At 33.1% G+C, this 62,902-nt stretch overlaps 4 protein-coding genes, 1 long non-coding RNA gene and 1 pseudogene across 45 annotated transcripts; 4 read left to right on the top strand and 2 right to left on the bottom strand.

Moving 5' to 3' along the window:
• Positions 1-1,540: 1,540 nt before the first annotated feature.
• Positions 1,541-4,538, top strand: LOC141683886 (uncharacterized). The gene is made up of 3 exons (XM_074488679.1): positions 1,541-2,331; positions 2,437-3,086; positions 3,192-4,538. Exons 1-2 carry the CDS (start codon positions 1,619-1,621, stop codon positions 3,008-3,010), a joined length of 1,287 nt encoding a protein of 428 aa, XP_074344780.1. The 5' UTR covers positions 1,541-1,618; the 3' UTR covers positions 3,011-3,086; positions 3,192-4,538.
• On the bottom strand, positions 3,643-9,683 carry LOC141683887 (uncharacterized). 8 transcript variants are annotated; one of them, XR_012560478.1, is made up of 6 exons: positions 9,484-9,683; positions 8,144-8,251; positions 7,878-8,038; positions 7,463-7,577; positions 3,895-5,049; positions 3,643-3,782 (listed from the first exon to the last, which is right to left on the bottom strand). It is a non-coding gene; the product is annotated as an uncharacterized LOC141683887 (long non-coding RNA). The 8 variants fall into 8 exon arrangements; XR_012560479.1 differs by having other exon boundaries at positions 3,646-3,782; positions 3,874-5,049; XR_012560480.1 differs by having other exon boundaries at positions 3,661-3,796.
• An 8,037-nt stretch (positions 9,684-17,720) lies between these two features.
• On the top strand, positions 17,721-23,726 carry LOC141683270 (uncharacterized). Its single transcript, XM_074487966.1, has 7 exons — positions 17,721-18,106; positions 18,202-18,513; positions 19,403-19,686; positions 19,950-20,072; positions 20,743-20,865; positions 22,804-22,911; positions 23,261-23,726. Exons 1-7 carry the CDS (start codon positions 17,950-17,952, stop codon positions 23,567-23,569), a joined length of 1,416 nt encoding a protein of 471 aa, XP_074344067.1. The 5' UTR covers positions 17,721-17,949; the 3' UTR covers positions 23,570-23,726.
• Positions 23,727-28,103: 4,377 nt separating this feature from the next.
• Positions 28,104-35,286, top strand: LOC141683268 (uncharacterized; annotated as a pseudogene).
• Positions 35,287-39,925: 4,639 nt separating this feature from the next.
• On the top strand, positions 39,926-42,572 carry LOC141684261 (uncharacterized). The gene is made up of 3 exons (XM_074489136.1): positions 39,926-40,900; positions 41,006-42,038; positions 42,085-42,572. Exons 1-3 carry the CDS (start codon positions 40,149-40,151, stop codon positions 42,244-42,246), a joined length of 1,947 nt encoding a protein of 648 aa, XP_074345237.1. The 5' UTR covers positions 39,926-40,148; the 3' UTR covers positions 42,247-42,572.
• Positions 42,573-42,701: 129 nt separating this feature from the next.
• Positions 42,702-50,448, bottom strand: LOC141684262 (acetyl-coenzyme A carboxylase carboxyl transferase subunit alpha, chloroplastic-like). 34 transcript variants are annotated; one of them, XR_012560603.1, is made up of 6 exons: positions 47,353-47,548; positions 46,442-46,549; positions 46,159-46,335; positions 45,838-45,874; positions 45,304-45,435; positions 43,318-43,570 (listed from the first exon to the last, which is right to left on the bottom strand). XR_012560603.1 is itself a non-coding variant. In XM_074489141.1 (6 exons), the coding sequence occupies exons 2-6, from the start codon at positions 47,353-47,355 to the stop codon at positions 43,497-43,499; spliced, it is 399 nt and encodes a 132-aa protein (XP_074345242.1). In that variant the 5' UTR covers positions 47,356-47,454; positions 50,295-50,448; the 3' UTR covers positions 43,318-43,496. The 34 variants fall into 34 exon arrangements, 25 of the variants coding, with proteins under 25 accessions (XP_074345251.1, XP_074345242.1, XP_074345240.1 ...); XR_012560608.1 differs by having other exon boundaries at positions 46,175-46,335; positions 47,353-47,544; XR_012560602.1 differs by having other exon boundaries at positions 45,760-45,874; positions 46,175-46,335; positions 47,353-47,541.
• Positions 50,449-62,902: the final 12,454 nt, after the last annotated feature.

The following is a 62,902-nucleotide window of genomic DNA, read 5'->3' as shown; positions in this document are numbered from 1 at the left end:
GTTACCTGCAGAGTTACTTGTTTTTATTACTATTATTTAGGTTTTTGGTTATGCCTGAAGATTTGCAGAGATCGGAACTGCTGGGGCTCTTGTGCTTCACCTCATGATGGGATTCTTAAGATTAAGAGTTGATTCCTTTGGTTTGTTTTAACTTTAAGTATTTACATATTCCTCTTCTTTATTAAAGTTTAGATGCATGTCTTTGATGGCCCGCATATGTCTATGTGCATATGTAAAAGCTTCCTTGTAGTGGAGAAATCGTATATTCATGCTCACAAGAGACAGATGGCTTTCTATTTATACATAGCATTTCATATGTCATTTGCTTCACAAGAAAATAAAGAAAACAAACTAGGCCAGTGTTTAAATGACATATGTATTTTCTATTTTGGATGTAAAATTCAAAAAACTATTAAGAAAAAGAAGCACGCGCTTGATTACATGGAGACGAGATGTGAACATTTGGAAAGGAAGTAAGAAAGTAGATGAATTTGGGTAAATATAATTATGGTCTTATAATCATAAAATGGAACGAAGATCAATAGTTTGCAGAAAAGGTAGTGTTGCTTCCTTCAGGTTGTTTTATCTTATACCAGCCTGGCTGTAGAAATCATATATTCTTTTCGATAAATTGTGTTTCATATTTCATTGTTTACAAGAAGTTAAAGATGGAAGAGAAAAATGATATAGGTATAATGCATGTTGCTCACAAGCACTTGCTGATTCTAAATGAACGTTACATTGATCGAGAGGGTACTTATTGTTCTGTCTGCCTGAAAGAATAGATTCAGATAAATCATCATTTTATAGTTGCAGCAACAGAATGAACAGTTGTGCATGTATGGAAGCCATGTTAATTAGGTTAATCAAAAATGAAAATACTCGTTAACGAATAATTAGATGGTTTGTGATGAACTGAGGATTTATTAATGAGCTTCATGAGTGCAATTTGGCCGAATATTGAAGCGTTTTCTAATTCTTAAGCAAATGGGTTGGTGTGACATTTTAAATTTGAATTTACTTTTGGGTCTTCCATAAACACACCTTAATTGTTTATGATCATAACAGCAGCTGCTTCTTGAAACAAAGATGGTCTCTGGTAAATTGATGTTTTCTGGGGTAATTATATGGTATGATTAGTGGATAAATCAACCAAACATACTTCATCATGTCTATTGTATTGCATTTGAACCCGAAAACAAGTGCATCAAAATTCAAATTTTTGGTTGCAATCAACTAGTGCACAATGTAAGTGATTACGTTGTGATGACGATTTGTTCAGCTCCTAGTTAGGGAAGAAGGCCAAAAAGCGCCATCAAAGGGTTGGTGCAGTGATTGAACACTTGTCCCCCATACGGGTTGTCAAGAGTTCTGCTCCTAATGGGTGCGAGTGTGTAATTAATTAGCAAAAAATAAGAAGAAAAGGCCAAAAGGGAGGTATTTATTCTTTTTTTCTTCATCAACACCAATTAGATCTAGAAATATCATTGCCTGACTTTCACTCAACGAATATGTTTGTAAGTAGCTTTTCAGTCCTAGCTTGTGGAAAAATTTAAGAATCCAAGCTGACAATGATATATTCTTTCTTTTTTCATAGCACATTCCTGTACAACCAAAGATGGAAGAGAAAACTAATGTAGTAATGGAGCACCCTGGTCACGATCACTTGCTAATCCTGAATGAAAATTACATTGCTAAAGAGGGTGATGTTTGTCGTGTCTGCGGTGAAGAAATAGATTCATGTGAATCATCACCTATTTATAGTTGCATCAACGTCACTAGCACCGCTAGTACTAGTAATACTGATTTTTTAGTCCACAAAACTTGTGCAGAGTTACCCCGAGAGATTGTAAACCCAACTGACCCGAATGAGGTTCTCTCTATTCACCCTTGTCCATGGGGGCAAGAATATTGTATAATATGTGGCTTGTTTGGGAGATCAACTTATTTTACCTATCAGCAGTCCAAAGAGGACACTATATTTGTGCATCCAGGTCATAGTCATCCGTTAGCCTTAATCGAGCATCCCTCCTCATTTCAATGTTTTGTATGCAAAGTAAATGATAATATATTAGACTCGTCTTATAGATGCACCAAATGTCAGTTCTGGATCCACAAAAGTTGTGGTGATGCACCTCCCTCTTTCCAATTTCAATTTCATAAACACCCTCTTATCCTCTCATTTTCTCTTCCTGAAGTCTACCAGAAATTTTATCAGTTCTGTAGAATCTGCAATGAAAAACTGTATTGGATAGAATGGATTTACTGTTGTCTTAACTGCAGATATTTCACTCATTTTCAGTGTGCTAGATCAAGATCAAGTCTGTTGAGGTATTACTCTACGTAAGAATCGATATTTACATCTATCTATCTTTATATAGATATACACGTCCATTTATCATCTTTTTGGTGTTCTATGTTTTTTGGTATTTTCAGCTCCGGTGAGAACGAAACGTTTCCTAATTTGGTGCACCTGCCCGCAGCCGATGAATTATCCCAAAATCTATTGCTTGAACAATTTATAAAGGATAAGATTATTCTATCTGACTCTTCTAACAACAGTAGCATCTCTATTCACCCTTGGGTCGAATATGACACCTATTGTATAATATGTGACTTGTTTAGGGGACAAAATTATTTTACCTATCGCAGTAGTTTGAATCCTAAAATTTATGTTTGCTTCAAATGTGCTGTTATCCAAGTTCAGCAGTCCAAAGAGGACTCTATATTTGTGCATCCAGGTCATAGTCATCCGTTAGCCCTAATCGAGAAACTGTCTTCATTCGAATGTTGTGCTTGCAAAGTAAATGATAATATATTAGACTCGTCTTATCGATGCACCAAATGTCAGTTCTGGATCCACAAAAGTTGTGGTGATGCACCTCCCTCTTTCCAATTTCAATTTCATAAACACCCTCTTATCCTCTCATCCTCTCATTTTCTCTTCCTAAAGTCTACCAGACATTTGATCAGTCCTGTAGAATCTGCCATGAAAGACTGCATTGGATAGAATGGATTTACTGTTGTCGCAGCTGCAGATATTTCACTCATTTTCAGTGTGCTAGATCAAGATCAAGTCTGTTGAGGTATTATTCTACGTAATCATCGATATTTACATCTATCTATCTTTATATAAATATACACGTCCATTTATCATCTTTTTGGTGTTCTATGTTTTTTGGTATTTTCAGCTCCGGTAAGAACGAAACATTTCCTAATTTGGTGCACCTGCCCGCAGCCGATGAATTATCCCAAAATCTATTGCTTGAGCAATTTATAAAGGATAAGATTATTCTATCTGACTCTTCTAACAACAGTAGCATCTCTGGTGCACCAAATTATATTAAACATTGGTCGCATGAAGAACATGATCTTAAACTCATAACAACTGATGAGTTGTATGATCGGAAAAATGATGATGAAATATTATTGCTTTGTGATGGTTGTGTCAAACCCATTCAAACTTGTGATAGTCAATTATATGCTTGTCTTCCTTGCAAATACTTTATGCATAAATTCTGCGCCGAGTTTCCTAGAGAGATTGAACACCACCTTTGGCCAGGTAAAACGCTATTTGCAAATAAGTATAGAGAGTCATTCGAGGTTTTCTACTGTGATGGTTGCAGAATTTATAGCAGTGGTATATTCTTTAGTATGATACTACCCAATGAGCACACAATCCGTCTTCATATTGGATGTGTGACCTTACCCAGAGTTATCAAACACGAAGCTCACAGTCACCAACTTCAACTTCATCAAGACACAAAGCATGCTTGTAATACCTGCGGAAGGAGTTCTGCTGAATGTAAGTACGAATGTAAAGATTGCAGGTTCAGTATTTGCGGAAAATGTATTAGCAAGGTAAAAACATACAAACACAGGTGGGATCCTCACCCCCTGCACTTGATATATGATGCTGGCATGGTCGAAAAACATGAGCATGAGTTTGACTGTGAGTTTTGCTCTCAAGAAATAAACACAAACAGATGGTTCTATCATTGCAGTAAGTGTGACCTTTCATTTCATACTGACTGTATTTTAGAGTTATCATCTTCCGATCTCTTCTCCAATGTAAAGTTTGGGGCTACCGATATAATTAAAGACAAAGTGCATCCCCACGGACTCACATTTGTTTTCAACAAAAAGGTTCGTCCCTGCTGGAACTGCAAGGAAGAAAGCCTTGGTAAACCGGTACTCCAATGTGCACCATGTAATAGTACCATATTCTGCCACACATGGGGCGTGTGGTGCTGGAAGTATTAGGAAGGCAAGAACATACAAACACAGGTGGGATCCTCATCCACACCACAGGACTTGATATATGATGAACTGTGAGTATTGCAACAGAGAAATAAACACAAACAATTGTACGTGTTACTTTATATGTAATGAGATGTTACCCTCAGCTTCTCAACCGTGTTTGTTTGATGGATTTTAAATAAGAAAGCAGATGAATTGTTATTTTCTAGTGTGTGTCATGAGCATGTATTAACAACCTATTATATGTAAATTTGTCAAGAAAGTAGATAAATTTGTCATTTACTTTCTCATAAGAACGGTTCACCTCCCTTGTCTTTGACAAGGTTCAAACCCTCTACATCTCGTAAATGGAGGGAGGGATATAACATTACACGGAGAGGTGTCGGATGCCATTTTTAAATTTGTGTCTTCCATAAACACAACAACAAGTTAACTATTCATAATCATTAACGGCATCTATGAATATGAAAATAAAGATGAGCCCACGAATCAAAATTAGTCATGTGTCAGCCACGACTTTAAGTAAGGGAAATCTTAAGAGGGTCATTTTTAATTTTTATATAATTTAAATATACATATTTAACTAAATTAAAATTTTAAGGGGTCCGATGATCCCATGTAAGAGCATCTCCAACCATGTAGAACCCTTAGCTAAAAATCATTAATACATACTATAAATAAAAAATATAGAAATTATGTAAAAAAAATCATCTCCAATGGTACATTCCCCTTGTCTATAAATATAGTCAGCCTCTTGATATTTGCTATATTTGTTGAACCACTACAAACCTGTAAAAAAAAATCTAATCATTTATTATCATATTGAAGATATATATTATATTTATAACAACATAAAATTTTAATAACATACTATTTTTAAAATATAGCTAACCAATATAGCAAATACCATCGAAGTACAATATCTTACAGATTCAACAAATTTTACATATTGTCTTACACGTCCGGTTTAGCCAACCAATTATAGTCAACACCATTGAAGATGCTCTAAGTACGTTTCCAGAAATAGAATTCCACCTCATGCATCCTGAAATGCAATTGTACAAACTACTGGCGATGCAATCTAATCGTATTTTTGTAAAAAAAAATTGAAAACATAAATATTTGACAAATTTCCGTTTATATTTCATGACCACGTGAGAGAGAAAGAGAGTTCAATCAAAATTGATGAGCGCAAATGATCACAGTATTAAAAGAACAGAAGATTGAGACTATTTTTGTCAACTGCTCATGATCATCGTGTTGTTGCTTCTCAGGTAAGTACATTGGTTGTTCTAATAACTTGTTTTTATTACTATTAGTAGTAGATAACCCGTGCCACACACGGCCCGAGATCAAAATATCAATATTAAATAATGATTATAAAATTTATTTTAACTTTTTATTAAAATTTATAATAATAAAATTATACGATTATTACAATTTTTCTTTTTAAATTATATGTAGTTTTCATCAACTCAAATTTTATTAGAACAACAAATTCAGTGTTATTATGTATCTGTTGTTCAAAAAAAGACACAACTAATATTTTACATCAAAACTTTAGCAACACGATTGATGGATAATTTAACAAAAAATTAAATTAATATTACTAAGTAATTGCATATTAAATATCTTATTGTCAGCTGAATTTGTGTTTTTATATAGGTTTTTATTACATAATTTTTTTTAATAAAATATTCATTATGTATGTATAAATTTGCATTTGGTGCTAAAATAGAATTCTGTAAGTATGAATCTAGAAATTACAATGTATATACGATTCCGTTTATATATAAACAATATAGATATGTGGTATATAAGAATCAAAAAATGGATAAAATATTACATATAGAATTATAAGTCATATATGAATAAAAAAAGAATAAAAATGGTGTATTTATAGCTATAGTAAGATTTAAAAAGGATTGAAACCAAAAGTTCGTAAAACGGAAAAGGGGTGAAACAAAGTATCCCTCAAAAGATGGTTTCCTTATTAATTAATAATAATACTGTTTAAAGGGTTCCATTTTATTATTTAAATAAAAAATAAAAAAGAATTGTACGAAAAATAGAAAAATTGTAATTATAATATAATTTCAATCTATATTTTGTTAAAAAAACAACATAAAACTCTACATGAAAGAGAAATATAGGGTGAAACCAAATTATGGTGTAATGTAATAAGATGAACCCAAGTACCCTGTCAAGAAATAATTTAGAGTTCTACGAAAATAGAATTGTAATCATATTGTGGTTTGAACAATTTTATTATGTAACTCAACAGTTTTATTCCCAAAAAATACTTAAAATGTAGTAAATTTAGCTATGCGGACATGACTCTTTTTATACCTGAATATGGTTGTAACTAATTAATACTTAATCAGGTTTCCTGATTTACACAGTAGATATAATTAATAATTATAAATATATTTACTTTTGATGCTCCTGACAGTCATATACTAATATCATGATATCTAATACTTCGAGTAAATATGAAATCCTCACAAGTAATATGATTATAATCCTACCAAGCGCTAGCAGAGGTATTAAAATTTTCATTTCCTGCAATATGATGATATCTAGTACTTTGAGTAATTAGAGTTCTTATCAGCTGGCTTTATGCAATATTAATTTAGAAGCTGGAGGATTAGCTTTTATAAGTGGAAGCTAAAGTTTGGTACATGTAGAATATATAAAATGCTCCAGGAACCCTAAGGAGTACCAATTTTTATGAAAACGAGCATTACCTGCAGAGCAATGTAAATGTGTGGCATCTACATTTTCCTGTCTTCTTCTATAAATGTAATCAAGCCTAATTGATTGGGATTATTTCCTTTATAAAGCCTAAATCGAATTCTCTAGCTTTGTTGATGAATAAGCTAGAGAGGAAACAAAATAGAATTAAAAAAACAGATGGCATACTGGACCAAACGAAATCAACATTACTGTAAAGAAACGGTCAATGTCTGGAAACTGCATTTTTAGGCCATGTCACGGTTAATCATGTCAGACTAGGTTAAAAATACATCCTAACTGATGTTGTATGTCTAGATACAAATTGGAAAACCAAAAATGGCTCAAGGACATTAATAGAGAAACCCTCGAAAGCAGGCCATTAAAAGAAAATAAGGTTTGCCTATATAAGGCTGGTATTTTAGTAACAAAACTATAGAATAAAGCTTAAAGCAGGTTTAATTTGTACCGCTAGGTTAGACTCTTACAGCAGTATTCAGAACTGTTTACCATTCCAACAAAAGCTACGGATTTGAAATGTTTGTACCTGGCCCTGCAGGACAACCCATGATGGTGTATACCACCTACAAGTGCACGATTACAGAAATAATCAAATAATAATAAAGAATTCAATTGCACTTTAATAAGCTAATCTCACTAGTTAACAACTAAGAAGTAATGAATATCCAATTGGTAGGCATAATGTTGCATATGCCAGAAGGCTTGGTGCCAAATTTTTCGATGTGACAGAAACATTTTTACACTGTTATTTTACCCTTTTTTTGTTTACTAATTAGGGAACTTTCCTTCATCATTAGCAGTTCACATTTAAATCACGAAACAGTAAACAAATAGATGCTCAAGTCACCTCCATATATACATACCCATGGGGTGTAGGCATTCCGAAATTGCGCATAATGTTCTCCTTTGTGTTTCTACCCTTCTATTGACCAATGAACATGTAGCTTCTTCCATTTATTGATCCAAGACCCGTGATAATTGCAGGATCATCATACCCTCCTCGATCACCATGTAGCTCTACAAACTGGAGAGATATGAAATAAAATACTAAGGGATCTTTTAGAAATCATTGTTAGTCTAACTAAAGAAAAATAGAAGCATGAGAATTAAAAAAAACCTTTACTAATACCTTCTCAGTAATATTAAATATGTGGTGAAGACACGTTGGCCTATTAGGATGACGTGCAATATTTACACGCTGTTTTGGAGTCAAATGTGTGTAGAGATCTTTGAGAGCCTGCAATTTATGTTTCAAAGTGAGAAGAGTTGATAGAGACATGTATGCCGAAACAAAGTATTGCATTCGAAGTTGAACACCAAATTCCCACTCAGTAATATCGACATCTAAAAGGGCAAATCTTGCAAAACTTATAAGCAACATTTTATTTGAGCTATTCACAAAGGAAGGGTCAAATTAATAAACTCAAATGCATCAGGACAGAGTTTCACTAGCTTGATACCAATCTTTTAAGTTCTGAGGCAGCAACAAGTCTAACTACTACTCAACGTTAATAAAGTACCAAAGGTACAATCAGTTGACACACAATCTCCAATTTGCCATTTCTATCATGAATCTTTTGGTTTCTGCTACTTTATGTACCCATGTCTCACATCCATTCAAAAACAAAAATAATCTACCATTTTCTTTGTTGCTATTATCTTTTCTGCTACGAGTGGACAACATATAGTTTAATTAAATAAGCAATACAAGAAGTATTGCAAAAAAAAAGGTTATATAAACCCAATTTCAATTTTTACAATCGTGTACATGCTAAAGTAAGATTCAAGTTTGGAGCTCTTAACCTTCACATTCAAGTACTTCATAATCCTTTCAGCTTTGTTGAAGACTCTAAGATCAACCTAAAATCAGATATAAGAAACTTTCTCTCTAGCATAGAGCTCATTATACATATTTTACACATCCTAAGTCTTCCCAAATCACCCATTTTTATTATCTTTAACTTCTTTTAAACATGAAAACACTGAATCAGAGGCAAATAATCCAAACAATAGTCAACAAACATACGAACATAAAAAAGAAACAACACAACCATACATACCATTTTGAAAATGTTCAATTTAACCATCAGCAGAATATAGTGGCACGTTGACATCAGAAAATGTTCTATTTAACCACTCTATCAATACTGCTCTCTGCATTTCTGCACAACCAGTTTGAAAAGAGCTATCCAACTTAAAAAGAGAAAATCAGAGAACAATATAAGAAAAATCACAATATTTTTTTTAAAATAGTCAAAGTTTCAGAAACCTTAATCTGCTAGCCTACTTGAGAGAGAGAGAGGGAGTGTGAGAGAGAGGGAGAGAGAGAGGCATAACCAATTTAGGAACAACACATGTTTTAACAAATACCAAAGCACGCATATAGAAATCAAGACCTAAATCGAGACATTTACATACAATTTAAAGCAAATATACATACAATCGAGATAAGAGAGAATTGAAGGATACCTAAATTGACCCCGTTAATTGAGAAATAAACATACATACAATGAAGATATAAGCCCTCAATCGAATTTGAAAATAGAAGCTAACAAATGGAACACTGAACCCCCTTAACTGAACCGGCAGTCGAAACCCTAATTTGTGGTCGCACTACTTTTCTTTTCAGAGGAGATATGTTAGGCTTTGTAATTGACAGAATTTGGGCTTTGGAAGCTACGTTTATAATTTTTATTTACTTAGAGCATCTCCGATTAGCGATAATTGGTTGGCTAAATTGGGCATGTAGGATAATACTCCTTCTGTCCCATTCATTTTTATACGTTACTTTTTATCACGCTTTTCAATATTCCTTTAAAACATAACTCCACAATATTTTTTTAAAAAAAATCTGAATAAAAGTTTCATATTTAAACTTTTATTCAAAAAAAAATAAAATTAAAAAAAAACATTATCAAACTATACTTTATAGAAGCCTCGAAATACGTGCAAACAGTGAACGTATAATATTCAACGGGACAGAGGGAGTATGCAAAATTTGTTGAACCTGTAAGATATTGTGTTTCGATGGTATTGGCAATATTGGTTAACTATATTTTAAAAATAATATGTTATTAAAATTTTATGTTGTTATAAATAGAATACATTACTTCAATATGGTAATAAGTGATTAATTTTTTTTTACAGATTTATTACAAGTATGTAGTGGTTCAACAAATATAGTCAACATCAAGAGGTTGGCTATATTTATAGATAAGGGGAATGCACCATTGGAGATGAATTTTTTTTTACATAATCTCTATTTTTTTTATTTATAGTATGTATTAATGATTTTTAACTAAGAGTTCTATGTGGTTGGAGATGCTCTTATATTGTAATTTTGCATTTTTTATAGTCAAATACGTGTCTAAATCATTAATATTTGCAGCCAGTCTTTTTATTAAAAAAATTATTAATATTTTAAGAAATTATCCTATATGTAATCCAATTAATTTTGCGGGATAGTTTCATGACAATATTAAGTATTTACTCGTTCAAATAATATTTCATAATAAACAATAATTTTATCACGTAATTTTTTCTTTATAAAAAATAATTATAAATCTACGTATCTTAGTGATATGACAAAATTTTCAGAAACAAATAAATTTATTTGATTTGCTATTTTAACAGTTTCATAACAAAATAATTTTATTTGATTTGTCATTCTAACAATCAAACTTCAGTTTCACTGTTACAACTAACTAGTGTTTAATCCTGAATAGGTATTTCAATTTTTCTAAAATTATTTTTCAACGATCCAATTGTATGGATGTCAATAGGTATATATATATTATTCATAAACCAAGTTTCATATCAAATTAATTTTATTTGGTTTGTCGTTCTAACAGTCAAACATTAGTTTGACTAGTGCATCTAAGTAGTGTTTAATCCTAAATTAGTATTTCAATTATTTTAAAAATATTTTTCAACGATCCACCCGTATGGATGTTAACAGATATATATTAGTGATACTACCAAAATTTCATATCAAAATAATTTATTTGGTTTGTCATTTTAACAGTCAAACATCAGTTTGACTAATACAGCTAACTAATGTTTAATCCTGAATTGGTGTTTCGATTATTTTAAAATTATTTTTCAACGATCCAAATGTATGGATGTCAATAGGTATATATATTACTGATAACCAATTTAAATATCAAAATAATTTTATTTGGTTTGCCGTTCTAAAAGTCAAACATCAGTTTGACCAGTACAGCTAACTAGTGTTTAATCCTGAATTAGTGTTTCGATTATTTTAAAACTATTTTTCAACGATCCAACCGTATGGATGTCAACAGATATATATATATTAGTGATACTACCAAAATTTCATATCAAAATAATTTATTTGGTTTGCCATTTTAACAGTCAAACATCAATTTGACTAGTAAATCTAAGTAGCGTTTAATCCTGAATTAGTATTTGGATTATTTTAAAAATATTTTTCAACGATCCAACTGTATGGATGTCAAGAGATATATATTAGTGATACAACCAAAATTTCAAATCAAAATAATTTTACTTGGTTTATCATTTTAACAGTCAAATATCAGTTTGACTCATACATCTAAGTAGTGTTTAATCCTAAATTAGTATTTCGATTATTTTAAAAATATTTTTCAACAATTCAACCGTATGGATGTCAATAGATATATATATTAGTGATATAACCAAAATTTCATATCAAAATTTTTTATTTGGTTTGCCATTTTAAGAGTCAAACATCAGTTTGACTAGTACATCTAACTAGTGTTCAATCAGGAATTGGTGTTTCAATTATTTTAAAAATATTTTTCAACGATCCAACCATATGGATGTCAAAAGATATATATATTAGTGATAGAACCAAAATTTCATATCAAAATAATTTTACTTGGTTTGCCATTTTAACAGTCAAACATCAGTTTGACTAGTACATCTAAGTAATGTTTAATCCTGAATTAGTATTTCGATTATTTTAAAAATGTATTTCAACGATCCAACCGTGTGGATGTCACCAGATATATATATTAGTGATACAACCAAAATTTCACATCAAAATATTTTATTTGATTTTCCATTTTAACAGTCAAACTGATGTTTTACTCGTACATCTGACTAGTATTCAATCATGAATTGGTGTTTTGATTATTTTAAAAATATTTTTCAACGATCCAACCGTATGGATGTCAATCAATATATATATATTAGTGATATCACCAAAGTTTCATATTCAAATAATTTTATTTGGTTTCCATTCTAACAGTTAAGCTTCAGTTTGACTTGTACAACTAACTAGTGTTTAATCCTGAATTAGTGTTTCGATTATTTTAAAAATATTTTTCAAGGATCCAACCGTATAGATGTCAATAGATATATATTAGTGATATAACCAAAATTTCATATCAAAATAGTTTATTTGGTTTGCCATTTTAACAATCAAGCATCATTTTGACTAGTACAGCTAACTAGTGTTTTATTCTGAATTAGTGTTTCGATTATTTTAGAAATATTTTTTCAACAATCCAACCGTATGGACGCGCTAATTTACGACGGAATCCGTCATAAATTATTATCTGCAAAAAATTTGAGAAAAGTCAAATTTACCACCAAAATTTTGGGGAAAAGTTCAATTTCCCTCTTTGATAACTTACGACGAATTTTAATTTTCGTCGTAAATTGGATGTTCCAATATTTTCCATCACAAATATTTCGTCGTAAATCTAGATGAAATATTTTTTTTATTTAATTTCAAGTTAAAATTTTAATAAAAAGATTTAACTTACGATGAAATGTTCAAATCGTCGCAACTTCAAATGACTTTTATTTTCCCATCAAAAAATTGGGGAAAAAGTTAAATTTCCCTCTTTGATAACTTACGACGAATTTTAATTTCTGTCGTAAATTTGACGATCCGATTTTTTCCGTCGCAAATATTTCGTTGTAAATTTAGATAAAATATTTTTTTAATCAATTTCAAGTTAAAATTTTAATAAAAATAATTAACTTACGACGAAATGTTTAAATCGTCGCAAATTCAAATAATTTTCATTTTTATTTAATTGTGTCGTGCAAAATTTTATTAATAAAATAATAAACTTACGATAGTTTTGTGTTTCGTCGTAAATAATTACGACGTTTTACTTTTTTCCGTCGTAAGTTGGGCGCACATTTTTTTCCCGTCGTAATTGGCCTATTTTGTTGTAGTGTGCAAGAATGTTTATAGTTGCAGCATTATTACTAGTCATGATGTCGATTCTTGGTGTCATAAGTTTTTACTTCACAAAACCTGTGGAGAGTTACCCCTAAAGATTGAAAACCCAACCGACCAGAATGAATTTTTCTTTTTTCAGCTTTGCGAGGAGTCAAAGCCTACAAGTTGTATAATTTGTGGCTTACTAAGTGATATGGAGGATTTCATCTATTGTAGTATTTTCAATCCTAAAATTTATGTATGCATCATATGTGCTATGCTCTAAATTCAACAGTCCAAAGAGGATTCTGTATTTGTGCATCCAGGTCATCGTCATGCATTAGCCCTAATCCAGCATCCCTCATCATTTCAATGTTTTGTATGCCATAATAATGATAATAGATTAGACTCATCTTATAGATGTACCAAATGTCAGTTTTGGATTCACAAAAGTTGTGGAGATGTACCTCACTCTTTCCAATTTCAATTTCATAAACACCCTCTCATCATTTCATTTTTTCTCCCTGAAGTCTACCGCACATTTTATCAGTTTTTGAATATGCAAGGGAAGGTTGTATTGGATCCAATGGCTTTACTGTTGTCGCAGCTGCAGATATTTTACCCATTTTTAATGTGCTAGATCAAGTCCAATGCTGAGGTGGTACTTTGCTTAAACATGTATATTTACATCTATCGGTCTTTCTATCTATCCATCTATCTTTATATACTAATTCTCTATATTTTTTGGTTTTCAGCTCTAGTGAGAACGAAACATATCCTGATTTGGTGCACCTTCTAGCAGCTGATGAAATATCCCTAAATCTATTGCTTGAGCGATTAATCAAGGATAAGATTACTCTATCTGATTCTTATAACAGTAATAGCATCTTTAGTGCAACGAATTACATTAAATATTGGTCTCATGAAGAACATGATCGTAAACTCATTACAACTAATGAGTTGTATGTGTAGAAACTGAACACTGCAATACAAATATACGGACAAGGTTGTTTATTCTTGTAAAACTGGGGAAACAAAATGTATTATCAGTGATAATACAAAAGATGGTTACAACGTTAATAAATAGAAACTGATGCCTAACAAGGTGGCATGAAAACCGACACAACTACTAACACGTATCCACTACTGAGACCTTATTCAAACTTCCTAAAAACTCTCTACTGCTGCATGACCAAGTCATGTAAATAAAAAACTCCACATAATAATTATTAGATAATAACTACTAAAACAAATAAGTTTAGATTAAATCCCAACAATTTCTCCCTTAATCTAAACTTGTCTCATGCAATTCTTCCAACCCGTCTGGCTTATTCGACTGAGCCCGTATGGCTAATAATCTGAGCCCGTATGACTACTCAACTGAGCCCGTATGGCTAATAATCTGAGCCCGTATGGCTATTAAACTGAGCCCGTATGGCTATAATAACGCTGGTTCATCATCCTCGATGATTGCCATGTTTACTTCCTACCTTTTCTCTCTTTCCCGTCGTGATTTGCTACATTCTGATGCATAGTGTCACAAGGTGTTACAGTTGTAGCACCTGATCCTACTTTTGTCACGGAAATAACCACCTCTAGTTTTTTGATTCTGAGATGCCAAGAGAAGTTGTTGTCTGTCTGCGCTCTCAGACCTGCCCTTCATCCTCTCCTCGTGAGCTTTAAGACCACCCACTAACTCTTCAACCGTCATAGCTTTCATGTCTCCAAACTGTTCGATATTTGAAGCTATTTGGAGAAATTTATCAGGGACTGCACGTAGGATCTTTCTCACAAAGCTTGACTCCTCCAACACTTCTCCAAGAACCCGTATGTTGGTTGCTATCCCGCTCAGCTTCATACAAAAATCATCGATGTTATTTGTCTCCTTCATGGTAAGAGACTTAAACTCTCCATTTAACATTTGTACCTTAGCCTCCTTCACTCGATCTGCTCCTACACACATGGTTTTAATGGCTTCCCAAGCTTCCTTTGCAGTTTCTTTCTTAGCAATAGTCAGTAGTACTTCTTCTGGCACGCCTTGGTATATAGCTGCAAGAGCTATCTGTACCGTCCTCTCATCAACAACAGTCTTTGGGTCTTCTTCGATCGCACCCCAAACACCTTGAGCCTTCATGAAAACTTTCATTTTCAGGGACCATGTTGTATAATTACTTTTCGTTAGAATTGGATAGCTTAAACCCACAGAGCCTTCTTTTGTCTTGGTTATCTCCATGATTACGTTTGTGTGTTTGGGTTGATATTTGGGCATACAACACCTGGAGCTCGGATACCAAATGTAGAAACTGAACACTGCAATACAAATATACGGACAAAGGTGTTTATTCTTGTAAAACTGGGAAAATAAAATGTATTATCAGTGGTAATAAAAAAGATGGTTACAACGTTAATAAATAGAAACTGATGCCTAACAAGGTAGCATGAAAACAGACACAACTACTGACACGACTACTAACACGTATCCACTACTGAGACCTTATTCAAACTTCCTAAAAACTCTTACTGATGCATGACCAAGTCATGTAAATAAAACACTCCACATAATAATTATTAAATAATAACAACTAAAACAATTAAGTTTAAATTAAATCCCAACAGTATGATCAGAAAAATGATGATGAAATACTATTGCTTTGTGATGGTTGTGTCAAGCCCATCCGAACTGATGAATGTAGTTCTGCTATGCTTGTTTTCCTTGTAAATGTTTTCTACATAAAGTCTGTGCGGAGTTACCTAGAGAGATTGAACATCACCTTTGGCCAGGTAAAACGCTGTTAGCAAAGAAGTATAGTGAACCATTCAAGTTGTTGCGGTGTGATGGCTGTCGAGTTTTGTGCAATGGTATATTCTATAGTGAAAGTGGGACACGAACTTATCATATTGGATGTGTGATCTTACCCAAGAGTATCAAATACGAAGCTCACCCTCATCAACTCAATCAATTTTTCGCAAGTGCTCGTCGTTATGCTTATTGTAATGGATGCAGATTTCCTTTGTTTGGATGTATGTACGGATGTAATGATTGCAAGTTCTATATACGTGGAAGATATATTACGTACGAAAGAACATACAAACACAGGTGGGATCCTCACCCACTGGACTTGATATATGATGCTAGCATGGTCGAAAAACATGAGCATGAGTTTGACTGTGAGTTTTGCCCTCACGAAATAAACACAAATTTATGGTTCTATCATTGCAGTAAGTGTGATCTTTCGTTTCATCTTCATTGTCTTAAAAAGACATCTCATCGCCACTACAACAATGTAAAGTTTGGGGCTATAGATATAATTGAACACCGACTCCATCCACACAGACTCGCATTTGTTTTGAACAAAAAGGTTCGTTGGTGTATGAATTGTAATAGGAAAAGCCTTGGTGAACCGGTCCTCCAGTGTGCACCATGCAATGCAATTTTCTGCTGGCAGTGCCCGGAAAAATGAACATTTCTGGGTTTTTTTTTTGTTTTGACTAATTTGGCTTATATGTCTTACAATTTAGTATCTGTCCTCACAAATCTCGGGGGTGAGCGAGAATCGAACCCAGAACCTGGGACGATAAGGGATAAGCACTTAAGTACTTGAGTTATCTCATCGCGCTCACTTGTTTGTTTCACTTGTATGTCAGTTATTAGCATTGTTTCTTCTTTCCATCCATGTTAATCACTTCATTTCTTCTTAATCGTAGATGACAAGTTTTTCTAGTTGTTTTTCTCAATTGTAAATGAATTATTAGTACCTTTGTTTCTTTCCATCCATGTTAATCACTTCTATATTGGAATAATTAATCAAAATATTATTGGTTGTGTTAAAACATTACTTCTTCCCTACTATTTTATCGTACTTGTTTGACTTGTGATAGTCAAAATTGACTCAATTTTGAACGTAAATAAAAAAATCATTATTTTTAAAATATGAAAAATACATATTAAAATAAATTAAATATAATTTCTAATGATATAATTTTTATAAATATTTTTGATTATTTACTATATGTATTTTTTGGTCAAAGTTAAGTTAATTTGATCGAAAAAAGTTAAATAATACAGAGATGGAGAGAGTATAATAATATTAAATTTTGTAAGCTTGACATATTATTTTAATAAAAATGTGCATTAATTAATCGAATTTCAAAATCAAATCGGTGAAATATCTTATAAGATTAATTGAATGGTTAATCGCTAAAATCAGTAATTTTTAGAACGGACTTATAATTGTTTTTGTACTCTGTACCCTAGGATATAGTGTCATCTGATATGTTAAAAATTAGCCAGAAGAAGTCCAGAAAATTAGTTATATTAATGTTTCAGTTTTTTCTCTGAAAATATTTGGTAAAATGAACAACAACAAAGATCAGTTTTACCTTTCAAAAACAATTAAATATTTTACACAAAAAGTTCTCCAAATTCAAATTCAAACAGGCCCAATATAAAACAACCCGAACGGCCCAATATAAAACAACCCGAACGGTCCAATTCCTGATTTTTAAATCTACAAATCAAACAGATCCATCTCGCGCAATCACCTGTCTCTCTCGTCTCTGGCGTTCATTTCTCTTTTCAAACAGTGAGAGAGAGATATATAAAGAGTGAGAGATTTGAGAGAGATAGGGAGAGAGAGAGATTTGAGCGAGATAGTGGAGGAGAGAGAGATTTGAGAGAGATAGTGGAGAGAAAGATTTGAGAGAGATAGGGAGAGAGAGAGGGAGGGAGAGAGAGAGAGAGAGAGAGAGAGAGAGAGATGGGTGGTCCACAAGTAACAGTCCCCGGCCGTACAATTTTACAACAAACTTTCAACGATACAGTTAGAGAAAACATCGAAGATCTCGGAATGGACCCCACCGAAGCACTACAAGACGCTATCGAGACTCTCACTCTTCAAGGCGTCGATCTCTCTGGTACATACATATACACACACATACTGATTTTGAACTATTCAGCTACTTTTGAACTGATCTGTGTGTAATTGTGTCTATTTATTTACATATTGTAGGTATTGTTACTTGTGTTCCGGGGGAGAGTAATCCGGTGATCGAGTGTTTGAATAAATTAAAACAGTTTGAAATCGATTCGAGTTGCGATAATTCTAAAATTAAGAGTGATTTTGATTTGGAGGAAGTGATTGGAGTTTTAAATGAATTGACGGAGTTGTGTGGTGTTGAGGGGTCGGGGAATGCTGCGATTGCTACTAGATATGGTGGATTAGAGTCGGTGTGTTTGATTTGTTCGAGAGTTCCGAGAGTTCCTAGTGGTTGCGGAAGGGGCTTGGTTTCGTGTTTCAATGCTTTGGCTTATTTACTTCATGGTATGGTATTTTTATCGTATTGTTAGGAAACTTATTGTGTTTTTTATGTTTTTGTGTGTATTGTTAGTTACCACTTGCCGAGATGTGTTAGGTTAATAGGATTTGGGATTTAGGAAAATTCATCGCGTTGCATTATTGATCAATGTTATTATTGTTGTAGTGAGGTAGCAACAAGAAGTTATTGGATTCGGTATTGAGTGTTGACTATAGGCTACATTATTTTGCGCAAGGTTTTGTCTCGATTTTTCTTATTTAGTCTGAAAATGAAGATATGCATGATTAGGACAAACTATAATGGAATTGAAGTTATTTGGGCTATACATTATTTTGCACGAGGTTTTGTCTCGATTTTTCTTATTTAGTCTGAAAATGAAGATATGCATGAATAGGACATACTATAATGGAGTTGAAGTTATTTGGGCTACATTATTTTGCACGAGGTTTTGTCTCAATTTTTCTTATTTAGTCTGAAATTGAAGATATGCGTGATTAGGACATACTATAATGGAATTGAAGTTATTTGAGAGGTATATTTACAGTATGAAGAAAACTTGGATAAGAGATAAGCTATTTACTGCAAAATATTTTGAAGCGTCTAGAAAGGAGTCATGGTGAGTGTTGTTAACATATTGTTTTTGATAATAAACACGACTGATAGAATCACAAGCATGTGCTATATCTCTTTATGATTAATATGCGAGGGATTCGTAACCTTTAATGTACTTATCATACTTGCATGATGTTGCAATATGTGCTCATCAATAATTTATATGTACAGAAATGATATAGTTGCATGACATTGAATGTCATAAGCAAAGGTGGTATGACATGAAATCGAATCTTATTTTGATTAGAGCTTCAAATTGACGTTTAAATCTTTTGTTTGCAGATCTTCAGTGTACTGAAATATTTCGAAATAGCAATGGACCAGAGGTTGTGATGCGCATTCTAAATGATGGAACTGATAATGTTACAATGTTGAGTAGTGGTTTTTCAGTTATTGCTGCAGCTGCAACTGGTAATGAGGTGCTTAAGGAATTATTCATGGACCTGAAAGTTGATGAGCTAATGATCACAGTATTAAAAGAACAGAAGAATGAGCCTATTTCTAGTCTCTATGATGCTATACGAGTTCTATTATCTGCTGATGATAATCGAGTTGTGGCTTCTCAAGTAAGTAAATTGGTTGTTTTAATAAGTTTTGTACATTGTTGTAAATTGCAAATCAATATGTTTTTTCACAGTTGCTAAAGAAAATAAGAACTGGAACTTAAACTTTACAGTTAGGAGTTGGCTAATATTTGCTGTAATTATTCCCAATTAAACGATGAATATGAGTTTTTATGAAAGCTGAAAGGGTATGCTTTAGCAAAGCAAAAGTTGCAGCATATTGATTCTTTCAAATCTAATAGATAGTAAATATAACTGAAAATGAGTTATATGCCAGAAGATTTGCAAAGATCGGGATTGCTGAAGCCCTTGTGCATTCTCTTCGTGATAGGATCCGTTCACCAAGTCTGGTATCTGCAAGCATTGCACTGAAGGCTGTTGCCGTCAATGTGAGTTCGTATTTAGAGTCAGCTTATCATTCATATCAATCATGATCAAGTATCCTATTTAATTTGTTATTATGATGTTTGGTGAAAGACAAGTTAACCAATGTAGGTTTTTTTTAGGACAGTAATTATTAGGACTTGTGAAACTTGCAAGAAACTTACAGCTGGTGAAGCCTTAAGTATTAATCTTGAACATTAAATACTGGAGAAGATATAGTATATGATTAGTGCTTTTTATGGTTTACCTCTTTTCTAATGTTTGTGTTTCATGTATAATCATGCGCCAGCCAGTGGTTGGTTGGGAAATCAGGCTATGCATCATTTCCTAGGATGAGAACTGTATTTATTCTACTTTGTGTTTTTAAACCTATGTCCTAGTGTTAGTTCTTTCTCCAAGTTGCTGTTACGTTATTTTTGGTTGATCCCTGGTATCAATGTTGAAAGAAAAGTAATATTTTTTCTCCTAGTTTAGTTGAGCATAAATCTTATGTTTATGTATGAGTTGTTTGTTTCCTTGATCTTTAAAGTCCAACTTTCATAAACAGCTGTGATTATGAATTATGCTGAGTATATAATGGTATATAGATCTGGAGTCATTCTCTTCTCTCACTAGTTCCTTATACAAATTTGGCATATTAAACAGTATGTTGATTGGTGCTGCTTTAAATTGTAGGATGAGATATGTAGGTCTGTAGCTGAGAGTGGTGGTATAGATGCAATTCTCTGTTGCATCAATGATAGCGGTGCACAGAGGAACCAAATCGTGGCACAAACTCTATGTTCACTGTTGAATAAGGTTCGCACTCTGAGCAAAGTTTATGTAAATTTTCTGCTTGTTATATGTATGATGCATAACTCTGGGCTATTCATAATAGCTAGTAGTCTTGGTGCAAAAGTTAATGATCTATTTTATTTTTTTATCTTTTGATTCTAGATATTGAGAAAATATATTGAGGGTCTCTCAGATATCTTCCGTGTCTCGCTGTATAGAGTAAACAGATCAAGTGAGATGTTAATTTGAGGTCTTACTGGAACATAGATACCAATTTGAGGTCTTACTGGAACATAGATACCAGCAGATGAACAATTAGGTTAGTATTTAATTTGTAATCACACTCAACAACTGGTACCAGCAGCTTGATGACCATAATTCCACTACTACACTTACTAATCAGATTGACCCCTTCTTCGAGTGAAGTAACATGTGTAATGGTTATGTTGTTGATCATTAATATATGCGACCTTGTACATATTCACTTTTAGGGTATATACATGTATTTTAGAATCCACTTTGTATTGTCATGGAGCTATTACCTTAATGATGTTTTTGAGTTGGAGAGCAGATGATGCAAATTACACCAGTAATGAGGTATGCGACTTTATTGTTTTAGCCTTTAGGCGTTTTGCATTATAAGAATGAATAGCGTGCTAGTAGTCTTTATGCTCTAAATTGTTATTTTTATTATTAGACCAGACCAGCTTAGAGGATACAATGCATTATTAAATAGTTATTTCCTTCCTTTGTAGCTGCACAACAGAACAGTAACCAATAAGCTTAGAAACAATTGATGAATTTGCAGCAAGTATGATTATAGAATTTAATTTAAAATTACTGTTTATCTTTCATCATTGATGCCTTGTAAAATTAAGAGATTATTGCAATATGGTGGCTTGAACTTTGTTCATTTTGCACGAAAATGACTAAATCTTTATTTGTGCCAATATGATGGCTAATTGTTGAATATGTCAGCGGTTTGGTGGCTCTTCGCCCCTCCCGTTAAATTTTATGTTAAATATAACGGATGTTTATATTATATGAATAAATAACCCAAAATTGAAAGTTAGGGTTCATGTTATAAAAATTAGCCACCATAACAAACCAAAATCTCAATATCAACCATTATATGCTGTTGGTTTTTTGTTAATGGAGAAATGGAGGTTCAAGTGGAGACCTCATTGGTTGGAGGCCAAACCGACGGCGGGGAATGTGATTTTGTGTGTGATAGTGCGGCGGTGTATGTGTGCGATCTTGTGTTGTGTTCGGGATGACAGGGAGAGACGAACGGAGAAAGAGGTTCAAAAAGAGAGGGAAAGAGAGAGACGAGGGAGATTGAGGTTTGTAAAGAGAGGGAAAAGAGAGACGAAGGATATTGATGGTGATTAAAGGATGTGTGTGAATGATGTGTATGTGTGAGTGCTGCGTATGTGCGTGATGTGTGTTTTGTGGGTGGAGCAGGGGAGCCACCACTACGGTGGTGGCGATGGCCATGAAAAGAGAGGGATGGGAGAGGCAGAGAGATTGATCAGAGATGATAGATCGAGTGAAGAGAGAGATTAAGATGCAGAGTGATTGAGAGAGAGTGAGATGTGGCTAGAGAGGGAGCGAGCTTATTACGGTATTACCCCTACAACCGTTAACATTTAACGTTGAATTTAACGGGAGTGATACGGAGCCACCATAATCCTAATAAATTAATCAATTAGCCACCATTTTGGCACAACTAAAAATTTAACCATTTTCGTGCAAAACAAACAAAGTTCAAGCCGACACAGTGCAATTAAGTCTAAAATTAATTAGTAAATTTTTGTTCTTACAAAGATAATTTATCTTGCCATTGAGAACTATAGAGTTAGATAATTTGTTGTACGCTCACACTGGATGATGTTGCAAGATTTTTTTAGTTTTTGTTCTGGTTGGAGCGCCATAAGCACTTATGGCACATTTCTTGATTAGTTGGCAGGTAGTGATGCAAATAAGACTACTATTGTCGCGAAGGGAGGTATGGACAAGCTTATAACACTATCAACCAGATTTTCTGACGACCCATTTGTTCTGCAAGAGGTAAAGGACTTCTCGTATCTGTACACATATTGTTGACATTGTATTTTAGGTTACGTGGAAATCATAATTTTTTGTTGTTATTAAAGCGAATGAACTGTTATTTAAATATATACATGTTGAGCTAGTTCAGTGGTCATTTTAGTGTAACCACAGTTATGCAAGTCAGTGTAACAAAGATAGAAATATGGAAGATTACGAGAAATCTGAAACAACATTTTATGTTGTTAGATGTTTATGTTCTTTTTACATGTGTTTCTTAAAGTGAAGAACATTTTGCAACTTGTGATGCAACTTGTGATGTGACTTTAAAGCAAGGCAAAGTAATTCAAATAAATCAACTTCTGTACAGGTTATGTCTATCATATGTACCCTCTCCTTAAGAGCACCTGATAATGCAACTCGTGCAATTGAAGCTGGAGCTGGAGACCTTGCAATACGAGTTATGAATAAGTTTCCTGAAGTACCTCAGCTTCAGAAACATGCATGTCTCATGATTCGTAATCATGTGGTTAGGAATCCAGAGAACAGGCAAGTCACCTCCTATGTTATATCTCATTTCTTTGTGTTAGTACAAGTTCTAGCATTAGTACTAGTGTTGTATTCCACTTTCAGCAGTCCTCAGAGGACCCTGTATTTGAGCATCTGGTTTGGATGTTAAAACAAATTCACTTTGGTTTTTATATAATTTGTATATTGCTTAGTTCATAATTTCTTTTTACTTATCTTTGTAACTTGATTGTTATTGTTAATTTAAAAGAAATTCCATGAAAGTTGATAAATGAACCAAATAAGAATAAGTATGAATTTTTTTTTGACAAATATGACTTGTAAACTTACAAATCAGTATATGTTCTCAAAAATTCTCTGGGTGATCGAACACAGGAACAACAGAGGATAAACTCTTAACCACTTGAGTTATCCAACCGTGCTCAATAATGAACCAAACACAAGTTTTGCAGTTCTTGGAAACTAAAAAATGTAAGTTGATTCCATGGAATTCCAAGTTCCAAAAGTATCTACAGAATTAGCGAAAACAAACTAGGCCAATGTTTAAATGATATATGTATTTTCTTTTTTGGATGTAAAATTCAAAAAACTATTAAGAAAAAGAAACACACCAGTGATTACATGGAAGTGAGATGTGGAAATTTAGAAAGGAAGTAAGAAAGTAGATGAATTTGGGTAAATATAATTATGGTCTTATAATCATAAAATGGAACGAAGATCAATAGTTTGCAGAAAAGGTAGTGTTGCTTCCTTCAGGTTGTTTTAACTTTGAGCAAGTATTTAGATATTCTTATTCCTTGTTAAAAGCTTGGATGCATGTCTTTGAGAACACGCATATGTTTGTAAAACCTTTCTTATACCAGCCTGGCTGTAGAAATCATATATTCTTTTCGATAAATTGTGTTTCATATTTCATTGTTTACAAGAAGTTAAAGATGGAAGAGAAAAATGATACAGGTATAATGCATGTTGCTCACAAGCAACATGCATTATACCTGTATTCTTAATGGAGCACCCTGGCCATGATCACTTGCTAATCCTGAAAGAAAATTACTTTGCTGAGGTGGGTGATGTTTGTCGTGGCTGCGGTGAAGAAATAGATTCATGTAAATCATCACTTATTTATATATTAGACTCGTCTTATTGATGCACCAAATGTCAGTTCTGGATCCACAAAAGTTGTGGTGATGCACCTCCCTCTTTCCAATTTCAATTTCATAAACACCCTCTTATCCTCTCATTTTCTCTTCCTGAAGTCTACCAGAAATTTTATCAGTTCTGTAGAATCTGTCATGAAAGACTGTATTGGATAGAATGACTTTACTGTTGTCGCAGCTGCAGATATTTCACTCATTTTCAGTCTGTCATGAAAGACTGTATTGGATATCTCTTGATTACGTTGTGATGTCCATTTGTTCAGCTCCTAGAAGTTAGTTTTCTTGTTATATTTCTGTAAAGTAACAGTATTAGAGCATCTCCAACGGTATTGCTAAAACTGTTAGCTAAAATAATTTAAAATAGAGATTATTACTTGTAAGGTTATTTACTCCGTGGAGTTGGCTATATTTAAAAAAAATATATGTTGTTATTATTTCAGGTTATTATAGATAGAATGTATTATTTGAATATTGTAACATATTATGTGTAATTTAACTATAGGTTGTTAGAGCAAGTCGAATATTAGATGCAAAATTACTATAGTTATTGCTAGAATTTGGCATCATAAATTATTTTTTGGTGCTATAATATAACTTCAACTCCAATGCTAGTTGTATTCCCTGCTTCTATTTTCATTTGTAACTCATAACTTTTTAAAACAAGTATAATTTTCCCTTATAGACACCTCAATTTTTAGACCAAAAAATTCCCAAAATCTGATGTGTCATATAAATATTTGGCAACCTTCATAGTAATAATATGAGACCCCGCGTGCATTTATAAGGGTCCACGAATCAAAATTAGTCATGTGTCAGCGTCATTTGATAAATTATTTGGGAAATATATTTGGGTTACCTAGCACAACTCTTAAATTTTTTGCCCAACTTTAAGTAAGGGAAATCTTTTTTTTTGCAAAAACTAAGAGGGTCATTTTTAATTTTTATATAATTTAAATATACATATTTAACTAAATTAAAATTTTAAGGGGGTCCGATGATCCCATGTAAGAGCATCTCCAACCATGTAGAACCCTTAACTAAAAATCATTAATACATACGATAAATAAAAAACATAGAAATTATGTAAAAAAAATCATCTACAATGGTACATTCCCCTTGTCCATAAATATAACCAACATCAGTTTGACTCGTACATCTAAGTAGTGTTTAATCCTGAATTAGTATTTCGATTATTTTAAAAATATTTTTCAACGATCCAACCGTATGGATGTCAACAGATATATATATTAGTGATACAACCAAAATTTCATATCAAATTTTTTTTATTTGGTTTGCCATTTTAAGAGTCAAACATCAGTTTGACTAGTACATCTAACTAGTGTTCAATCAATAATTGGTGTTTCAATTATTTTAAAAATATTTTTCAACGATCCAACCGTATGGATGTCAACAGATATATATATTAGTGATAGAACCAAAATTTCATATCAAAATAATTTTACTTGGTTTGCCATTTTAACAGTCAAACATCAGTTTGACTAGTACATCTAAGTAATGTTTAATCCTGAATTAGTATTTCAATTATTTTAAAAATATATTTCAACGATCCAACCGTGTGGATGTCACCAGATTTATATATTAGTGATACAACCAAAATTTCATATCAAAATATTTTATTTGATTTTCCATTTTAACAGTCAAACTGATGTTTTACTAGTACATCTAACTAGTATTCAATCATGAATTGATGTTTCGATTATTTTAAAAATATTTTTCAACGATCCAACCGTATGGATGTCAATCAATATATATATATATTAGTGATATCACCAAAGTTTCATATTAAAATAATTTTATTTGGTTTCCATTCTAACAGTTAAGCTTCAGTTTGACTTGTACAGCTAACTAGTGTTGAATCCTGAATGAGTGTTTCGATTATTTTAAAAATATTTTTCAACGATCCAACCGTATAGATGTCAATAGATATATATATTAGTGATATAACCAAAATTTCATATCAAAATAGTTTTATTTGGTTTGCCATTTTAACAGTCAAGCAACATTTTGACTAGTACAACTAACTAGTGTTTTATCCTGAATTAGTGTTTCGATTATTTTAGAAATATTTTTTCAACGATCCAACCGCATGGACGCGCTAATTTACGACAGAATCCTTCATAAATTATTATCTGCAAAAAAAATGAGAAAAGTCAAATTTGCCACCAAAATTTTGGGAAAAAGTTCAATTTCCCTCTTTGATAACTTACGACGAATTTTAATTTTCGTCGTAAATTGGATGTTCCAATATTTTCCATCACAAATATTTCGTCGTAAATCTAGATGAAATATTTTTTTTATTTAATTTCAAGTTAAAATTTTAATAAAAAGATTTAACTTACGATGAAAAGTTCAAATCGTCGCAACTTCAAATGACTTTTATTTTCCCACCAAAAAATTGGGGAAAAAGTTAAATTTCCCTCTTTGATAACTTACGACGAATTTTAATTTTCGTCGTAAATTTGACGATCCAATTTTTTCTGTCGCAAATATTTCATTGTAAATTTAGATAAAATATTTTTTTATTCAATTTCAAGTTAAAATTTTAATAAAAATAATTAACTTACGACGAAATGTTTAAATCGTCGCAACTTCAAATAATTTTCATTTTTATTTAATCGTGTCGTGCATAATTTTATTAATAAAATACTAAACTTATGACGGTTTTGTGTTTCGTCGTAAATAATTACGACGTTTTACTTTTTTCGTCGTAAGTTGGACGCACATTTTTTCCCGTCGTAATTGGCCTATTTTGTTGTAGTGTGCAAGAATGTTTATAGTTGCAGCAACATTACTAGTCATGATGTCGATTCTTGGTGTCATAAGTTTTTACTTCACAAAACCTGTGGAGAGTTACCCCTAAAGATTGAAAACCCAACCGACCAGAATGAATTTTTCTTTTTTGAGCTTTGCGAGGAGTCAAAGCCTACAAGTTGTATAATTTGTGGCTTACTAAGTGATAGGGAGGATTTCATCTATTGTAGTAGTTTCAATCCTAAAACTGATGTATGCATCATATGTGCTATGCTCCAAATTCAACAGTCCAAAGAGGATTCTGTATTTGTGTATCCTGGTCATCGTCATGCATTAGCCCTAGTCCAGCATCCCTCCTCATTTCAATGTTTTGTATGCAATAATAATGATAACAGATTAGACTCATCTTATAGATGTACCAAATGTCAGTTTTGGATTCACAAAAGTTGTGGAGATGCACCTCACTCTTTCCAATTTCAATTTCAATTTCATAAACACCCTCTCATCCTTTCATTTTTTCTCCCTGAAGTCTACCGCACATTTTATCAGTTTTGTAGAATATGCAAGGGAAGGTTGTATTGGATCCAATGGCTTTACTGTTGTCGCAGCTGCAGATATTTTACCCATTTTCAATGTGCTAGATCAAGTCCAATGTTGAGGTGGTACTTTGCTTAAACATGTATATTTACATCTATCGGTCTTTCTATCTATCCATCTATCTTTATATACTAATTCTCTACGTTTTTTGGTTTTCAGCTCTAGTGAGAACGAAACATATCCTGATTTGGTGCACCTTCCAGCAGCTGATGAAATATCCCTAAATCTATTGCTTGAGCGATTAATCAAGGATAAGATTACTCTATCTGATTCTTATAACAGTAATAGCATCTTTAGTGCAACGAATTACATTAAACATTGGTCTCATGAAGAACATGATCGTAAACTCATTACAACTAATGAGTTGTATGTGTAGAAACTGAACACTGCAATACAAATATACGGACAAGGTTGTTTATTCTTGTAAAACTGGGGAAACAAAATGTATTATCAGTGATAATAAAAAAGATGGTTACAACGTTAATAAATAGAAACTGATTCCTAACAAGGTGGCATGAAAACAGACACAACTACTGAAACGACTACTAACACGTATCCACTATTGAGACCTTATTCAAACTTCCTAAAAACTCTTACTGCTGCATGACCAAGTCATGTAAATAAAACACTCCACATAATAATTATTAAATAATAACAACTAAAACAAATAAGTTTAGATTAAATCCCAATAATTTCTCCCTTAATCTAAACTTGTCTCATGCAATTCTTCCAGCCCCTATGGCTTATTCCACTGAGCCTGTATGGCTAATAATCTGAGCCCGTATGGCTACTCAACTGAGCCCGTATGGCTAATAATCTGAGCTATTAATCTGAGCCCGTATGGCTCTAATAACGCTGGTTCATCATCCTCGACGACTTCCATGTTTACTTTCTACCTTTTCTCTCTTTCCCGTCGTGATTTGCTACATTATGATGCATAGTGTCCCAAGGTGTTACAGTTGTAGCACCTGATCCTACTCTTGTCACGGAAATAACCACTTCTGAGATTCCAAGAGAAGTTGTTGTCTGTCTGCCTGCCCTTCATCCTCTCCTCCTGAGTTTTAAGACGACCCACTAACTCTTCAACCGTCATAGATTTCATGTCTCCGAACTGTTCGATATTTGAAGCTTTCATGATTTTTAAATCTACAAATCAAACAGATCCATCTCGCGCAATCACCTGTCTCTCTCGTCTCTGACTCTGTTCATTTCTCTGTTTAAACAGAGAGAGAGATAGAAAGAGTGAGAGATTTGAGAGAGATAGTGGGAGAGAGAGAGATTTGAGAGAGATAGTAAGAGAGAGAGAGAGAGATTTGAGAGAGATAGGGAGTGAGGAGAGAAAGAGAGAGAGAGAGAGGGGGAGAGAGATTTGAGGGAGATAGGGAGAGAGAGAGAGAGAGAGATAGAGAGAGATGGGAGGTCCACAAGTAACAGGCCCCGTCCGTACAATTTCACAACAAACTTTCAACGATACAGTTAGAGAAAACATCGAAGATCTCGGAATGGACCCCACCGAAGCACTACAAGACGCTATCGAGGCTCTCACTAGAAAACTTTGAACTATTCAGCTACTTTTGAACTGATCTGTGTGTAATTGTGTCTCTTTATTTACATATTGTAGGTATTGTTACTTGTGTTCCGGGGGAGAGTAATCCAGTGATCGAGTGTTTGAATAAATTAAAACAGTTTGAAATCGATTCGAGTTGCGATAATTCTAAAATTAAGAGTGATTTTAATTCGGAGGAAGTGATTGGAGTTTTAAATGAATTGACGGAGTTGTGTGGTGTTGAGGGATCGGGGAATGCTGCCATTGCTACTAGAAATGGTGGATTGGAGTTGGTATGTTTGATTTGTTCGAGAGTTCCTAGTGGTTGCGGAAGGGGCTTGGTTTCGTGTTTGAATGCTTTGGTTTATTTACTTCATGGTATGGTATTTTTATCGTATTGTTTGGAAACTTATTGTGTTTTTTATGTTTTTGTGTGTATTGTTAGTTACCACTTGCCGAGATGTGTTAGGTTAATAGAATTTGGGATTTAGGAAAATTCATCGCGTTGCATTATTGATCAATGTTGTTATTGTTGTAGTGAGGTAGCAACAAGAAGTTATTGGATTGGGTATTGAGTGTTGACTATAGGCTACATTATTTTGCGCAAGGTTTTGTCTCGATTTTTCTTATTTAGTCTGAAAATGAAGATATGCATGATTAGGACAAACTATAATGGAATTGAAGTTATTTGGGCTATACATTATTTTGCACGAGGTTTTGTCTCGATTTTTCTTATTTAGTCTGAAAATGAAGATATGCATGATTAGGACATACTATAATGGAGTTGAAGTTATTTGGGCTACATTATTTTGCACGAGGTTTTGTCTCAATTTTTCTTATTTAGTCTGAAATTGAAGATATGCGTGATTAGGACATACTATAATGGAATTGAAGTTATTTGAGAGGTATATTTACAGTATGAAGAAAACTTGGATAAGAGATAAGCTATTTACTGCAAAGTATTTTGAAGCGTCTAGAAAGGAGTCATGGTGAGTGTTGTTAACATATTGTTTTTGATAATGAACACGACTGATAGAATCACAAGCATGTGCTATATCTCTTTATGATTAATATGCAGGGGATTCGTAACCTTTAATGTACTTATCATACTTGCATGATGTTGCAATATGTGCTCATCAACAATTTATATGTACATTAAAAGTGTCGGAGACCCGGAAATGATATAGTTGCATGACATTGAATGTCATAAGCGAAGGTGGTATGACATGAAATCGAATCTTATTTTGATTAGAGCTTCAAATTGACATGTAAATCTTTTGTTTGCAGATCTTCAGTGTACTGAAATATTTCGAAATAGCAATGGACCAGAGGTTGTGATGCGCATTCTAAATGATGGAACTGATAATGTTACAATGTTGAGTAGTGGTTTTTCAGTTATTGCTGCAGCTGCAACTGGTAATGAGGTCCTTAAGGAATTATTCATGGACCTGAAAGTTGATGAGCTAATGATCACAGTATTAAAAGAACAGAAGAATGAGACTATTTCTAGTCTCTATGATGCTATACGAGTTCTATTATCTGCTGATGATAATCGAGTTGTGGCTTCTCAAGTAAGTAAATTGGTTGTTTTAATAAGTTTTGTACATTGTTGTAAATTGCCAATCAATATGTTTTTTCACAGTTGCTAAAGAAAATAAGAACTGGAACTTAAAACCTTACAGTAGGCGTTAGCTAATATTTGCTGTAATTATCCCCCATTAAACGATGAATTTGAGTTTTTATGAAAGCTGAAACTGAAAGGGTATGCTTTAGCAAAGCAAAAGTTGCAGCATATTGATTCTTTCAAATCTAATAGACAGTAAATATAATTGAAAATGAGTTATAAACCTGTTTTATTATTATTTAGGTTTTTGGTTATGCCAGAAGATTTGCAAAGATCGGGATTGCTGAAGCCCTTGTGCGTTCTCTTCGTGATGGGATCCGTTCACCAAGTCTGGTATCTGAAAGCATTGCACTGAAGGCTGTTGCCTTCAATGTGAGTTCGTATTTAGAGTCAGCTTATCATTCATATCAATCATGATCAAGTATCCTATTTAATTTGTTATTATGATGTTTGGTGAAAGACAAGTCAACCAATGTAGGTTTTTTTTAGGACAGTAATTATTAGGACTTGTGAAACTTGCAAGAAACTTACAGCTGGTGAAGCCTTAAGTATTAATCTTGAACATTAAATACTGGAGAAGATATAGTATATGATTAGTGCTTTTTATGGTTTACCTCTTTTCTAATGTTTGTGTTTCATGTATAATCATGCGCCAGCCAATGGTTGGTTGGGAAATCAGGCTATGCATCATTTCCTAGGATGAGAACTGTATTTATTCTACTTTGTGTTTTTAAACCTATGCCCTAGTGTTAGTTCTTTCTCCAAGTTGCTGTTACGTTATTTTTGGTTGTTCCCTGGTATCAATGTTGAAAGAAAAGTAAAAAATTTCTCCTAGTTTAGTTGAGCATAAATCTTTTGTTTATGTATGAGTTGTTTGTTTCCTTGATCTTTAAAGTTCAACTTTCATAAACAGCTGTGATTATGAATTATTCTGAGTATATAATGGTATATAGATCTGGAGTCATTCTCTTCTCTCACTAGTTCCTTATACAAATTTGGCATATTAAACAGTATGTTGATTGGTGCTGCTTTAAATTGTAGGATGAGATATGTAGGTCTGTAGCTGAGAGTGGTGGTATAGATGCAATTCTCTGTTGCATCAATGATAGCGGTGCACAGAGGAACCAAATCGTGGCACAAACTCTATGTTCACTGTTGAATAAGGTTCGCACTCTGAGCAAAGTTTATGTAAATTTTCTGCTTGTTATATGTATGATGCATAACTCTGGGCTATTCATAATAGCTAGTAGTCTTGGTGCAAAAGTTAATGGTCTATTTTATTTTTTTATCTTTTGATTCTAGATATTGAGAAAATATATTGAGGGTCTCTCAGATATCTTCCGTGTCTCGCTGTATAGAGTAAACAGATCAAGTGAGATGTTAATTTGAGGTTTTACTGGAACATAGATACCAATTTGAGGTCTTACTGGAACATAGATACCAGCAGATGAACAATTAAGTTAGTATTTAATTTGTAATCACACTCAACAACTGGTACCAGCAGCTTGATGACCATAATTCCACTACTACACTTACTAATCAGATTGACCCCTTCTTCGAGTGAAGTAACATGTGTAATGGTTATGTTGTTGATCATTAATATATGCGACCTTCTACATATTCACTTTTAGGTTATATACATGTATTTTAGAATCCACTTCTTTGTATTGTCATGGAGCTATTACCTTAATGATGTTTTTGAGTTGGAGAGCAGATGATGCAAATTACACCAGTAATGAGGTATGCGACTTTATTGTTTTAGCCTTTAGGCGTTTTGCATTATAAGAATGAATAGCGTGCTAGTAGTCTTTATGCTCTAAATTGTTATTTTTATTATTAGACCAGACCAGCTTAGAGGATACAATGCATTATTAAATAGTTATTTCCTTCCTTTGTAGCTGCACAACAGAACAGTAACTAATAAGCTTAGAAACAATTGATGAATTTGCAGCAAGTATGATTATAGAATTTAATTTAAAATTACTGTTTATCTTTCATCATTGATGCCTTGTAAAATTAAGAGATTATTGCAATATGGTGGCTTGAACTTTGTTCATTTTGCACGAAAATGACTAAATCTTTATTTGTGCCAATATGATGGCTAATTGTTGAATATGTCAGCGGTTTGGTGGCTCTTCACCCCTCCCGTTAAATTTTTTGTTAAATATAACGGATGTTTATATTATATGAATAAATAACCCAAAATTGAAAGTTAGGGTTCATGTTATAAAAATTAGCCACCATAACAAACCAAAATCTCAATATCAACCATTATATGCTGTTGGTTTTTTGTTAATGGAGAAATGGAGGTTTAAGTGGAGACCTCATTGGTTGGAGGCCAAACCGACGGCGGGGAATGTGATTTTGTGTGTGATAGTGCGGCGGTGTATGTGTGCGATCTTGTGTTGTGTTCGGGATGACAGGGAGAGACGAACGGAGAAAGAGGTTCAAAAAGAGAGGGAAAGAGAGAGACGAGGGAGATTGAGGTTTGAAAAGAGAGGGAAAAGAGAGACGAAGGATATTGATGGTGATTAAAGGATGTGTGTGAATGATGTGTATGTGTGAGTGCTGCGTATGTGCGTGATGTGTGTTTTGTGGGTGGAGCAGGGGAGCCACCACTACGGTGGTGGCGATGGCCATGAAAAGAGAGGGATGGGAGAGGCAGAGAGATTGATCAGAGATGATAGATCGAGTGAAGAGAGAGATTAAGATGCAGAGTGATTGAGAGAGAGTGAGATGTGGCTAGAGAGGGAGCGAGCTTATTACGGTATTACCCCTACAACCGTTAACATTTAACGTTGAGTTTAACGGGAGTGATACGGAGCCACCATAATACTAATAAATTAATCAATTAGCCACCATTTTGGCACAACTAAAAATTTAACCATTTTCGTGCAAAACAAACAAAGTTCAAGCCAACACAGTGCAATTAAGTCTAAAATTAATTAGTAAATTTTTGTTCTTACAAAGATAATTTATCTCGCCATTGAGAACTATAGAGTTAGATAATTTGTTGTACGCTCACACTGGATGATGTTGCAAGATTTTTTTAGTTTTTGTTCTGGTTGGATCGCCGTAAGCACTTATGGCACATTTCTTGATTAGTTGGCAGGTAGTGATGCAAAATAAGACTACTATTGTCGCGAAGGGAGGTATGGACAAGCTTATAACACTATCAACCAGATTTTCTGACGACCCATTTGTTCTGCAAGAGGTAAAGGACTTCTCTTATATTGTTGACATTGTATTTTAGGTTACGTGGAAATCATAAATTTTTGTTGTGATTAAAGCGAATGAACTGTTATTTAAATATATACATGTTGAAATACTTTAGTCATTTTAGTATAACCACAGTTATGCAAGTCAGTGTAACAAAGATAGAAATATGGAAGATTACGAGAAATCTGAAACAACATTTTATGTTGTTAGATGTTTATGTTCTTTTTACATGTGTTTCTTAAAATGAAGAACATTGTGCAACTTGTAATGTGACTTTAAAGCAAGGCAAAGTAATTCAAATAAATCAACTTCTGTACAGGTTTTGTCTATCATATGTACCCTCTCCTTAAGAGCACCTGATAATGCAACTCGTGCTATTGAAGCTGGAGCTGGAGACCTTGCAATACGAGTTATGAATAAGTTTCCTGAAGTACCTCAGCTTCAGAAACATGCATGTCTCATGATTCGTAATCTTGTGGTTAGGAATCCAGAGAACAGGCAAGTCACCTCCTATGTTATATCTCATGTGTTTGTGTTGGGTCAATGGATTCTAATCACATTAACTGGATCTGTAACCCACTTTTTTCATTGTACAGAACTCTGTTACTTGGTCTTGATATTGAGAAGATCATACGGACAGCCAAGAGAAATCATCCAAGCTGCAGAACTGCTGCTACGGATGCTCTCAGGGATTTAGGACTCGACAACTACAATGCATAGATCACGTTAAGAAACTTCAAATTTCTGCTTACAACTCGTTTTTTGTTGGATGTGTGATTGAATTGTGCGCAAGCAGCACAATCTGAAATGCTAGGGAGTATCAAAGTGGATTTCTATTAACTTTTCCATCCTTAAATTCCCATTAAAAGGGTTATTCTAGCTAGCATCATAACTGTAAGAAACAAATACAACTTAAAAATACCAAATTTAAAGTGTGCATTACCTGAAGAAAATATTTATATGATAAAATTACTTATATAAATATTAAAAAAAATATGAAATCACGTCTCCTCTTGGACTTCTACAGTTCTACCTTAGTTCCGTGATTGTTCTCTGGACCCTTCTACAAACTTAGTATTGATCTTTTAGTAACACAATATGGACTGTAATATGGACTGTACTAAAAAGTTCCTTTTAGTCATGTGCCTAATGATTTAAATTTACACAATATGGCCTTGTGTTTCTCTATTTGTAATATATATGTAAATATCTCGGTTATAGAAATCGGCCGATTTCAAAACTATTGTAGTAGTTCCAAAACTGAAATTTGTGTTTGCCTCAAATGTGTTGTATTGCACTTTCAGCAGTCCACAGAGGACCCTGTATTTGAGCATCTGGTTTGGATGTTAAAACAAATTCACTTTGGTTTTTATATAATTTGTATATTGCTTAGTACATAATTTCTTTTTACTTATCTTTGTAACTTGATTGTTATTGTTAATTTGAAAGAAATTCCATGAAAGTTGATAAATGAACCAAATAAGAATAAATATGATTTTTTTTTTGACAAATATGACTTGTAAACTTACAAATCAGTATATGTCTGATTACGGTCTAACTCATTAAATATAAAATTTAATGAAGTATGAACTTATTACTTTAGCATTAAACATTGATGCTTTTAAATCTGAAGTTTATATAAACTTGTAAGTTTATATTTACAAATATGCTTTTAAGCTTCTCTGAAATAACAAATCAATGAAGTATGAACTTCTTTGTACATTTTATAAACTTGCATAACCAGTCATTAAATTAAAACAATTCATAGAAAATAAACCGTAGTAAAATACTCATGAGTAGAAATATCATACTTATTACTTTAGCAGGATAATATAAATGAACAAAACTTTCATTATTGCTTTGACAAAATACTAAAATTTAGCAAAAATCAATGTAGAAACCTTTAGGGGCATAACAGAGAATTTCATGAGGCCATCTTTGCAATGAATGTCATTGTGTTCACCACAAGCAAAGTAGTAAGGCTTCCAATTCTCCAGCACCAGCTCAAATCCATTTCCTCTGCCTTGTGTCACTGAAGCCAATCTTTTTGCTCGTCGTAGGTCGCAATTCTCGAAACTCCGATAATTTTGTAGTAGATAGACGCTATGAGGAAATGTAGTATTGCTTGGTGGATCATACTTGAACACTGCAATCACAATAAACAAGCAAATGCATTAACAAATTACTCTGCTTCGGAACGCAGTTCTGCGATTCTAGATTTTTTGTACAAGGCTTCACGTACTATTAATAACGAAATTTGTACTTGGAACTGAAAGTGTAAATTGTACTGGATCCTCGACTTTAATTAGTAATTTCTATTTTGGACTGAAAGTGCTATTTGTACGTGATCCTTGACTTAGAGAGATTGGCTAAATTTTTAGCTAAGGAAGATGCACTGTTGGAGCAAATAATTTTTTAAATAATATCTGAAAAATATATTTATAGTATGTTTGACACATTTTTAACTAAGAGTTCATCCCCGTTAGAGATGCTCTTAGTGATGAAAGATAAGTAATATTTTCTTTCCTAGTTTACTGGAGCATAAATCTAATGTTTCCGTAAGAGTTGTTTGTTTTCTTGATCCGTAGAGTTCCAACTTCCATGAAAAATCGGGTTAATAAATTAAGAGATCACACTCAACATACAATTAAGAGATCACACTGAAACATTGATACCAGCAGCTGAACAAATTAAGTTAATGTTAACATTACAATCACACTCAACTAATGATACCAGCAGATTTATGATCATAATTCCTCTACTACACTGACCCATCAGATTGACCCAATAATGTGTTGTTTTTGAGTTGGACAGCAGATAATGCAGATTACTAAATATTTAAGATGTTTGGAATAGACTAAAATGGATTAGTTAATATATTTTAACATGTTTCTTTCATAAGAATTAATTATTATTTATAAATTAAAAGTTATTTTATTAAATTTGAATCAAATACATAGTGCTATAATTAAATTTGATTTTTTTATATTTGATTTTAAGATGAGAGAAGTGCATATTTTTTATTTTTGTCTATCTTTAAATGTGAATTTTTGTATTTTTATCTTATCGTATAATACACAATAATATTATATGTTTGTTTAGTGTGTACTCATGCGCAAATATTAGTCCCTTTTATTTTCATCAAATTTTGTTATTAGTTGCTTATTTTTATCAAATTTTGAGACTAATTATTTTTGGTGTTATTTTTTATGTATACGAGGGAGCCCCATTATCATTAATTAGGTGCCAATAAAAATTTGACAACTTACTTTTACTTTTAATTATGTGTTATTGAACATATATTAGAAAATCGAATACTGATATTGTACTTGAGAAAAAAATTTGGCCGCCGCCCCTGTGAGACAGACATCTCTTCGTATCGGTCTTTTTGGCCTAGCTCGACCTTCAAATTACTAAATATAGTAACTCTGGCTTTTAGCCTTCCGCAAAGCCAGAGTTACAGCGCATTGATTCTTCTGAGTCTAGTTGGTTGCAAGTTTAATTGTAAATGACTAAATGAGTTATAAACTTGTTTTATTATTATTTAGGTTTTCGATTATGCCTGAAGATTTGCTGCGGCTCTCGAGCTTCCCTTCATGATGGGATTCGTTCACCAAGTCTTATGACACAGCATATGTTTGATTTAGTACATTTCTTGTACCAGACTGGAGAATCATGTATATTCTTCTCTAAATATAGTGTCTCGTATTGCATTGGCTTCACAAAGCCTGTGCAGAGTTACCTGCAGAATTACTTGTTTTTATTACTATTATTTAGGTTTCTGGTTATGCCTGAAGATTTGCAAAGATCGGAATTGCTGGGGCTCTTGTGCTTCACTTCATGATGGGATTCTTAAGATAAAGAGTTGATTCCTTTGGTTTGTTTTAACTTTATGTATTACATATTTATACATAGCATTTCATATGTCATTTGCTTCACAAGAAAATAAAGATGGAAGAAAAAAATGATATAGGTATGAAGCACATTGCTAACCAGCACTTGCTAATCCTACAAGTTCTAGCATTAGTACTAGTGTTGTATTCCACTTTCAGCAGTCCACTGAGGACCCTGTATTTGAGCATCTGGTTTGGATGTTAAAACAAATTCACTTTGGTTTTTATATAATTTGTATATTGCTTAGTACATAATTTCTTTTTACTTATCTTTGTAACTTGATTGTTATTGTTAATTTGAAAGAAATTCCATGAAAGTTGATAAATGAACCAAATAAGAATAAATATAATTTTTTTTTGACAAATATGACTTGTAAACTTACAAATCAGTATATGTTCTCATAAATTCTCTATGTGAGTGAGGATCGAACATCGAACACAGGAACAACAGAGGATAAACTCTTAACCACTTAAGTTATCCAACCGTGCTCAATAAAGAACCAAACACAAGTTTTGCACTTCTTGGAAACTAAAAAATGTAAGTTGATTCCATGGAATTCCAAGTTCCCAAAGTATCTACAGAATTAGCGAAAACAAACTAAGCCAATGTTTAAATGACATATGTATTTTCTTTTTTGGATTTAAAATTCAAAAAACTATTAAGAAAAAGAAACACACCCGTGATTACATGGAAATGAGATGTGAACATTTGGAAAGGAAATAAGTACGTAAATGAATTTGGGTAAATATAATCATGGTCTTGTAATCATAAAATGGAACGAAGATCAATAGTTTGCAGAAAAGGTAGTGTTGCTTCCTTCAGGTTGTTTTAACTTTGAGTAAGTATTTAGATATTCTTATTCCTTGTTAAAAGCTTGGATGCATGTCTTTGAGAACACGCATATGTTTGTGTGCTTGTAAAACCTTTCTTGTACCAGCCTGGCTGTAGAAATCATATATTCTTTTCGATAAATTGTGTTTCATATTTCATTGTTTACAAGAAGTTAAAGATGGAAGAGAAAAATGATACAGGTATAACGCATGTTGCTCACAAGCACTTGCTGATTCTAAATGAACGTTACATTGATCGAGAGGGTACTTATTGTTCTGTCTGCCTGAAAGAAATAGATTCAGATAAATCATCATTTTATAGTTGCAGCAACAGAATGAACAGTTGTGCATGTATGGAAGCCATGTTAATTAGGTTAATCAAAAATGAAAATACTCGTTAACGAATAATTATATGGTTTCTGATGAACTGGAGACTTAGTAATGAGCTTTATATAGCAGCACTTCATTAAATCTAGAAGAGAACTGGAGATGAGTCATGAGTGCAATTTGGCCGAATATTGAAGCAAATGGTTGACCTTAATTGTTTATGATCATTAACAGCAGCAGCAACGTAAATTGATGTTTTCTGGTGTAATTATATGGTATGATTAGTGGATAAGTCAACCAAGCATGCTTCATCATGTCTATTGTATTGCATTTGAACCCGAAAACAAGTGCATCAAAATTCAAATTGTTGGTTGCAATCAACTAGTGCACAATGTAAGTGATTACGTTGTGATGACGATTTGTTCAGCTCCTAGTTAGGGAAGAAGGCCAAAAAGCGCCGTCAAAGGGTTGGTGCAGTGGTTAAACACTTGTCCCCCGTACGGGTTGTCAAGAGTTCTGCTCCTAGTGTGTGCGAGTGTGTAATTAATTAGCAAAAAATGAAAAGAAAAAGGCCAAAAGGGAGGTATTTATTCTTTTTTTCTTCAGTAACACCAATTAGATTTAGAAATATCATTGCCTGACTTTCACTCAACGAATATGTTTGTATGTAGCTTTTCAGTCCTAGCTTGTGGAAAAATTTAAGAATCCAAGCTAACAATGATATATTCTTTCTTTTTTCATACCACATTCCTGTACAACCAAAGATGGAAGAGAAAACTAATGTAGTAATGGAGCACCCTGGCCACGAACACTTGCTAGTCCTGAATGAAAATTACATTGCTTATAAAAAGGGTGTTCTTTGTCGTGGCTGCGGTGAAGAAATAGATTCATGTAAATCATCACCTATTTATTTTTGTGCTTATTTTTGTACTAAGTTTTTAGTCCACAAAACTTGTGCAGAGTTACCCCGAGAGATTGTAAACCCAACTGACCCGAATGAGGTTCTCTCTATTCACCCTTGTCTATGGGGGCAAGAATATTGTATAATATGTGGCTTTTTTGGGAGACGAACTTATTTCATCTATCGCAGTAGTTTGAATCCTAAAATTTGTGTTTGCGTCAAATGTGCTGGAATCCAAGTTCAGCAGTCCAAAGAGGACACTATATTTGTGCATCCAGGTCATAGTCATCCGTTAGCCTTAATCGAGCAACTGTCCTCATTTAGATGTTGTGCTTGCAAAGTAATTGATAATATATTAGACTCGTCTTATAGATGCACCAAATGTCAGTTCTGGATCCACAAAAGTTGTGGTGATGCACCTCCCTCTTTCCAATTTCAATTTCATAAACACCCTCTTATCCTCTCATTTTCTCTTCCTAAAGTCTACCAGAAATTTTTTCAGTTCTGTAGAATCTGCCATGAAAGACTGTATTGGATAGAATGGCTTTACTGTTGTCGCAGCTGCAGATATTTCACTCATTTTCAGTGTGCTAGATCAAGATCAAGTCTGTTGAGGTATTACTCTACATAAGCATCGATATTTACATCTATCTATATTTATATAGATATACACGTCCATTTATCATCTTTTTGGTGTTCTATGTTTTTTGGTATTTTCAGCTCCGGTGAGAACGAAACGTTTCCTAATTTGGTGCACCTGCCCGCAGCCGATGAATTATCTTTATATAATCTATTGCTTGAGCAATTTATAAAGGATAAGATTATTCTATCTGACTCTTCTAACAACAGTAGCATCTCTGGTGCACCAAATTATATTAAACATTGGTCGCATGAAGAACATGATCTTAAACTCATAACAACTGATGAGTTGTATGATCGGAAAAATGATGATGAAATATTATTGCTTTGTGATGGTTGTGTCAAACCCATTCAAACTTGTGATAGTCAATTATATGCTTGTCTTCCTTGCAAATACTTTATGCATAAATTCTGCGCCGAGTTTCCTAGAGAGATTGAACACCACCTTTGGCCAGGTAAAATGCTATTTGCAAATAAGTATAGTGAGCCATTCGATCTTTTTGAGTGTAGTGGTTGCGGATTTTATAGCAATGGTATATTCTTTAGTATGATACTACCCAATGAGCGCACAATCCGTCTTCATATTGGATGTGTGACCTTACCCAGAGTTATCAAACACGAAGCTCACAGTCACCAACTTCAACTTCATCAAGACACAAAGCATGCTTGTAATGCCTGCGGAAGGAGTTCTGCTGAATGTAAGTACGAATGTAAAGATTGCAGGTTCAGTATTTGCGGAAAATGTATTAGCAAGGTAAAAACATACAAACACAGGTGGGATCCTCACCCCCTGCACTTGATATATGATGCTGGCATGGTCGAAAAACATGAGCATGAGTTTGACTGTGAGTTTTGCTCTCAAGAAATAAACACAAACAGATGGTTCTATCATTGCAGTAAGTGTGACCTTTCATTTCATACTGACTGTATTTTAGAGTTATCATCATCTGATGACTACTCCAATGTAAAGTTTGGGGCTACCGATATAATTAAAGACAAAGTGCATCCCCACGGACTCACATTTGTTTTCAACAAAAAGGTTCGTCCATGCCGGAACTGCGAGGAAGAAAGCCTTGGTAAACCGGTACTCCAATGTGCACCATGTAATAGTACCATATTCTGCCACTCGTGGGGCTTGTGGTGCTGGAAATAATGTTACCCCTTCCCTGATTCCTATAGTTCCTGTTTACAAAGTATATGTGGTATCTGTTCACCAACTCGATCAAATTTTCAAAAGTGATTCGCAACGGGCTACTTGTAATGCACGCGGTTGGTGTTATCGTCAATCTATCCAGATTCAATATATGTGCAGAAAGTATTAGGAAGGCAAGAACATACAATCCACATACAATATATGTGCTTCATCACAAGTGTATTGTATTGCATTTGAACCCGAAAACAAGTGCATCACAATTCAATTGGTTGGCTACAATCTACTAGTGCATCATGTATCACTTGATTACGCTGTGATGACCATTTGTTCAGCTCCTAGAAGTTAGTTTTCTTGTTATATTTCTGTAAAGTAACAGTATTAGAACATCTCCAAAGGTATTGCTAAAACTGTTAGCTAAAATAATTTAAAATAGAGATTATTACCTGTAAGGTTATTTACTCCGTGAAGTTGGCTATATTAAAAAAAATATGTTGTTATTATTTCAGGTTGTTATATATAGAATGCATTATTTGAATATTGTAACATATTATGTGTAATTTAACTATAGGTTGTTAGAAGTCGAATATTAGATGCAAAATTACTATAGTCATTACTATAATTTGGCATCATAAATTGTTTTTTAGTGCTATAATAGAACTTCAACTCCAATGCTAGTTGTATTCCCGGCTTCTATTTTCATTTGTAACTCATAACTTTTTAAAACAAAAAAGTATAACTTTCCCTTATAGACACCTCAATTTTTAGACCAAAAAATTTCTCAAATCTGATGTGTCATATGAATATTTGGCAACCTTCCTAGTAATAATATGAGACCCCGCGTGCATTTATATGCGCCCACGAATCAAAATTAGTCATGTGTCAGCCACATCATTTGATAAATTATTTTGGAAATATATTTGGGTTACCTGGCACAACTCTAAAATTTTTGCCCAACTTTAAGGGAAATCTTTTTTTTGCAAAAATTAAGAGGGTCATTTTTAATTTTTATATAATTTAAATATACATATTTAACTAAATTAAAATTTTAAGGGGGTCCGATGATCCCATGTAAGAGCATCTCCAACCATGTAGAACCCTTAGCTAAAAATCATTAATACATACTATAAATAAAAAATATAGAAATTATGTAAAAAAAATCATCTTCAATGGTACATTCCCCTTGTCTATAAATATAGTCAGCCTCTTGATATTTGCTATATTTGTTGAACCACTACAAACCTGTAAAAAAATCTAATCATTTATTATCATATTGAAGATATATATTCTATTTATAACAACATAAAATTTTAATAACATACTATTTTTAAAATATAGCTAACCAATATAGCAAATACCATAGAAGTACAATATATTACAGATTCAACAAATTTTACATATTGTCTTACAGGTCTGGTTTAGTCAACCAATTATAACCAACACCATTGAAGATGCTCTAAGTACGTTTCCAGAAATAGAATTCCACCTCATGCATCCTGAAATGCAATTGTACAAACTACTGCTTTCAACCCTGCGATGAAATCTAATCGTATTTTTGTAAAACAAATTGAAAACATAAATATTTGACAAATTTCCGTTTATATTTCATGACCACGTGAGAGAGAAAGAGAGTTCAATCAAAATTGATGAGCGCAAATGATCACAGTATTAAGAGAACAGAAGATTGAGACTATTTCTGTCAACTGCTCATGATCATCGTGTTGTTGCTTCTCAGGTAAGTACATTGGTTGTTCTAATAACTTATTTTTATTACTATTAGTAGTAGATAACCCGTGCCACACACGGGCCGAGATCAAAATATCAATATTAAATAATGATTATAAAATTTATTTTAACTTTTTACTAAAATTTATAATAATAAAATTATACGATTATTACAATTTTTCTTTTTAAATTATATGTAGTTTTCATCAACTCAAATTTTATTAGAACAACAAATTCAGTGTTATTATGTATCTGTTGTTAAAAAAAAGACACAACTAATATTTTACATCAGACTAATATTTTACATCAGAACTTTAGTCGCAACACGATTGATGGATAATTTAATAAAAAATTAAATTAATATTACTAAGTAATTGCATATTAAATTTCTTATTGTCAGCTGAATTTGTGTTTTTATATAGGTTTTTATTACATAATTTTTTTTAATAAAATATTCATTATGTATGTATAAATTTGCATTTGGTGCTAAAATAGAATTATGTAAGTATGAATTTAGAAATTACAATGTATATACGATTCCGTTTATATATAAACAATATAGATATGTGATATATAAGAATCAAAAAATGGATAAAATATTACATATAAAATTATAAGTCATATATGAATAAAAATAAAAATGGTGTATTTATAGCTATAGTAAGATTTAAAAAGGAGTGAAACCGAAAGTTCGTAAAACCGAAAAGGGGTGAAACAAAGTATCCCTCAAACGATGGTTTCCTTATTAATTAATAATAATACTGTTTAAAGGGTTCCATTTTATTATTTAAATAAAAAATAAAAAAGAATTGTACGAAAAATAGAAAATTTGTAATTATAATATAATTTCAATCTATATTTTGTTAAAAAACAACATAAAACTCTACATGAAAGAGAAATATAGGGTGAAACCAAAATATGGTGTAATGTACTAAGATGAACCCAAACCCAAGTACCCTATCAAGAAATAATTTAGAGTTTTACGAAAATAGAATTGTAATCATATTGTGGTTTGAACAATTTTATAATGTAACTCAACAGTTTTATTCCCAAAAAATACTTAAAATGTAGTAAATTTAGCTATGCGGACATGACTCTTTTTATACCTGAATATGGTTGTAACTAATTAATACTTAATCAGGTTTCCTGATTTACACAGTAGATATAATTAATAATTATAAATATATTTACTTTTGATGCTCCTGACAGTCATATACTAATATCATGATATCTAATACTTCGAGTAAATATGAAATCCTCACAAGTAATATGATTATAATCCTACCAAGCGCTAGTAGAGGTATTAAAATTTTCATTTCCTGCAATATGATGATATCTAGTACTTTGAGTAATTAGAGTTCTTATCAGCTGGCTTTATGCAATATTAATTTAGAAGCTGGAGGATTAGCTTCTATAAGTGGAAGCTAAAGTTTGGTACATGTAGAATATATAAAATGCTCCAGGAACCCTAAGGAGTACCAATTTTTATGAAAACGAGCATTACCTGCAGAGCAATGTAAATGTGTGGCATCTACATTTTCCTGTCTTCTTCAATAAATGTAATCAAGCCTAATTGATTGGGATTATTTCCTTTATAAAGCCTAAATCGAATTCTCTAGCTTTGTTGATGAATAAGCTAGAGAGGAAACAAAATAGAATTAAAAAAAACAGATGGCATACTGGACCAAAAGAAATCAACATTACTGTAAAGAAACGGTCAATGTCTCGAAACTGCATTCTTAGGCCATGTCACGATTAATCATGTCAGACTAGGTTAAAAATACATCCTAACTGATGTTGTATGTCTAGATACAAATTGGAAAACCAAAAATGGCTCAAGGACATTAATAGAGAAACCCTCGAACGCAGGCCATCAAAAGAAAATAAGGTTTGCCTATAGAAGGCTGGTATTTTAGTAACAAAACTATAGAATAAAGCTTAAAGCAGGTTTAATTTGTACCGTTAGGTTAGACTCTTACAGCAGTATTCAGAACTGTTTACCATTCCAACAAAAGCTACAGATTTGAAATGTTTGTACCTGGCCCAGCAGGACAACCCATGATGGTGTATACCACCTACAAGTGCACGATTACAGAAATAATCAAATAATAATAAAGAATCCAATTGCACTTTAAGAAGCTAATCTCACTAGTTAACAACTAAGAAGTAATGAATATCCAATTGGTAGGCATAATGCTGCATATGCCAAAAGGCTTGGTGCCAAATTTTTCGATGTGACAGAAATATTTTTACACTGTTATTTTACCCTTTTTCTGTTTACTAATTAGGGAACTTTCCTTCATCATTAGCAGTTCACATTTAAATCACGAAACAGTAAACAAATAGATGCTCAAGTCACCTCCATATATACATACCCATGGGGTGTAGGCATTCCGAAATTGCGCATAATGTTCTCCTTTGTGTTTCTACCCTTCTGTTGACCAATGAACATGTAGCTTCTTCCATTTATTGATCCAAGACCTGTGATAATTGCAGGATCATCATACCCTCCTCGATCACCATGTAGCTCTACAAACTGGAGAGATATAAAATAAAATACTAAGGGATCTTTTAGAATATCATTGTTAGTCTAACTAAAGAAAAATAGAAGCATGAGAATTAAAAAAAACCTTTACTAATACCTTCTCAGTAATATTAAATATGTGGTGAAGACACGTTGGCCTATTAGGATGACGTGCAATATTTACACGTTGTATTGGAGTCAAATGTGTGTAGAGATCTTTGAGAGCCTGCAATTTATGTTTCAAAGTGAGAAGAGTTGATAGAGACATGTATGTCGAAACAAAGTATTGCATTCGAAGTTGAACACCAAATTCCCACTCAGTAATATCGACATCTAAAAGGGCAAATCTTGCAAAACTTATAAGCAACATTTTATTTGAGCTATTTACAAAGGAAAGGTCAAATTAATAAACTCAAATGCATCAGGACAGAGTTTCACTAGCTTAATACCATTCGTCTGTCTAACTACTACTTAACGTTAACAATGTACCAAAGGTACAATCAGTTGACACACAATCTCCAATTTGCCATTTCTGTCATGAATCTTTTGGTTTCTGCTACTTTATGTACCCATATCTCACATCCATTCAAAAACAAAAATAATCTACCATTTTCTTTGTTGCTATTATCTTTTCTGCTACGAGTGGACAACATATAGTTTAATTAAATAAGCAATACAAGAAGTATTGCAAAAAAAAAGGTTATATAAACCCAATTTCAATTTTTACAATCGTGCACATGCTATAGTAAGATTCAAGTTTGGAGCTCTTAACCTTCACATTCAAGTACTTCATAATCCTTTCAGCTTTGTTGAAGACTCTAAGATCAACCTAAAATCAGATATAAGAAACTTTCTCTCTAGCATAGAGCTCATTATACATATTTTACACATCCTAAGTCTTCCCAAATCACCCATTTTTATTATCTTTAACTTCTTTTAAACATGAAAACACTGAATCAGAGGCAAATAATCCAAACAATAGCCAACAAACATACGAACATAAAAAAGAAACAACACAACCATACATACCATTTTGAAAATGTTCTATTTAACCATCAGCAGAATGTAGTGGCACGTTGACATCAGAAAATGTTCTATTTAACCACTCTATCAATACTGCTCTCTGCATTTCTGCACAACCAGTTTGAAAAGAGCTATCCAACTTAAAAACAAAAAATCAGAGAACAATATAAGAAAAATCACAAAATTTTTTTAAAATAGTCAAAGTTTCAGAAACCTTATTCTGCTAGCCTACTTGAGAGAGAGAGAGGCATAACCAATTTAGAAACAACACATGTTTTAACAAATACCAAAGCACGCATATAGAAATCAAGACCTAAATCGAGACATTTACATACAATTTAAAGCAAATATACATACAGTCGAGATAAGAGAGAATTGAAGGATACCTAAATTGACCCCGTTAATTGAGTAAAAAACATACATACATACATACAGAATTTGGGCTTTGCAAGCTATGTTTATAATTTTTATTTACTTAGAGCATCTCCGATTAGCGATAATTGGTTGGGCATGTTCTGTCCCATTCATTTTTATACGTTATTTTTCGGCACGCTTTTCAATATTCATTTAAAACATAACTCCACAATATTTTTTTTAAAAAAAAATTCTAAAATAAAAGTTTCATGTTTAAAATTTTATTCAAAAAAAATAAAATTGAGAAAAAAATTATCAAACTATACTTTATAGAAGCCTCGAAATACGTGCAAACAGTGAACGTATAATATTCAACGGGACGGAGGGAGTATGTAAAATTTGTTGAACCTGTAAGATATTGTGTTTCGATGGTATTGGCTATATTGGTTAACTATATTTTAAAAATAATAAGTTATTAAAATTTTATGTTGTTATAAATAGAATACATTACTTTAATATGGTAATAAGTGATTAATTTTTTTTTACAGCTTTCTTACAGGTCTATAGTGGTTCAACAAATATAACCAACATCAAGAGGTTGACTATATTTATAGATAAGGGGAATGCACCATTAGAGATGAATTTTTTTTTACATAATCTCTATTTTTTTTATTTATAGTATGTATTAATGATTTTTAACTAAGGGTTTTATGTGGTTGGAGATGCTCTTATATTGAAATTTTGCATTTTTTATAGTCAAATACGTGTCTAAATCATTAATATTTGCAGCCAGTCTTTTTATTAAAAAATTTATTAATATTTTAAGAAATTATCCTATATGTAATCCAATTAATTTTGTGGGATAGTTTCATGACAATATTAAGTATTTACTCGTTCAAATAATATTTCATTATAAAAAATAATTTTATCACGTAATTTTTTCTTTATAAAAAATAATTATACATCTACGTATCTTAGTGATATGACAAAATTTTCAGAAACAAATAAATTTATTTGGTTTGCTATTTTAACAGTTTCATAACAAAATAATTTTATTTGATTTGTCATTCTAACAGTCAAACATTAGTTTGACTAGTGCATCTAGTGTTTAATCCTAAATTAGTATTTCAATTATTTTAAAAATATTTTTCAACGATCCAGCCGTATGGATGTTAACAGATATATATATTAGTGATACTACCAAAATTTCATATCAAAATAATTTATTTGGTTTGTCATTTTAACAGTCAAACATTAGTTTGACTAATATAGCTAACTAATGTTTAATCCTGAATTGGTGTTTCGATTATTTTAAAATTATTTTTCAACGATCCAACTGTATGGATGTCAATAGGTATATATATTACTGATAACCAATTTTCATATCAAAATAATTTTATTTGGTTTGCCGTTCTAAAAGTCAAACATCAGTTTGACCAGTACAGCTAACTAGTGTTTAATCCTGAATTAGTGTTTCGATTATTTTAAAACTATTTTTCAACGATCCAACCGTATGGATGTCAACAGATATATATATATATATATATATATATATATTAGTGATACTACCAAAATTTCATATCAAAATAATTTATTTGGTTTGCCATTTTAACAGTCAAACATCAATTTGACTAGTACATCTAAGTAGCGTTTAATCCTGAATTAGTATTTGGATTATTTTAAAAATATTTTTCAACGATCCAACCGTATGGATGTCAAGAGATATATATTAGTGATACAACCAAAATTTCAAATCAAAATAATTTTACTTGGTTTGTCATTTTAACAGTCAAACATCAGTTTGACTCGTACATCTAAGTAGTGTTTAATCCTAAATTAGTATTTCGATTATTTTAAAAATATTTTTCAACGATCCAACCGTATGGATGTCAACAAATATATATATTAGTGATACAACCAAAATTTCATATCAAAATTTTTTTATTTGGTTTGCCATTTTAAGAGTCAAACATCAGTTTGACTAGTACATCTAACTAGTGTTCAATCAGGAATTGGTGTTTCAATTATTTTAAAAATATTTTTCAACGATCCAACCATATGGATGTCAACAGATATATATATTAGTGATAGAACCAAAATTTCATATCAAAATAATTTTACTTGGTTTGCCATTTTAACAGTCAAATATCAGTTTGACTAGTACATCTAAGTAATGTTTAATCCTGAATTAGTATTTCGATTATTTTAAAAATATATTTCAACGATCCAACCATGTGGATGTCACCAGATATATATATTAGTGATACAACCAAAATTTCATATCAAAATATTTTATTTGATTTTCCATTTTAACAGTCAAACTGATGTTTTACTAGTACATCTGACTAGTATTCAATCATGAATTGGTGTTTTGATTATTTTAAAAATATTTTTCAACCTAAAATCAGATATAAGAAACTTTCTCTCTAGCATATTTTACTTGAGAGAGAGAGAGGCATAACCAATTTAGGAACAACACATGTTTTAACAAATACCAAAGCACACATATAGAAATCAAGACCTAAATCGAGACATTTACATACAATTTAAAGCAAATATACATACAATCGAGATAAGAGAGAATTGAAGGATACCTAAATTGACCCCGTTAATTGAGAAATAAACATACTTGAAGATATAAGCCCTCAATCGAATTTGAAAATAGAAGCTAACAAATGGAACACTGAACCCCCTTAACTGAACCAGTAGTCGAAACCCTAATTTGTGGCCGCACTACTTTTCTTTTCAGAGGAGATATGTTAGAATAATGGCCCTTAATCTCACAATTTGAGATTAAATGGTCCAAATTATCACAAGGTGAAGGAGATGGCCCTTACTATCACTAATAAACGCAAGGTTTACTCACGTTTATCAATCAACTCAAACATGACTTCCTTTTGTATTGGGCTTTGAAGTTGGGCCTGCAAAATTTTAAGAAAACGCATTATTTTTCTTCGTTCTAGGTTGAAAAACGCATTGTTTTAATGCGTTACCCCATAAACGCATCCTATAAATGCGTTTTCAAAATTTTAATTTTAATTTTTATTTTTATAAAACTTATTTTATATTCTGAAATTAATATGAACGTGAATAAAAAATATGTTTTGTACAAACGAAAATAAAAAATGCGTTTTTAAATGATAAAAGGGCCATTTTTCCGGATTGTGATATTTTGGACAATTTACTCTCAAATTATGAGATTAAGGGCCAATACCCGATATGTTAGGCTTTGTAATCGACAGAATTTGGGCTTTAGAAGCTGTGTTTATAATTTTTATTTACTTAGAGTAATTGGTCCGCTAAATTGGGCCTCTAGGATAATATTTAAAATTTGTTGCACATGTAAGGTATTGTAATTCGATGGTATTGGCTATATTGATTAACTATATTTTAAAAATAGTATGTTATTAAAATTTTATGTTGTTATAAATAAAATACATTACTTTAATATGGTAATAAGTGATTATTATTTTTTTACAGCTTTCTTACAGGTCTGTAGTGGTTCAACAAAATATAGCCGACATCAAGAGGTTGGTTGGCTATATTAATAGACAAGGGGAATGCACCATTGGATATGAATTTTTTTTTACATAATTTCTATATTTTTTATTTATAGTATGTATTAATGATTTTTAGCTAAGGTGACTATGTGGTTGGAGTTGCCCTTACATTTTAATTTTGCATTTTTTATAGTCAAATACGTGTCTAAATCATTAATATTTGCAGCCAGTCTTTTTATTAAAAAAATTATTAATATTTTAAGAAATTATCCTATATGTAATCCAATTAATTTTGTGGGATAGTGTCATGACAATATTAAGTATTTACTCGTTCAAATAATATTTCATTATAAAAAATAATTTTATCACGTAATTTTTTCTTTATAAAAAATAATTATACATCTACGTATCTTAGTGATATGACAAAATTTTCAGAAACAAATAAATTTATTTGTTTTGCTATTTTAACAGCTTCATAACAAAATAATTTTATTTGATTTGTCATTCTAACAGTCAAACTTCAGCTTGACTGTTACAGCTAACTAGTGTTTAATCCTGAATAGGTATTTCAATTTTTCTAAAATTATTTTTCAACGATCCAACTGTATGGATGTCAATAGGTATATATATATATTATTCATAAACCAAGTTTCATATCAAAATAATTTTATTTGGTTTGCCGTTCTAACAGTCAAACATTAGTTTGACTAGTGCATCTAAGTAGTGTTTAATCCTAAATTAGTATTTCAATTATTTAAAAATATTTTTCAACGATCCAGCCGTATGGATGTTAACAGATATATATATTAGTGATATTACCAAAATTTCATATCAAAATAATTTATTTGGTTTGTCATTTTAACAGTCAAACATCAGTTTGACTAGTACAGCTAACTAATGTTTAATCCTGAATTGGTGTTTCGATTATTTTAAAATTATTTTTCAACGATCCAACTGTATGAATGTCAATAGGTATATATATTACTGATAACCAATTTTCATATCAAAATAATTTTATTTGGTTTGTCGTTCTAAAAGTCAAACATCAGTTTGACCAGTACAACTAACTAGTATTTAATCCTGAATTGGTGTTTCAATTATTTTAAAACTATTTTTCAACGATCCAACCGTATGGATGTCAACAGATATATATGTATATATATTAGTGATACTACCAAAATTTCATATCAAAATAATTTATTTGGTTTGCCATTTTAACAGTCAAACATCAATTTGACTAGTACATCTAAGTAGTGTTTAATCCTGAATTAGTATTTGGATTATTTTAAAAATATTTTTCAACGATCCAACCGTATGGATGTGAAGAGATATATATTAGTGATACAACCAAAATTTCATATCAAAATAATTTTACTTGGTTTTCCATTTTAACAGTCAAACATCAGTTTGACTCGTACATCTAAGTAGTGTTTAATCCTGAATTAGTATTTCGATTATTTTAAAAATATTTTTCAACGATCCAACTGTATGGATGTCAACAGATATATATGTTAGGTCACACACACTATAGAGGGGGGGTGAATATAGTGTATAGCACAATCAAATCGAACTTTAATAACTCAAGTAACAGAAAACAAACTTTATTTAGAACAATAAACTCTGTTACAGTATCGAACTGTCCTCTCTCAGTGATGAACAAATATCACGAGAGCTGCTAGGGTTACAATGAATAATAATCTCGATAATAACACTTATAGTGTAAACCCTATGTTTGCGTTTATATAGTACACAATTACAAGATCTTCTAATTGATATGGAATATAATTCTGATTCCTAAAATGTATCAATCAGATATCTTTTCTTCCAAGTCTTCTGTTCTTCATAGAATTCCTTCTTCATGCATATCTCTTCTTATGTTTGTCTCGTTCTTCTCTTCCTTCAATCAGCTGCTTTCCTTATCTGAACGTTTTCTTTAAGTCCTGATATTATCTTCTGATAAATATCTCCATAACCTTAAGTACTGATAACTTAAGTTCTGTCTTCAGTATAAGTGCTGATTTCAGTTAAGTACTGATATTTCCTGCTTAATGAGATCTGAAATAACTAAACATAAATTATATTAGCCATGACATCACAAATATATCTAACAATCTCCCCCAACTTGTAAATTAGCAAAATATACAAGTTCAACAAATATTTGATGATGTCAAAAATATTAAGTACAAATGCATGAGAATTTGATTAGATAACTACAACTTACAGTCCTTAAAGCTTTACCAACTTTTAATTTCTGATAACAACTTCAGTCTGTATTCATATCATAATTTGAGCAGTTGTAGTTTCTGACTTGGCTTCAATCACTGATCTCTCTGATGTCAGGAGTTGTTCTGGGATAGTTCTTTAACAAACATTTCTCAGCATATCTTAGTTCATCAATCATCCTCCTTTTAGCATCTTTAAGCTCTGCAGTATCTTCTCCAGTTTGAAAGATAGTTGCTCTGAGATCATTTATCTTTGCCTTTCTTATCTCCTGATCTAGTCTGATGACAAAAGCTTTATCAGACTCTAAGTTGAACTCAAGCCCCTTAATACCAAGATATGTTCTGATCATTGCAGTATTAGGCATCATCTTAACAATATCACCCTTGTGATCTCTATACTTAGGACAATAAGAGCTATCAGACTTTACAGAGTAGAGCTTCTTCTACCTTTCAATTTGAGTCTTCAAATAACTTGTAGCACTATCTGTAAATCTGTTCTTCACCTGAAGTAAGAATAATACATGTTCTAATTCCTCATAGTACTTCAGTGGTATATCTCTTCGCCTAATATGGTAAACCCTTCCATCAGTCATAAAATACAGCATGACATATTCTTTCAGGACTGTATGGTAAACCATTTGTACAAATTCCAATAAGTTCAAACTGTCAGGAGTTGCTCCAATACCTGGTTCACTCTAGGAAGTTGGATTATTGATAGTGTTGCTTATTCTTTTCTCTCTTAAACTACCCAATCCAGATTTGTCTTTAGCTTCCTTTCCTATAACAACCCTTGCTTCAAAGCCACTTGTTGCAGTCTTCAAAGGTTGAGTCTGTTTAGCTTTAGTGAATCCTAGTAGGAGACTTGTAGCAGGTTTAACATGAGCAACGTCAGAGGTTAACTTACCTTTCAACTCATCTTCTGATATCAAGCCAACTTGAGCTTTTTCAGAGGTTGCTTACTTCACTTTCATATCAGAACTAACTACATCTTGACTCTGAACAACTTGAGCCATGTCAGAGGTTGTCTTAGAAATCTTCTTTGAATCCAGAGTAAGATTAGCATCTTCAACAGAAACTTTTTTAATCTCAGGAGGCACATAAACCTGTTATTCCTAGTGGACTAACAATGAGATTTACAGAAGGGGGGTTGAATGTAAATCTCAAAACTTTTTCAAGTTTTGAGCAGTTTTAAAGGATAAGTGTTCAAGATAAACAAGTGTGTGAATTGCTTTAAGCTAATACAGACAGATATATATTCAAACACTAATGAAAAGAACACAACAGACCTTAAAAACTTTTCTGGTGGATTGTTGTTCCACCAGAGATGGTATTTCAGAAAATCTGTGATCTAAGAATTTGATCACAGCTGCGTCCTAGTACAAACTAGATAATTTTTCTCTCAAGATTTTTCTAAACAGCTCTGGAAAAATTCTTATCTAATTACTAGCTGCTACTTGGTTTATATATCACCAAGTTTACAAGTGAAGACAAGGATAAAATAAAATAATAAAATAAGTTCTCCACTTGTTTCTTCTCCAGTTCACTCCAATACATTGTTGACTATTGCCTCTTTATACTAGAGTAGAACGGCTGCTTTTTCTGATGTTCCTGAAATTAGGCTGCCACATCTCAGTTGTCTCTGTTTACCCATGTGCCTCTGTCTGCAGTTACAACTACCACTTATCAACTGCTATTTAACAGAACATCTGTTGAAGCCTTCATCCGTTGATGGCTTTATCCGTTGATGTGTTAGCAGTTGAAGCTCTATCCATTGATGCACTCATCCGTTGAAGGATGTTATCCGTTGAAGCTTTAGAGACATCCGTTGAAGCTTTGTTTCTCATCCGTTGAAGGTCTTTAAGTTATCCGTTGACACCACTTCATTTATACAAATTTACAAGGCATGAAATATTTACAATTGGCCTTCCTATCTGCATATCCTCTAGTAGTCAACATGACTTATAATTTCCCTCAACTTCTAAAAATAATATCTTAAATTCAGAGACTGAAATGTGCTACAACACTAGACTTATTTCTAAGTAAAGCTACACCATCAACGGATAGCCAAAGTGGTCTTATCCGTTGAGGCTACAAACACTAGACTTCTACTTAAGTGTTTTGTTAAACATATCATCAAACTAATGCACATATATTCCTAACAATCTCCCCCTATTTATGTCTATAAGAATTGTAGGCATAAATTCAGGGTTAACTTGATGATAACAAAACACTTAACAAATATATGAATTGAAACTAAGTAGAAATTTAAAAGTGCTGCAAAAGTGTATGTACTAGGAGGTAATTGAAGATTTACAGTATTTCCAAGGGTGCTCCTTGAGCCTGAGCAAATCATCTTTTTCTTCTTTGTTCCCTTATTTTCTTTCCTAGCCCTTTGTCATTTTCCTCAATTTGGAGTTGGAGTTGTCTGTAGAATTCAGCTTCATCTTCATCATTGATATCCAACTTAGATTGCATTTCCTTGAGAGTTTCATTGCTGGCAATCTTGAGTTGGTCTTCAAGTCTGAAAAATCTTCTGACTCCTTTATCATCTATGAATTCCATCAACCAATGAGGTGAATTGTGGATTGTAATTCCCCTTTCTTGAATGAGTAAAGTTATGGGCAAAGCATTGGGCTCCCTCCAAGTTTTCCTTATGTTGGCAATCTTGTTGAGAATTTCAGTCTTGGCAGCCCTGGTAAAGCCATAATCCTTTTGTATGGCTGAATAGACTCTGATCAAGGTAGAGTAGCCTTCATTCAGAATCTTGTAGAGAGACCATGTTCTTTCCCCAGCTCCTTTGTATCTGAACACCAATCTCTCTGGTAGCTGTCTGTAGGCAGCTATTCCCCTTACATCCTCCAGCTCATCCAGATAGAGATCAATGTCTGAAATTTCTTTTATGTCACAGATGTGAACATAATCATCTTTAGAAATGGGTGGCTTAGGGTTAGGTTTTTGTTTTTGAGTGAATTTCTTAGAGGTTATGGGAGGTGTAGATTTGGATTTTCTTTTCTGTTTCTTTGGTAGTGGAAGAGTGGTTAAAAAGGTAGGCAATTTGATGTTGTCCCAATCAATAGGTTCCTCTTTTGGGATGATTGGTTCACCATGGATGTTTATAGTGGGATCAGCAACAAAGGGTTCAGGTATGGAAGGTAGTGGTTTAGATATTGATTTAGTTTCTTCAGTGTTATCTTCACTCCTTCTATGTGCCTTGGCCTTTCTTCTGTTTCCCTTCTGCCATTCCTCTCTTTCCTCCATATTTTCACCAAATATACTCCCAAGAACCTCATCTAAGTTTGCAATCTTGTCTTCACCCCTGACTTCAATTCCTTTCTTTTCTTCAACTTGACTTGACTTTAGCTGTTGTTCAAGCTTTGCTTGTGCTCTTTTGTCAGCCTTGAGTTTTTCAGCTTCTTTCTTCAACCTTTTGGTTTCTTCCCTCTTGGCCTTTGGAAATTTGGGATGTCCTTGCATCACACAGATACTCTTTCCCTCTCTATAGATAATGGCCATGTTCATTCTCTCAGCTATGTCTTTGGTCTCCTTGTGTTTTATGATGCTAGCACCCAAAACTTTGTCTTCATCAGGCTTTGGAAGAGGAAAGTCCACTTCTTTCATCTGAGCAAAGTCTAGGGGTTCTTTGTGGAGTCCTTGCTGGATCTAGTGTTGGGCTTGAGAACCATAGGTTTAAAATTCTTGAAAGAAGTCTCTCCAACCTTATTTCTCCTTTCTGGCTTGTGCTCCATAATGATTGGTTCAATCTTTGTGCTATGTTTCACAGATATTGATTTATCTAGTGAAGAACCAAACATCTGTTGCACCCTTTCATCAATTCTCCTCCTTTGCTCTTTCACTTGAATTTCAGCTGCTGCTAGCTGAATTAGATCAATTCCATCAGGCTTTCCTTTGATCTGAATGATTGGAGAAGTAGTGATGGCAGGAACTAGCACTTTAGATATTTGAATTTTTGTAGATGGCTCTCCTTCCCCTTCCCTTTTACTCTCCCCCTTTTTGTTATCATCAAGGAGAGGGGTCAAGCCCTGTGCCTTTGCCAGCTGCATAAGTAGACTTGTTTGAGATTGTTGGTTGTGAAGAATGGTGGCCACAGAATCTTCAATAACTTGAACTCTGTCTTCCAACTTGGCCAGCCTCTTTTCAGTATTTGATTCCTTTTTCAATCTCAAAAATAAGTCTTGCATTGTACCATAGGGCATGACTGAATCCAATTTTTCAGAATTGTAGGTCTTCAAGTCAGCAATATCCTTCTTGAGTTCATCCACACTCAGATTCTGTCTTACTTGCTGCAACTTCATGAGATGCAGTGAGTCCAGGTGAGCTGTAAGGATTGCCTTGGTACCAGCATGGGAGGTCTTCTGAATGGCCTGTTGGATAGAACTGATTTGTTTGACTAAGGAGACATTGAATTGCCCTGGTGTAGACTCCTTTGTCAAGGCCCATTCAGGTAAATTTGGAATAGAACTAGGGCCTTCATCTCCCCCTAAGTTCATGCTTCCATCAGAAGAAACAGAGTCATCATCATCAGAATTTACTCCAAATTCTTCAGATGACTCACCAGCTGTAGAAGGCATTTTGTTAATAGCAGTTTTATCTCTTTGAAGAGATGTTGTTGTATGTACTAGATGTAGTGTCTATTCTGCCTCCTCATTGCCCTGAGCAGCCAACAATTGATAGGCTTGCACAGGATGAGTAAAAGTGTCAGCATTCAAGGAAATGTTATCAATTACAGCTTTGTAATGTTGCTGAAATTGTCTTTCCTTTTCAGCATCATCCACAATCATTGACTCACTAGCAATGGCTGGATCCACCCTTATATCTGTTGTACCTGCCTTTCTCTCATTTTCTCTATTTTCTTGCATCAGGGGCTCCCCCTGGCTCACACAACTCACTCCCTCACCTTCACCTACTAAGGTGGTACTCCTCTCACTTACTTTTGCCATGCTGGAAGAAATAGCATGCATATTTGAGCTCTCAATCTCTCCTTTTGCCTGGGAGCAACCCAGCCTCTCACTCAAATTATCACTCCCTTCCCTCAGTCCTAGAAGTGATTGTACAGTAATCATGTCTTCTACACTTGGAATTGTTTTAGTTGAGTGTGTAGAGACTATCAACGGATATGGAGTATCCGTTGAAGGTGAAACTGATAGTATCAACGGATAACTGCTGTTAAGCTTATCCGTTGAAGAACAACCACTTGTCAACGGATGAGTGTTATCCGTTGAAGAAGGAAAAGAAGTAGAAATTGAAAGTGATATAACTGTTGAATCTGTGTGGATTGATTTGAGATTTGGTGACACAGATCCTTCAATTACATCTGAAAGAATTTGCGGGTGATCCAACAAATCATCTAAAAGATGATGATCACCTGTATTTGAGTGGGGCTCCTCCCTGAGTTGTAAAGAGGGAGAATCAGGAATTGATGGGAATAACATATCCACATCCAGAGATGGTGATGAAGTGTGTGGTGATTGATGTGTGTTTATTGTGAGAGAATGGGGCTGTGACTCCACATTTGTTGGAGCCACATCAAACTGAGTTTGAGAAGGCATAGATACAGATGGATGTATCTGTGCAGTGTGTGCACCCTGTGTGGAAGATTGGGTTCTAGCCCTCTTTCTTCTAATAAAAGCTTTTGTTGGTGAGTGTTTGGCTTCAGTGTCCCTCCCTCGTTTGTTCTGTGTTCCTGGTTGGGAACTATTTTCAATAGTTACATCATTTTGGGAGGATACAACTAGGGATATGCTAGATACCTTTTCAACCACCACAGCTTTTTGAGAAACTGTGGCTTGGCTAGCTTGGGAAGCACTTATCTCTCCTTCCTTATCCTGGGGGTTTCTTTGATGTTCACCCCTCCCCTCACCACTCACACCCTGTTCACTCCCCTCAGGGTTAATGGTAGGTGTTACAACTGTTGTCTTTTGAGAAACAACAGAGGTGGTTTTCTTTGTTTTTGATTTTGAAAGTTTAGTTTTGGTGACCTTGGTAGGAATCTGTTGGGGCATTGTCACAGATTCCATGGCCACACTAGAAGATAAAGAAATAGAGGGGTTGGAAGAAGTAGGAGTTGTAGAAGCAGTTACCTCACTTACCTGAGGTGCATTCATGATTGGTAGATATACCAATGGCACACTGCTGTTGAGATCCATTCTCACTAAATCTGCAAGAACTCTTTTCTCTTGTGCCCAGCACTTGAGTTTATTATTTTCATTGGTTATGACCAAACCTTCAGCAACATGGTTAGCCAATAACATAAAGAATCTATCATAATAGATGTTATTAGGTCTATTAGCTTTGTTACCTAATCTAGTACCCAATTATAGCATCACATAGTTGCTAAAATTAAAATACCTGTCAGAAATAAGCATATAGAGCATATTAACAAGAGATGAAGTTATGGCATCAAAATTACTAATTTTCCCAGAGAAAACCTTGATAAAGGCATCTCCAAGAAAACTCCATTCTTTCCTAAGGCCTTTTCTTTTAATACTCCCTAAACTAGCAGAATTAAGAGAATAACCTATGGAATCTAACATGCTGGATACATCATTATCAGTGTGTGGTGTCATGGCATTGTTCTCAGGTAATTTAAAACATGCTTGTAAATCATCACAGTTAAAACAGTGATTTTTACCTTTGAGAGTGAAGGAGATAGTCATATCTATGGAGTTGAACTCAGCAGTTGTCCAAATCTCCTCAACTACTTCACAGTAAATCGTTGGGGCTTCCAGCATTGCATAGCTAAGTTTACAGTTTTTGATGAAGTCCATCATTTTGTGATAATTTGAGTGGGCTTCATTCTTTTCTACCAAAGCTATGAAATTGTTCTTCTCATAGATGAACCCAGATTGAGACATAATCTTTACTACTGGTGCCATTGTTGTGAGTAGAAATTGCAGAGAATAACTTGAAGGTTTTGCAGAGAGAAAATGGTAAAAGCTTTGAAATTTCAAGAAAGCGTAAAGTAAAAATGAAAAATCAGAAGGGCTTATATACTTTCTCAAATTAAAAAGCATAAATAAAAGATTAAACAATAAATATATGTAAGTGAATTTAAGCCGTTTAAGAATAAACTGTAAGTATTCTAATAACTACCTTTAAAACAAATACATACAGCTGTATGTATGAGTATCAACGGTTAAGAAAATAGAATCAACGGCTGTGAAACACCTGAATCGACTGATGTGACATTTCAACGGATAAGGTAAACTGTCATCCGTTGAAGAGCACTTCAGTTTTATCCGTTGACGGATAAAAATTCCAGAAAAGTATATGTCTTTCAACGGATAATGAACATCCGTTGACAGAACAATTTTGACTTTCAACGGATAGGAAATATCCGTTGATGGAATAATCTGTGTTAAAAATCAAATTTGTTCTAGCAGCTAATACATTTCAGGCTTCAATTCAAATTGCAATAAAGACATGAATTTTAAGAGTAATTAAGCATACCTAGCTCACTTACTAATCTTGTGAATGTTGATTCATCAAGTGGCTTGGTAAATATGTCTGCAATTTGTTGTTCACTTGGAACAAAATGTAGTTCCACTGTACCATTCATGACATAACAATGAGATTTACAGAAGGGGGGTTGAATGTAAATCTCAAAACTTTTTCAAGTTTTGAGCAGTTTTAAAGGCTAAGTGTTCAAGATAAACAAGTGTGTGAATTGCTTTAAGCTAATACAGACAGATATATATTCAAACACTAATGAAAAGAACACAACAGACCTTAAAAACTTTTCTGGTGGATTGTTGTTCCACCAGAGATGGTATTTCAGAAAATCTGTGATCTAAGAATTTGATCACAGCTGCGTCCTAGTACAAACTAGATAATTTTTCTCTCAAGATTTTTCTAAACAGCTCTGGAAAAATTCTTATCTAATTACTAGCTGCTACTTGGTTTATATATCACCAAGTTTACAAGTGAAGACAAGGATAAAATAAAATAATAAAATAAGTTCTCCACTTGTTTCTTCTCCAGTTCACTCCAATACATTGTTGACTATTGCCTCTTTATACTAGAGTAGAACGGCTGCTTTTTCTGATGTTCCTGAAATTAGGCTGCCACATCTCAGTTGTCTCTGTTTACCCATGTGCCTCTGTCTGCAGTTACAACTACCACTTATCAACTGCTATTTAACAGAACATCCGTTGATGGCTTTATCCGTTGATGTGTTAGCAGTTGAAGCTCTATCCGTTGATGCACTCATCCGTTGAAGGATGTTATCCGTTGAAGCTTTAGAGACATCCGTTGAAGCTTTGTTTCTCATCCGTTGAAGGTCTTTAAGTTATCCGTTGACACCACTTCATTTATACAAATTTACAAGGCATGAAATATTTACAATTGGCCTTCCTATCTGCATATCCTCTAGTAGTCAACATGACTTATAATTTCCCTCAACTTCTAAGAATAATATCTTAAATTCAGAGACTGAAATGTGCTACAACACTAGACTTATTTCTATGTAAAGCTACACCATCAACGGATAGCCAAAGTGGTCTTATCCGTTGAGGCTACAAACACTAGACTTCTACTTAAGTATTTTATTAAACATATCATCAAACTAATGCACATATATTCCTAACAAAACCTTTACAGGTTCACCAACTTTCTCTTTGCCCTTAGACCTTGGATCTATCTGAAATTGTGATTTAGCCTTCATTGCTTCAGGATTTGTCCTTTCATTTATCACAATGCCTTTGAGTTTTGGAAGTGTTTTTTTACCAGAATCTTCAGATTTAGATTTGACTTTTTCTGATTTAAGTTTGGCTTCTTCTTCCATTAAACTCTCCAAGTCCATTCCTGGATTTTCCTTAAGAAATAACTGTCTTGACATTTCTTCATCAAGATCCAAAAGTTCATCAGAACTTATCCTTTTACCAGTAATAGAAGTAATTCTTTTTCCAGTATCAGACTTTGTCATGTGACTTGTAATTTCAGTTCTTCTTGATGAGAAACCACTACCTTGACCTTGACCATGACCTTCACCCATTCCAGAGTTTCCATGGTCATCTTTTTCATCATCCTTCCCCTTCAGTATCTGATCATTTTTGCATTTAGACTTAATTATTTTCTCCCCCTTTTTGGCATCAGCAGGTAAGAAAAGAGAGACAAGCAATTCCACTGAGGATTGGATTTCATTGAGTTGAGATTATTGAGAAGCTTGATTTTTCAAAATTTCAGCAATCTGAGATTGTTGCTTCTTTTGGGTCTTCTCAATGTAAGCAACTCTGTCAAAGGTAGGTTGGAAGAAAGTTTTCTTTTCAAGTTTCTTAACCGTTTCTTGCTTGAGCAATTCTTCCTGAATTTTATGTAACTCTGCATGAGTTGTTGAATGGAGACCTTGCAGAATGTCTAGTACTCAATGCAGTGACTCGAAGCTGTATTTTGAAATCATCATTAATGAACATCTCATCAGCTTTTGCCAAGTGCTCAGCAAGAATAGTTGCAGATGGAACAAAA

This window comes from Apium graveolens, chromosome 9, assembly GCF_009905375.1.
Source record: "Apium graveolens cultivar Ventura chromosome 9, ASM990537v1, whole genome shotgun sequence".
Taxonomy (NCBI): domain Eukaryota; kingdom Viridiplantae; phylum Streptophyta; class Magnoliopsida; order Apiales; family Apiaceae; genus Apium; species Apium graveolens.
Note: the sequence above shows the minus strand (reverse complement) of the source record. Positions and strands in the feature narration are given on the sequence as shown.

Bases quoted from the DNA above. Each gene is read 5' to 3' on its own strand.
- LOC141683270 (XM_074487966.1), top strand. From the start codon at position 17,950: ATGGGTGGTCCACAAGTAACAGTCCCCGGCCGTACAATTTTACAACAA. The intron at 18,514-19,402 runs GTATGGTATTTT...TTTTGTTTGCAG, and splicing joins TTTGGCTTATTTACTTCATG to ATCTTCAGTGTACTGAAATA. The intron at 19,687-19,949 runs GTAAGTAAATTG...ACTGAAAATGAG, and splicing joins ATCGAGTTGTGGCTTCTCAA to TTATATGCCAGAAGATTTGC.
- LOC141683886 (XM_074488679.1), top strand. From the start codon at position 1,619: ATGGAAGAGAAAACTAATGTAGTAATGGAGCACCCTGGTCACGATCAC. The intron at 2,332-2,436 runs GTATTACTCTAC...TGGTATTTTCAG, and splicing joins TCAAGATCAAGTCTGTTGAG to CTCCGGTGAGAACGAAACGT.
- LOC141684261 (XM_074489136.1), top strand. From the start codon at position 40,149: ATGGAAGAGAAAACTAATGTAGTAATGGAGCACCCTGGCCACGAACAC. The intron at 40,901-41,005 runs GTATTACTCTAC...TGGTATTTTCAG, and splicing joins TCAAGATCAAGTCTGTTGAG to CTCCGGTGAGAACGAAACGT. The intron at 42,039-42,084 runs ATATTCTGCCAC...AATAATGTTACC, and splicing joins GTGCACCATGTAATAGTACC to CCTTCCCTGATTCCTATAGT.
- LOC141684262 (XM_074489141.1), bottom strand. The intron at 45,875-46,158 runs GTGACTTGAGCA...GTGCACTTGTAG, and splicing joins ATGGGTATGTATATATGGAG to GTGGTATACACCATCATGGG. The intron at 43,571-45,837 runs GTACAAACATTT...ATTGCATTTCAG, and splicing joins GGGTTGTCCTGCTGGGCCAG to GATGCATGAGGTGGAATTCT.